Below are 72,089 nucleotides of genomic sequence, written 5' to 3'. Positions count from 1 at the left end.
ACCTGTCCCAGGCTTACAGTTGACTTCTTGATCACCACATCAGCTGTCCACATGATCTCCCAGCCCAGGAGGTAAACTGTCATTTTATCCAGATCTGGGCAGAAAATCCCTTGCAGGGGTCCTGGTATTGAGAATGTCCTTCCCGTCCCTCCCCTTTCAGTAACCTATACTGTCGAGGTTTGGCACAGGTGTCCTACTAGTCAAGAGTCAATGAACTCAAGAATTTCTCTATGGCCTAGCCCTCTTTGAAGTTGGCTAGATGTGTAAATGCCCTTTTGCAGTGTGCTCCTAGACAGAAGCCGTATTTCATATCATGTCCAAAGAGCAATGACATAAAGTTTCATTGAATAGTACACTCCTTAATATTTATTTTCCATTTTTTGCCTGCTTGCCCAGTTGTCTGACCCATGACAAGGACAGTTTCTGTCACCTGTATGCAACTTTGCTGGTGATTAATGAAGCATATTGAACAAACCACCTAGAAACTTGGACCCGCATTGATGTTTAAAGTCACAATGTTCTTTGGAAATGAACACTTGCTCTCAACGTGCCAAGCTGCAAACAAATATTTTATTCCACTGTACTTCTCATCCCTGATGTTGGTTCCTTTCCATTGTTTACAAAGGTAAACAATAATTTCAGACTTCCTTATTTGTACAGAAGCTTCTGTAGAGACCAAGAAAACTTTGCATCATTTCAAAATGGACTTTGCTGCAGAGTGTATATCTTCTGGCATTTTCTTCCGGGATTAGATTTTGCCCAGGGCTCCTAAAGTGTTCTACAGATCCACTGTCAAAGAACGTTACTGTTTATTGACTTATTATTAGATCTTTTGATCTTTCAAAATTAGTTCATTGCACCCCTTCTGCTCTTACTTAGCTGGTCAAGTCAATGCTCCTTTTGCATACAAGTGCTAATAAATTAAATATAACAGACTTCCAGAATCACAAAATTACAGAATTTCTAAAGCTGAACATGCCCTTTGCTCATTCACACTGTATCATATTTCCCAATATCCATCTCTCACACGGGTAGCCTTATTCCTCAATCAGGCATGAGCGGGATTAAGAAATGTAATTTCACTAACCAAAATACAGATATTTTATGATTTATGGCTTAATGCTTTGAAATTAATAGCGAGAGTGAAAGTAAAGTTGTTTTTGTGCTTTTTAACGTGCAGTGGGCTTTATGTTGCTTTAGAGGGTTATGGACGATCAGTGGCGGCTAGTGACGTTTTCAGATGTGGGGGGTGTCAGACCCCGCCCTTCCTGTTTAAACCATCCCACTTCTCATAAGACCCACACCTTATAGAATCCACCTACTACACTCCCTGTATTCCACCCATAGTGTCAGAAGTATGTAGCCCAGCATCACAGATAGAGTATATAAGTCAGCACAGAAACGGTATACAGCCCAGAATCACAGATAGGTGTATATAAGTCAGCACAGATAGGGTATACAGCCCAGCATCACAGATAGGGTATATAGGTCAGCACAGATATGGTATACAGCCCAGCATCACAGATAGGTGTATATAAGTCAGCACAGATAGGGTATACAACCCAGCATCACAGATAGGTCTATATAGGTCAGCACAGATAGGGTATACAGCGCAGCATCACAGGTAGGGTATATAGATCGCTCCCCCATAGGATATAGGGTATATCATAATAATAATAATAATACTTCAGCACAGATAGGTTATAAAGCCCAGCAGTACAGATAGGTGTATATAAATCGCCCCCCTACCACCAGCGCTGGGCTTGTGGTATTGGCAGCCCCCCAACCCACAGTGCAGGTATCACAGCATTTATACCCCCCACCTCCAGTGCGGGTATCAAAGTATTTATAACTCCCACCCACAGTGCGGGGATCACGACACTTATCTCCCCACCCATGGCGGGGATCGCAGCAAACCACTCCCACACAACAACTACAGTAAATACAGTAAGCATTTTGAAGTTATATTTAAACAATCTTTATGTTACTGAACTGATAGTGATTTCAATATGCAAGTATGCCATAAATCTAGTTGAGTTCACAAGAGCAAGAAACATTCTAAAATAACAGAAAAACGTACAACGGTGCTCTTTCCATTGGCTTATGCTTTGAACAATTAAAACCTTGCAGGGGTTCTGATCCTTCTTCACTCCATCCAAAACAAATCTAACACCCTCTAGTTTAGGCAAGGAGCTCCTCACAAATGTTCTTGCCAGGAGTAGTTATACTGGTTGATTAAAAGATGAAATTAATGCAGCGCAATAAACACGATAAGTCCATAAACAAATATAAAGGGGCCAATGGATTTCCAATAGTAGAAGACAAAGAAACCTTGTGGGGAGAAAGATTCCAATCCACTGAATGATCTGAGTGACAGACCCTCCACCAGCAAGTTAATATTCTTACCAGATATGGTGGACTTCTGAACTAACAGAAGGTTAAATACACTTGTATCCACAATGGGATAGAGATGGTTGGCCGGTGCAGCAATGGAACCAGATCATCCAGGGCGAGTATATAGATAAAATAAACACGATCTAAGTGTTCTCCATCAAGTTCACTTATTCAAGTAATCCACAGTATAAAAACTCTTGTAACAGTAACATAAAATAACAATACACGTAGATACTACTGTTCATCGGAGTGTTACAGATAAGTAAGGGAAGAATAGTGTTCACAGGTATATGTAGTACATCTGTTAGATAAGGTAGTTTATAGGCAAGAGGGTATAGGCACAACACGTGGAGAAGACTGGCCAGTCATTATGGGCATTAAATTAAGCAAGGGAATGAAGGGTAAGAGACCCTCACAAAGGCCCAGTGCAAGAGGAGCACTATATATGAACCAAAGGTGCAGTTCCGCCTTTGCTGAGCCCCTAGATTAATGGTTAAAATGGACAGTGATCCACAATGGGTAACTGGGTTACCAAAGTCCACAGGGACTAAGAATCATGCAGAGTAAACAGCTAGAGAAACAGCTATCTATGTGAGCAGGATGAAGCAAGGGTATCAATTAACACTAGACAGAAAGGGACATTTTCATGTTAAGTTGTGGGATGAATTTGATGTCAGACACTACAACTAGTAAAGTCAGAAAAAGTGACACGTACCTTGGAGGTGAGCCTGACATGCAGAGGGAGACCTCTCATACGGCCCTGGTTCCAGGTTCACTGGAGTGGGAACAGTGACCCACAGAGCACAGCAGGGTAAGAGAGCCTGCAGGGTCTGCTTGGCTGGAGATGGTATCCACTTGGCAGAGACAGGAACAGGCTTGATTGCTGTGGATGCAGGAACGATGAGAAGTAGCAGACAGGTGCGCACTGATGCAGGACTTGTAGGCAGATGCGCACTGATGTAGGCAGGGGCAGGGTCGGAAAAGCCAGGTCACAGCAGCGGATCAGTCAGACAGAAGCAGCAGGCAGAGAATGGTCAAGTTCAGGCAGGATCGGCAACTGGAGATCAAACAAACAGGAACACTGAACAGGTCAAAGGCAAGCCAAGGGGTCAGGACTGGAGACAGCAGCGAGGTCAGGTAAAGCTGGGTAACACTGGAGCAGATGCAGGTTCAGGATCGGGTACAAGATGAGCTGCAGATCAGACAGCAAGGATGCCTTCTGAAGAGGCCCCTTTTAAAGATCACTGGGCGCCAAAGCTGCGTTACTCTGCGCGTGTCCACGATCTGAGCATGCGCATGCGCATTGGTGCACGTCTATTCACTGCTGAATGCCTGTGGGCTGGAACATATCCCAATGTACCAGAGCCTCCGTGGCCAGTTGCAGAGCCATGCGCAGTATGTCCATGACAATCAGAGAAATGAGAGTTAAAACAGAATACTGTCAGAGAAGGAAGATGGGATGAGCACTATGGCTGCCCGTCTGATCATAGAAGGTACAGTATGTGAAGTATGGTATTACAATACATTGGATGCAAAGGATATCAGAACTAAATAAGGAAAGAAAAAGTTAAGCAAGAAAATATTAAAAGAGTTAAAAGAAAGTGAGAGAATAATATGCATGTGTTGTGTACAAATGGGAAGAATGTAAGCGATTTTAGAGAGATATTTGTGTATGTGTGATTAATGCTGGGACCTTTATTTCCATCTCTTGTGTGTGTCATGTATGCAGATGTGACCCCCCTCCTTTGTGCTCTCATGAAAGAATGTAGCTGGGATGAGAGATCAGTGATAAGCTGGAAGGAAAACAAGCCAATTTCATTTTTTTTTTGACAAAACATTTATAACAAAATGTGCCGGGTTAACAAATCTAATGATAAACAATGTTATTCACAATTACTTTTGAATCTGTTTTCCAAACATGGTAAAATGAAGGTTTCATTTAATTATGTACTACACAAATTGAATATCTGTTGATAGTGGAAACAGTGCATTTAAAAAAATATGTGGATATATATTAGTGTGTGATATTGAAATTATCATTTAAGTATTAATTTCTAATATGGGTTTAACAATTTTATTAATAATATAGATATATTGAAACTGTTTTAGAGAACCTTTGGTTGGAAATTAAATCCAGGTTAATGGGGACTTTTGTAAAAATGGGATTAGTTTAGATTAAGATAACAATTTTGTAATTTTACATTTATACAATAAGCCCTTATTGAGAAAAAAAAAGATTAAGATGAGGTTGTTAATTGGAATACAGCAGCCATAATATTTAACAAATACGGATGGGGTACTTAAGAAATTTTTCAACAAAAATTAAATCTTAAGGTCTGATAATATCTTGATGTGCGGTCCATGATGTGAGAATAATAATAAATAAAATGTAAATATAACTGACCCATCGTATCAAGTCCACACACCCTGTTAATATAGATGCCACCTGCAGCCAGGGCCGGCGCTCCCACTAGGCGAACTAGGCAGCCGCCTAGGGCGCACTGCCACCTAGGGGCGCAACCACAGCCGCTGGATTCCCTCAGGAAGATCGGATTCCCCCTTGGCGGGTGGTGGCTGGTGCGGTGCGGAATGTAACCAGAGGTGGTTCTATCTGGCGGCCGCAGAGTCGCTGGGCGGGGAGAATATGCAGGCAGATCCCCCCCCCCATTCCCCTGAGCCAAAGGCGACCATGCCGATGTTACAGCTCTCTGCCCGCCCCGCCTTCCTCTCTTGGTGATGTGCAGCCATTGGAGGAGCAGGGCGGGTGGCATTGTGCACAGAGAGAGACAGCCAGGATGGATCCACCTAGGCCCGGACTGGCCATAGGAAACTCACTGGGCCAAGGCCGCCGGGCCACTTGTCCTGGAGCTGGAGGATCCTAAGCAAAGCTGCTCCTGCAGCCCGCCCTGCTTAATCAGCCTCTCTGCGGCCGCCGGAGCCCGGGGGTGGAACCGAATGATCAGCTGATCTGAACGGGGAGGAGCTGGAGGAGGTTCCCCGTGCAGGATCCTGGGACTGGTGATGACGACCGATGCCCGCTGCCTGACATGTGGAGTGAGCTGGAAGGAAGTGCCCCAAGGTAAGAACTTGTCAGGTGGTGGGGGAAGCGCTGGGGATGAGTGCCCCAAGTCAGACCTTATCACTGGTGTGTGTGACTACCTCCACCTTGCTGCACCCACCTCCTGGCTCATTACTCCTTCTGACTCCATCCCTCCTCCTGGCTGCACCCCCTCCTGTCCACCTGGCTGCACCCCCTCCTGTCCACCACGCTCATCCCTCCACCTGGCTGCACTCCCTCCTGTCCACCTGGCTCATCCCTCCACCTGGCTGCACCCACCTCCTGTCCACCTGGCTCATCCCTTCACCTGGCTGCACCCCCCCCCTCCTGTCCACCTGGCTCATCCCTCCACCTGGCTGCACCCTCCTCCTGTCCACCTGGCTCATCCCTCCACCTGGCTGCACCCCCTCCTGTCCACCTGGCTGCACCCCCTGGCTGCACCCCCCTCCTGTCCACCTGGCTCATCCCTCCACCTGGCTGCACCCACCCCCTGTCCACCTGGCTCATCCCTCCACCTGGCTGCACCCACCTCCTGTCCACCTGGCTCATCCCTCCACCTGGCTGCACCCACCTCCTGTCTACCTGGCTCATTCCTCCACCTGGCTGCACCCCCCCTCCTGTCCACCTGGCTCATCCCTCCACCTGGCTGCACCCTCCTCCTGTCCACCTGGCTTATCCCTCCACCTGGCTGCACCCACCTCCTGTCCACCTGGCTCATCCCTCCACCTGGCTGCACCCACCTCCTGTCCACCTGGCTCATCCGGCCACCTGGCTGCACCCCCCTCCTGTCCACCTGGCTCATCCCTCCACCTGGCTGCACCCCCCTCCTGTCCACCTGGCTCATCCCTCCACCTGGCTGCACCCCCCTCCTGTCCACCTGGCTCATCCCTCCACCTGGCTGCACCCTCCTCCTGTCCACCTGGCTCATCCCTCCACCTGGCTGCATCCTCCTCCTGTCCACCTGGCTCATCCCTCCACCTGGCTGCACCCTCCTCCTGTCCACCTGGCTCATCCCTTCACCTGGCTGCACCCTCCTCCTGTCCACCTGGCTCATCCCTCCACCTGGCTGCACCCCCTCATGTCCACCTAACTGCATCCCTCCACCTGGCTGCACCCCCCCTCCTGTCCACCTGGTTTATCCCTCCACCTGGCTGCACCCCCTCCTGTCCACCTGGCTGCACCCCCTCCTGTCCACCTGGCTCATCCCTCCACCTGGCTGCACCCCCCCTCCTGTCCACCTGGCTCATCCCTCCACCTGGCTGCACCCCCTCCTGTCCCACCTGACTCCATCCCTCTACCTGGCTGCACCCCCTCCTGTCCACCTGGCTCATCCCTCCACCTGACTTCATCCCTCCACCTGGCTGCACCCCCCCTCCTGTCCACCTGACTTCATCCCTCCACCTGGCTGCACCCCCCCTCCTGTCCACCTGGCTCATCCCTCCACCTGGCTGCACCCCCCTCCTGTCCACCTGGCTCATCCCTCCACCAGGAGTTCTGGTGCTAAAACTATTGAATTCATTTTAGAATTTTTTTTTTGGGGGGGGGGGCTCAAGTAGCTGGTTTCGCCTAGGCAGCAAAATAGTCTAGCACCGGCCCTGCCTGCAGCCAGTTGTTTTATAGTTTTTGATGTGGCTGAGAGCTTTCTGGTCCATCATACAGATTGTTGGTCCTGGTCCTTTTTTTGTTTTTTAATCCACAGCAAATGTGTGGATTGTGAAATGATGGGCTCCTTTTCCGTGTAAGTGCAGTTGTATAAGCAGAAGAATATTTTGGATTTATGGACATCTCTGCATGACCACAGGGTATTGTTATCATTTATTATGTTATAACATCAGGTAAATAATGTCAAATGGAAACTTGTTTTATCTAGCTAAAACTAACAACAGAGCAAGCAATGAGAAATTTATAATATTGCCAGGAACAAGTTGTCTTTTTGAAACATGAAACTGGAGTTCTCATACAAACAGCATGATAGAAAACAAGCCATTGTTATATTTATGCAAGCTTGACCCAGTAATGAAGGGTTTATCCCAATATATCAGAGCTGTAGCTTTATGCAAAGGTGCTATTAGACAAAGTTACAGACATTATTTTGGTCAAATATAAAAATTTTAATGGTCCCACATTCTGCGCAGCAAATATACTGCTAACTAAATGTTTGTCTAATGAAAGGTTCAAAATATGAATTCGTTTTTTTTTGTTTATGTACAAATCTAACAATGAAAAATGTGTACATTTGAATCCAGCCACCTTATTGCCTCTATTGGAGGAGGCTGGAGACAAAGGAAGCCACGTGTTAAATTGATGACGTACAGTAGGTGACCTCAATATTGTGTCAATCTCGCCGATTCTATCGGCGAGATTGACACCCTAAGAGCCCCGTCGCGGGAGCCAGCGCCGAGCTGGCCGGGTTCACACTGGTGCGGGGATCCGAATTGGATTCCCGCCAATACCAGGCACTGTATTTGGTATGAATCCTAAGGGAGAACTCCACGCCAAATTAAAAAAAAAATGGCATGGGTTCCCCCTTGGGAGGCATACCAAGCCCTTAGGTCTGCTAGGGATTTTAAGGGGAATCCCCTACGCCGAAAAAAAACGGCCTGGGGTCCCCCCCAAAATCCATACCAGACCCCTATCAGAGCACGCAGCCCGGCCGGTCAGGAAAGGGGGTGGGGACGAGCGAGCGCCCCCCCCCCCCCCTCCTGAGCCGTACCAGGCCGTGTGCCCTCAACATGAGGGGGTGGGTGCTTTGGGGGAAAGGGGGTGCCCTGCGGCCCCCCCACCCCAAAGCACCTTGTCCTCATGTTGATGAGGACAAGGGCCTCTTCCCAACAACCCTGGCCGTTGGTTGTCGGAGTCTGCGGGCCTAGGGCTTATCGGAATCCCGGAGCCCCCTTTAATTAGGGGGCCCCGGATAACGGTCCCCCACCCTATGTGAATGAGTATGGGGTAGAATGTACACCTACCAATTCACCTGTGAAAAAAATGTAAAAAAACACAACACACAAGGGTTAAAATAGTTTATTGCACAGCTCCGGGGGTCTTTTTCCGTCTTCGGGGGTCTTCTCGCCGGACTCCACTATTTTCTGCTCTTTTGCTAGCTCTTTTGCTAGCGGAGGAGCCCGGCTTTCTTCTTTGTCGCCGCCCTCTTCTTCCGACTTCGGGGGCCTTGTCCCCTCTTCGGTTCTTCTTGCCGGGCCACTGCTTCTTCTTCCAGCTCTTTTACTAGCGGTGGCCCGGTCTTCTGTCGCCGCCGCTGCCACCACCGCCTTCCGTTCTTCTTCTTCTTCTGGAGATGTTGACTCGACGCTCTCTCCGGCCGCAATGCCAGGGACGCGGTGTGCGGCGACTTATATAGGGACAAGGAGCGGGGTCACCGGTTGATGTCACATGGTGACCCCGCCCCCTTATGATGTCACAGTCCTGGAGGATGCTGAGACTGTGACATCATAAGGGGGTGGGGTCACCATGCTGGGTCTGTGCAACTCACAGATTCCACCCTCATTCTGGCCCAGTATAACTGGGATTAATAATTCAACTTTAAGGACCCCAGAACGAGAAGAACAAGTGGTCTACAGGGGGGAACTTCTTATGAAACAGGACTTTGGAAAAGGTGATCATTTATATCTGCCAGCCACACTTTTCCCTCCAGCGTGACACATGGACCGTGTCATCAGTCACAAGCAGTTATGGATGCCGTAGTAAATGAGTGTGAGATAGAGCCAGGGTTCACCACAGTTGTCTTTATAACATACCACTTTTTGTTTTGTCTGTTATCAAAAGCTGAACATCCCTTCCAGAGATTACAAAAAGATATATCCAGATGCCCAAGTCATGATCTTATGAGTATGTATTTTGTCTGCATGGACATGAATTCTGGATGTCCAGTGGCAAATGCTACTGCAAAGGCCACAGTAAAAAGTGTTATCAGAAGTAGTTTGTAAGTACAGAGTGCAGAATCTATAGCGAGTAACAGAGGAAATCATTTTTATAGGAGAGTCCTTATTAGAAGTTTTGAGGTTTTATTTTGACACCCCCTACTGTCTACAATGTAGCGGACAAAGGAGAGTAAGAAACAAGAAAACTTTTGCCTGAAAGTTTTCTTATATTTTATTATGCCCCTAGAGGGATGTTGGTCTTTCTCCCTATGGGATTTGGTTTGGGAATGTGTTATTCACTTGCTTATATTTTGTCTCAGCAGCTGAAGTCCTCCATTCGGATCTCACAGAGAATGTTGCTGGTCTTTTAAGGTTTTTGACCAACTCATTTATGTGTTTTCTCCCCAAAAGTTTGAAAGGATCTAAATCTAAAGCCAGGTGACTTGTGGATTGTTAAGAGACATTTATATATAAGGAAATGTTTGGAGACTCAATACAGCATCTATTTCATGTACAGTTTTGTAAAACTTGAAGGAAAAGTCACCGGGATCCACACCAGACACTGCAAAAATGACTAAATTAAAGTAATCTCTTTGTTTGATTTGTTTCCCTCTTGCGATCACAGTCTAGGGTACTTTTTGATTGAATTACTTTAATTGTAAAGGATATATATATATATATATATATATATATATATATTTTTTTTTTTTGAAAAGTAGTTTAGCCACGTTGAAGTCATATTTGTCTTTTGTACCTCTTCCAATTTATGTTGAATTGTCTGTATTTACATGTGCTGATAAGTCAGCATGCCAACAATTAAGATAGAAGGCCATTCTGGCCACAGGAGTGTACAGCCAGTACTCTGTAAATATGTCTTATCAATCGTTTTTTCACAAAAATGTAATGAAAAAGCTGTTAAGCTATTATTTTCTCCACAATGGAGTTTTTGCCTCTTTGGCCAGGACTACCTCCACCTAAGCGTGTGGAGGTTCCAGGTTAAAGGTGATAGCAGGTATGGTTAGTGATCAAAATATTGATCAAAAGAGAGGAGACTGTAATGGAAATTTGTAAGTTCTGTATATAATTGTATTCTATTTTGTATGTATTGCACAATGCCCTCACTGTGCACACAGCACTAATAATGTTTTCAGTACGTTTGCATTCTTTTAAGTCCTTATTAAAATTAGCCTGCCTATGTTACGCCCCTTGTTACCATAAATGTACAATTGTAATATTAATGTGATACCTACATCATGTGTATAAAAACCTTCAATTGCGTCATAATAAAGCAGAACACTTATTTGGAAAGATGCTGAGCGTATGTTTTGTGTCTGTTCCCTACTGCAGTAGTTATTATTAATTTGGAACCACTAATCAATATGTAGATAGGAGTTGCCTATCTACAAAATGCCTTGCTCAGTGGGGAAATCCATCATCAAACACTGAAAGTAATGACAGCGGCAATTCAGCAACTGAGTAAATTTCTGTGTTTTTGATTTGATTACTTTAATGCATAATTTTTATTATTATTATATTATTATTTGTTATTATTATTTATAGTTATTTATTATATTATAACTTATGATTTTGTGTTTTCAAACTTTATCAAACCCGGGCTATGTATTAGACTCTTGAGTGACAGATTTAAGTGTGTTATTGCTAAGAATTACAGGCCTACAATATAAAACGCCAAGTTTCCATGCAAAACATTGTACCGCTTTGAGCATTAAAAATCTGAAATAATCATACTGCCAGGAAAGTTAATAGACATTGGAGGTGTTGTGATGATCAGCCTATAGTGTACTTTTCTCATCTAGCACTAGGTGGCCGGGTACTTGGTGGTACTAGATACAAGAAGGGTAACCCAAGGTCAAGTTATGAGGTATATGGGGTATCTCAGCCAATGGGCAGGGGTTTTCTTGGATCCCTTGGCCTGCTGGGAGAGCCTATATATATATTCGAGTGAGGTCAGGTGATCAATGTTCTGTGGCACCTGGATGGCTGTCTTGGTGGATGTGTGTTGTATTGCCCGGACTGCTAGGCCAGAGATTGGGCCTATAATGGGCTCATCTGGCTGCTAGGCTGTTTAAGGGCCTACCCAAAAGTGAGAGAGCAGCACAGGGTTGGTACTGCAGCTTGCAGTCCAACCAGAAGTGACGGTTCTGTCGGCTGGAGAACCTGTCATGGTCGGAGGTAGAGGGGAAGCTGCCGTCCCTAAGGGACTTTCTGCCTTATTACAAGGGACCACAGTAAGTAACTGAAGCAAGTACCGGAACAGCATTCTTACCAACCGGGGATGGTGAAGAATTGGGAAACTTCAGTGGGAATCAAGCCAGTGAAGCAACCAGTGAAGGTAACTCTTGTGTGTCAAGCTAGGGACAGAGTGGGCCAGCGTGGGTGAAGCTTGAGCGGTATCTAGAGTGCCAAGCTAGGGACCCAGCAGAGAAGCGGGAGGTGACGCTTGAGGAAGATACTACTGTGAAGATTGAAGGAGTTAAAGGGAGTCAGGGACAGTGAATCAGTGGGTCTAGTGAGGGACCGGGAGCTGAGTGTATAGAAGAACTACAAGGAAAAGTTTTAGTGAAGCTGAAAGGACTGTTATGTTTTGTGTTAGGAACTGCTTGTCGACCAGCGCATGACGATGTACATTGGCACAATGGCATGGCTGCGCAAATGGGCATACCTGTACATCTCCTTTAAGACACGGCTTAGTGGGTGCGCGTGTACTCCGTGAGCATGCCCGTGAATCCTGCAGACTCTATGTCCGCTAGGGCCCGCGATCGGAACTTGGCGCAGTGCCGTATCACAAAAAGTGCTCTGGTCAGGAAGGGGGTAAATTCTTCCAGGGCTGAAGTGGTTAAAGTTTCCAAAGGAGACAACATTCCGGTATGTGCAGATGTGGCTTCTTGCTGGAGGCCTTTCCCTGCACGCCTGTCTTCCTATTGAAGTATCGGAGTCTGCTAATTGCATTTGCAACTACCCAAGGGTGTCCTGGCCCTAACCCTCTCGCCCCCAAAAATAGAAAAAGGACTGAGAAATAAAACCTCTTTACATCCAAGAGGTGTCTGGCGCCCAATGACTTTCACCATCTTTGCGCCACTATGCCTCATAACCCACTACATACATAAGGATGTCAACTATATCTGGCCCTGGAGGTTCTCATTAGACCTTGCTGCACTAAAACAACGTGTTTTTGGCTTTAAAAAAAATGGAGAACGTCGCACTCCCAACCAGAGTGTAAGTGTGGATGCTAGATGGCCTCAGACAGCGCTGCTTCACAAACCGTGCCCACTTATTAGTTTCGCTCTATGACTGGGCAACGCAAAATGCATCAGTGGGTATGGTTTGTGGAGCAACGCCAGCTGAGGTCATCTAGGCCATCTAGTGTCCACACTTACACTCTGGTTGGGTTGAGAGTGCTGCGTTCTCCATGTTTATAGATTCGATCACTGCTGGATCAGTGAGCCTGCAGGCCGGCATCCCTATTCTTGAGGACCAGAGGGATTGATTTATTTCTCTTGCTAAGATCAGTATCATTTCAGGTCACATGTTTTGGTTTTACATACTGTACATATTAATCCCCTTAGGCCCCTTTCACACTGGGGCGGTTTTCAGGCGTTACAGCACTAAAAATAGCGCCTGTGTAGCGCCTGAAAAAAACCGGCCCCTTTCACCCCAGTGTGAAAGCCGGAGGGCTTTCACACTGGAGCGGTGCGCTGGCAGGACAGTGAAAAAAGTCCTGCTAGCCGCATCTTTGGAGCAATGAAGGAGCGGTGTATTCACCGCTCCTAAACCGCTCCTAGCCATTGAAATCAATGGGACAGCGCGGCAATACCGCCGGCAAAGCGCCGCTGCAGCGGCGCTTTGCGGGCGGTTTTAACCCTTTTTCGGCCGCTAGCGGGGGTTAAAACCACCCCGCTAGCACCCGCAGACCGCCGCTAAAACAACGGTAAAGCGCCGCTAAAAATAGCGGTGCTTTACCGCCGACACCCGCACCGCCCCAGTGTGAAAGGAGCCTAAGGCAGGCATGTCCAAAGTCCGGCCCGCAGGCCAATCGCGGCCCGCGTTCCGGTTTCGGACGGCCCGTCTGGTCATGTTCACATATATATCTTTTGTGGCCCCCAACTAATCTACGATCGCGGGGGGCCAAAAAAGATAGATATGCTGGCTGCCATGGAGGGGGCGGGACGAGTGCCGTGGATACAGGACAGAGACTGTGTAAAGGAAGTCATTGGACAACCGTTTTGTCCATCACAGGAGGCGGGACTTTCAATTAAAGAGGCTGTCGATAGAAACAGGAGTTTCTCCTGTATGTCTGTCGGTGCTCATCCCGCCCCCCTCCCTGTCTCCTCCAATGCTGCAGAGGACATGAATCAGGCTGCACTGATGGTAATGGTGAGTCTGCATTCATGGCAATATGGAGGCTGCATTCATGGCAATATGGGGGCTGCATTCATGGCAATATGGGGGCTGCATTCATGGAAATGTGTGGGCTGCATTCATGGCAATATGGGGGCTGCATTCATGGCAATATGGGGGCTGCATTCATGGCAATGTGTGGGCTGCATCCATGGCAATGTGGGGGCTGCATCCATGGCAATGTGGGGGCTGCATTCATGGCAATACGCTGGGGGCTGCATATGGGCACTGACCCTTATTTTGCTTCACATGTCTTTATTTAAAATGTAAGATTTTTATTTTTATTTTTTTCCTTGAGACTTCCTTTTTAAAGTTAAGGTGTGTGGTATAAGCCAATTAAATACAGTATATCCAAATAACACACCCGAGCTCATCTATTCACCACACACAGCACAAAAGCAAGAGAATTCTCGTTGGGCCGTGTATTAGTGCTCGGATGAACACACCGAATTTTAATGGTTTAAAGAATGTCAAACAAAATGGTCGGCCCTCGAGCATGTTCACTTCATCAAATCTGGCCCTCTTTGAAAAAAGTTTGGACACCCCTGCCCTAAGGTTTGAATTTTTATGCCTTCACTGAGGCGCACTCACTGTACAATAAGTTATTTTACAGCAAGTATGTACTGAGCATAAACGTAAAAAATAATGTGACACTTACAAGGAGATCAAGATGTTATTAAGATTTATTAAGCACATTGAACGTTATCTTTTTAACGATGGCTAAATTTAATTGACAGAGATTTTATGGCAACGCTTTTTTTTTATATATATACATCTCTGCAGGGTCTGAGGCATTTCTTGCATAGTGATATTATACCTCATTCTCTTCTTTTTTTATTGCAGGTGTACAAATCATATGATCTCTCTTCAGTTCCTTGTTTCCAGGTACACCTGAATATCCGATGTCACAACCACCGGAGGTTATACATCCTTTAAGTGACACATTCATTGTTCTTCCATCTGCAAATCAAATTTAAAATATTAAAGTAACGTAAAAAAAAAAAAAAAAAAAACTAATACCTAAAGTACTAATAATATTACTTGCCTAGGCATAATGCTACTCAAATAGCAACCTTTTTTATAACATACATAACTATATTTTTTAGCATTTATATATATATATATTATTTTTAATTTTTTAGAGAATAAGATTCGGTGGTCATTGCAACTTTTTAGCTCACGTGGTACTTTCGCAGCAATTTTTCAAATGTGTTTTTTTTTGGAAAGAAAACTTTCATGCATTAAAAAAAAAAAAAAACAGTTAGCCCATTTTTTTTGTATAATGTGAAAGATGATGTTGCGCCAAGTAAATAGATACAGTACCTTACATGTCAGGCTTCAAAATTGCACACGCTCATGGAATGGCGCCGAACTTGGCTACTTAAAAATCCCCATAGCCGACACTTTAATTTTTTGTTTTTTACAGATCTAGTGCTAGAATTATTGCTCTCGCTCTAATGTTTGCAACGATACCTCACATGTTTGGTTTGAATGCCGTTTACATATGTGGGCGCGATTTACATATGCGTTCGCCAATGGCTCCCAATGCTGTCTCAGCCAATGAGGAGGGAGAGAGCCGGGATAGCTGAAGCTCTCATGAAAAATTGCTGGATCGAGATGGGGCTCAGGTAGGTATTGAGGGGGTTTAGGGGGCTTCTGTACACAGAAGGTTATTTTACCTTAATGTATAGAATGAATGAAGGTAAAAAACCTTGAGCCTTTATAACCACTTTACCTTACAGTCTTGACCGGCTAGAATTAAAAACGGACAGTGCAGTCTAAAACCACTCTTTTTGTATAGAGAAGGGAGGGGAGGGGAGAGGAGTAGGGGAGTGCCTTGTCATCCTAGGCTATAGGGCTGTGTGTTTCTATTGATGCACATAGTGTAGGGAGACACAACTCTAGTCCCTACATGTGAAAGGAGCCACCCTGAAACAGGAAATGTGTGGCAGTTGTCATAGCACCAACTTAGACTGGAACAATTGGATTTTTTCTTCATACTTACCTGCAAAATCCATTTCTTTGAGTACATCATGGGACACAGAGCAGCCATATACATTACTACCTGGGTTATGTGTCACCTATAGGTGGACACTGGTAGAATAACCAAAAACAGGAAGTGATCCCCAATATAACCCCTCACATACAGGAAGTACTCCAGTTTTGTAGCAAGCAGTGAACTCTCACAAAGAGAGGGGAGGGGCCTCTGTGTCCAATGATGTACTCAAAGAAATGGATTTTACTGGTTAGTATGAAGAAAAAATCAAATTTTCTTTCTCATAAATCACAGGACACAGAGCAGCCATATACATTACTGCCTGGAACATCCCAGAGCAATAGCCCTGAGGGGAGGGAGACATTGTATGAAGACACCACCAGATTTATACAGCAGCCCGCAAGACACTACGGCCAAAAGCCAAGTCCTCTGCTGCCTTAACAGCCACCTGATATAATCCTGTGAACGTATGTACCGCAGACCAAGTGGCGACCTTGCAAATCTGTGCCACAAAAGGGAAGAGCTGTACCTTTCGGGCCATAGGCCTGAGTGATTAGCTGGTGAATCCAAAGTGAAATGGAGTAGAATGAGTTCTAACCCCAAAAGGGAAGAGCTTTACCTTTTGGGCCATAGGCCTGAGTGACTAACTGGTGAATCCAAATTGAAATGGAGTAGAATGAGCTCTAACCCCAAAAGGGAAGAGCTTTACCTTTCGGGCCATAGGCCTGAGTGACTAACTGGTGAACCCAAAGTGAAATGGAGTAGAATGAGCTCTAACACCAAAAGGGAAGAGCTTTACCTTTCGGGCCATAGGCCTAAGTGACTAACTGGTGAATCCAAAGTGAAATGGAGTAGAATGAACCCTAACCCCAAAAGGGAAGAGCTTTACCTTTCGGCCCATAGGCCCGAGTGATTAGCCCAATAGCCCTGAGGGGAGGGAGTCACTGTATGAAGACACCTCTAGATTTATACAGCAGCCCGCCAGACACTACGGCCAAAAGCCGAGTCCTCTGCTGCCTTAACAGCCACCTGATATAATCCTGTGAACGTATGTACCGCAGACCAAGTGGCGACCTTGCAAATCTGCGCCACAAAAGGGAAGAGCTGTACCTTTCGGGCCATAGGCCTGAGTGATTAGCTGGTGAATCCAAAGTGAAATGGAGTAGAATGAGTTCTAACTCCAAAAGGGAAGAGCTTTACCTTTCGGGCCATAGGCCTGAGTGACTAACTGGTGAACCCAAAGTGAAATGGAGTAGAATGAACTCTAACCCCAAAAGGGAAGAGCTTTACCTTTCGGGCCATAGGCCTGAGTGACTAACTGGTGAATCCAAAGTGAAATGGAGTAGAATGAGCTCTAACCCCAAAAGGGAAGAGCTTTACCTTTCGGGCCATAGGCCTGAGTGACTAACTGGTGAATCCAAAGTGAAATGGAGTAGAATGAGCTCTAACCCCAAAAGGGAAGAGCTTTACCTTTCGGGCTATAGGCCTGAGTGACTAACTGGTGAATCCAAAGTGAAATGGAGTAGAATGAGCTCTAACCCCAAAAGGGAAGAGCTTTACCTTTCGGGCCATAGGCCCGAGTGGCTAACTGGTAAATCCAAAGTGAAATGGAGTAGAATGAGCTCTAACCCCAAAAGGGAAGAGCTTTACCTTTTGGACCATAGGCCTGAGTGACTAACTGGTGAACCCAAAGTGAAATGGAGTAGAATGAGCTCTAACACCAAAAGGGAAGAGCTTTACCTTTCGGGCCATAGGCCCGAGTGACTAACTGGTGAATCCAAAGTGAAATGGAGTAGAATGAGCTCTAACCCCAAAAGGAAAGAGCTTTACCTTTCGGGCCATAGGCCTGAGTGACTAACTGGTGAACCCAAAGTGAAATGGAGTAGAATGAGCTCTAACACCAAAAGGGAAGCGCTTTACCTTTCGGGCCATAGGCCTGAGTGACTAACTGGCGAATCCAAAGTGAAATGGAGTAGAATGAACCCTAACCTCAAAAGGGAAGAGCTTTACCTTTCGGGCCATAGGCCTGAGTGACTAACTGGTGAATCCAAAGTGAAATGGATGCCTTAGAAGTCACTTGACCCTTATTGGGGCCTTCTGGCAAAACAAAAAAAACCATCAGAACTTTTGATGCTTGCAGACCTTTCCAGGTAGACTCTGACCGCCCGCACCACATCCAAAAGGTGCAAATGCTTTACTTCTGAGGAGCGAGGTTGAGAGCAAAAAGAAGGTAGAACAATGTCCTGATGTAAATGAAATTCAGAAACTACCTTAGGCAAAAAGGACAGAACAGGACATAGCACTGCTCTATCATGCTGCAAAATCAAATACGGCTCCTTACAGGAAAAAAGGCCACCAATTCTGAGACCCTACTAGCCAAAGTAATTGCAAAAAGAAAAGCCAACTTTCATGTCAAAAGAACTAACGGAACTTTGTTGACTGGTTCAAAAGGCTGCCCCTGGTCCAAAACCAAATTCAAATGCCAAGGGCAAAGAGGGGATTTAATGGGAGGCAATAAATGAGTCACTCCCTGAAGAAAAGACCAGGGAATGTGAAGACAAAGGCTTCTGGAAGTACACTAATAAGGCTGAAACCTGCCCTTTAATTGTTGTCAAGGCTTATCTTTGATCTAAACCTGACTGCAGAAAAGAGAGAATTCTCTCTACCAAATATCTGTGAGGATGCCAAATTCTGGCCTCATAGCACACAATGTAAGCCTTCGAAACCCTGTGATAAACCTTCCTGTGCGGGATTACAGCATGGAAGCTCAAACGTGACCTTCCACCCTTTTAGACACTGGCGGAAAATACGTGAGTACTTTATGTGAGGGGTTATATAGGGCATCGCTTCCTGTTTTTGGTTATTCCAAAGGTGCCCATTCCCCTTTAGGTGGCGCATAACCCAGGTAGTAATGTATATGGCTGCTCTGTGTCCCGTGATGTACAAGAAAGAAAAAGGCATTTCTCAGCTGCTAAAAGTGCATTGATAGAAATAGATACTTACCAGACAGCATAACAAATGCCCCATAATTAAAACATTCCATTTCCATTCCAAGGCAGTCCACATATCCTGTGCTCTCGCAATCTTTAGTGGAACCAATGTTGAAACAGCTTGGACAGTGATGGTTGTTTGGTTTCAACTGACGTGTACAAATGTCTAGAGGGAAAAAATTTAAAAATAATAAATAAACTATTCATAAAAAAGGACCTATTTATAAAACATTTGATGCACGAAGGTCAGAAATATGCATGCAAGTGGAACGATATACACTATAATACCAAAAGTATTGGGACACCTCCCTTTACATGCACATGAACTTTAATGGCATCCCAGTCTCAGTCCATAGGATTCAATACTGAGTTGGTCCACCCTTTGCAGCCATAACAGCTTCACCTCTTCTGGGAAGGCCGTCCACAAGGTTTAGGAGGGTGTCTATGGGAATGTTTGACCATTCTTCCAGAAGCACATTTGGGAAGTCGGGCACTGATGTTGGACGAGCAGACCTGGCTCGCAGTCTCTACTCTAATTCACCCCAAACGTGGTCTTTCAGGTGGCAATCAGGACTCTGTGCAGGCCAGTCAAGTTCCTCCACGCCAAACTCACTCATCCACACAATATTGCCAAAAGTATTGGGCCACCCCGCCAAATCATTTGCTGGAGGGGGGGGATTATGCTGAGGGGTAGTATTTCAGGGGCTGGGCTTGGCCCCTTAGTTCCCGTGAAGGGAACTTTTAAGGCGTCAGCATACCAAGACATTTAGGACAATTTCATGCTCCTAACTTTGTGGGAAAGGTTTGGGGATGGTCTCTCCCTGTTCCAGCATGACTGCGCACCAGTGCATAAAGCAAGGTCCATAAAGACATGGATGAGCGAGTTTGAGGTAGAGGAAATTGACTGACATGCACAGAGTCCTGACCTCAACCTGATAGAACACCTTTGAGATAAATTAGAGTGGAGACTGCGAGGCAGGCCTTCTCCTCCAACATCAACAACATTGTATAAAATTGTGTTGCTAGCTGTAATTGGTCACAGTGATCACATGATACAGTCAGGGCCATATGATTAGCTCTGGCCAATCACTGCTAATCACAACAATATACAGGGGGTTATTTACTAGGCAAATCCACTTTGCACTGAAAGTGCACTTGGAAGTAAAGTCACCGTAGATCCGAGGGGGACATGCAAGGAAAATAAAAAACAGCATTTTAGCTTGCACATGATTGGATGATAAAATCAGCAGAGTTTCCCCTCATTTCAGATATACCCCTTAGGCCGCGTACACACGGGCGGACTGTCTGTCCAACTTAGTCCGCTGAAACACATTTCAGCGGACAGTCCGCTCGTGTGTGGGCTTCAGCGGACTTTTTCAGCGGACAGTCTGGCGGACTAAGTATTTCGGAATGTTGTAAATACTGTCCGCTGGACTCGCATTTCGGCGGACAATCCGCCCGTGTGTGTGCCAGTCCGCCATACTTTTGAAATGAGCGGACTTTTCCCGCCCGGAGAAAAGTCCGCTCATTTCGAGCGGGTATCCAGGTAGGCGGGGCCCGCGACGGAGACGCGTCCGCCTGGTATGGACTTAAAGGGGAACCCCAACGCCGAAAAAAATCGGCGTGGGGGTCCCCCCCAAGTCCACAACAGACCCTTGTCCGAGCACGCTACCCGGCCGGCCAGGAAAGGGGGGCGAGCGAGCGCCCCCCCCCCCTACTGAGCCGTACCAGGCCGCGTGCCCTCAACATGGGGGGTGCCTTGGGGAAGGGGGGGCCGCGCGGCCCCCCCACCCCAAAGCGCCTTGTCCCCATGTTGATGAGGACAAGGGCCTCTTCCCGACAACCCTGGCCGTTGGTTGTCGGGGTCTGCGGGCAGGGGGCTTATCGGAATCCGGGAGCCCCCTTTAATAAGGGGGCCCCCGGATACTGGCCCCCCACCCTATGTGAATGAGTATGGGGTACAATGTACCCCTACCCATTCACCTGTAAAATAAAAGTACCAAAAAAAACACAACACAGGGTTAAAATATTTTATTGCACAGCTCCAGGGGTCTTCCGTCTTCGGGGGTCTTCTCGCCGGACTCCTCCGCTATCTTCTTGTAGCTCTTTTGCTAGCGGAGGAGTCCGGCTTTCTTCCTCGCTGCCGGCCTCTTCTCCCGACTTCGAGGGTCTTGTCCCCCTCTTCGGTTCTTCTGCCGGGCCACCGCGCCTTCTTATAGCTCTTTTGCAGGCGGTGGCCCGGTCTTCTGTCGCCGCCGTCGCCGCCGCCTTCTGTTCTTCTTCTTCTTCCTCTTCTTCTTCTCCAGGAGATGTTGCCTCGACGCTCTCTCCGGCCACAATGCCAGGGACGCGCTCCGCTGCCACTTATATAGGGACAATGGGGCGGTGTCACATGGCTTTATGTCACATGGGTTGGTCACATGGGTTGATGTCACATGGGGACTATGACATCGTAAGGGGGCGGGGTCACCATGTGACCAACCCATGTGACATAAAGCCATGTGACACCGCCCCATTGTCCCTATATAAGTGGCCGCGCAGCGCGGCCCTGGCATTCCTGCCGGAGAGATCGTCGAGGCAACATCTCCTGGAGAAGAAGAAGAAGAAGAAGAACGGAAGGCGGCGGCGACGGCGGCGACAGAAGACCGGGCCACCGCCTGCAAAAGAGCTATAAGAAGGCGCGGTGGCCCGGCAGAAGAACCGAAGAGGGGGACAAGACCCCCGAAGTCGGGAGAAGAGGCCGGCGGCGAGGAAGAAAGCCGGACTCCTCCGCTAGCAAAAGAGCTACAAGAAGATAGCGGAGGAGTCCGGCGAGAAGACCCCCGAAGACGGAAGATCCCCGGAGCTGTGCAATAAAATATTTTAACCCTGTGTTTTTTTTGGTACTTTTATTTTACAGGTGAATGGGTAGGGGTACATTGTACCCCATACTCATTCACATAGGGTGGGGGGCCGGTATCCGGGGGCCCCCTTATTAAAGGGGGCTCCCGGATTCCGATAAGCCTCCCGCCCGCAGACCCCGACAACCAACGGCCAGGGTTGTCGGGAAGAGGCCCTTGTCCTCATCAACATGGGGACAAGGTGCTTTGGGGTGGGGGGGCCGCGCGGCCCCCCCTTCCCCAAGGCACCCCCCCATGTTGAGGGCACACGGCCTGGTACAGCTCAGGAGGGGGGGCGCTCGCTCGCCCCCCTTTCCTGGCCGGCCGGGTAGCGTGCTCGGACAAGGGTCTGTTGTGGACTTGGGGGGGACCCCCACGCCGATTTTTTTCGGCGTTGGGGTTCCCCTTTAAGTCCATACCAGGCGGCGGGGTCAGCGACGTCTCCGTCGCGGGCCCCGCCTACCTGGATACGCGCTCCAAATGAGCGGACTTTCCTCCGCGTGTGTGGGCGAGTCCGTTCATTTCAAAAGTAGGGCGGATAGTATGGCGGACTTAGTCCGCCGTATTAGTCCGCTCAAAAAGTGCCGTGTGTGGGCAAGTCCGTTCATTCGAAAGTAGGACGGACTGTCCGTCGGATTGTCTGACGGACTAAGTTGGCCAGACAGTCCGCCCGTGTGTACACGGCTTTAGATTTACAGCGACTGCACTTCCAAGTGGATTTTCCTTTCATAAATAACCCCCATTGTGTCTAAACACTCTCATTCAGTAAAAGGACTTGCTTATAGCAGTGAAATTCACTGCTATAAGCAAATATAGCATGTAAGAAAAAAAAAAAGAAGCTGAACAACTCTCCAGAGTGGTACAGTGTTACTATGGTTAAAAAAAAAGGAGAGAGAAAAAAAAAATATATATTATTATTTTTTTTTACATACTGTCACCAGTCAGGGTCCCTGATCACCGCCACCCCAGTTATATGGTGACACTGCACTGCACTCATGACAATATGTAGAAAAATACATTTTGAAAAAAATAACAGTTTTCTTAATTTTCCAAAAAATGACAACTTCAAAAAACACGTCATGCCTCTTCCTAAATACCTCAGGCTGTCTACTTTCCAAATAGGTAATTTGGGGGAAATTAAGCCATCAGTATATCAGTGTTGTGATATGGCTGAACCGGAGTGACTCCATCTTTATAAGTTCATATAAGATTAACTTGGGTTAACCTGTTAGTTTAAACTCTGTATTTACAGACTGTAGCGGTTTTCCTATAAAGCATACATATAAGAAAATATAGCTTGCATAAGCAGTTTTATTCTGTACTGTCTAAATAAAGAAATTGTGTCTCAATATGTCTGGGCCACAGGACTCATGACTGTGACTCATGAAAGCAGATGACATAATCAGTGATATGTAATGATATGTAATGTACACCTCTGTATTAAGCACACCCATGTTCTATGCAATGATTGGCTAATAATAGCGCATATAAATTGTAGACCCGCCCAGAATTAAACCAGACAAGCTCTGAACACCAACTTTGACTCATCTCTTCTGTGTTCAGAAAAATGCTGTCTCCTTAGTGCTGCAGTGCTAAGCAGGTTTCGTAAGTGTGGTAATTGCCGTAATTATACCTAGCTGGTCTTTGTCAGGTATATAGAAATACCATTTTAATCACAACAATCAGGACTGATCAATTTTCAGATACATACCATCGTTTGTGGACTCTATAACTTTCCTACAGACTAAATAATATACACTGATTTGGATAATTTTCACCAATGAAATGAAGCAGAATACAATTCGGCCTAAATGTATAAAGACAGGTTATTTCTTTGCAAAATGTTATAATAGAAACAAAGAAGAAACTGATTTTACAGATTTTTACCCTTAAACATTATATATATATATATATATATATATATATATATATATATATATATATATATATATATATACAGTGGTGTGAAAAAGTGTTTGCCCCCTTCCTCATTTCCTGTTCCTTTGCATGTTTGTCACACTTAAGTGTTTCCGAACATCAAACCAATTTAAACAATAGTCAAGGACAACACAAGTAAACACAAAATGCAATTTGTAAATGAAGGTGTTTATTATTAAAGGTGAAAAAAAATCCAAACCATCATGGCCCTGTGTGAAAAAGTGATTGCCCCCTAAACCTAATAACTGGTTGGGCCACCCTTAGCAGCAACAACTGCAACCAAGCGTTTGCAATAACGTGCAATGAGGCTTTTACAGCGTCCTGGAGGAATTTTGGCCCACTCATCTTTGCAGAATTGTCCTAATTCAGTTACATTAGAGGGTTTTCGAGCATGAACGGCCTTTTTAAGGTCATACCACAACATCTCAATAGGATTCAGGTCAGGACTTTGGCTAGGCCACTCCAAAGTCTTTATTTTGTTTTTCTTCAGCCATTCGGTGGTGGACTTGCTGGTGTGTTTAGGATCATTGTCCTGCTGCAGAACCCAAGTTCGTTTCAGCTTGAGTACACGAACAGATGGTCGGACATTCTCCTTCAGGATCTCTTGGTAGACAGCAGAATTCATAGTTCCTTTTATCACGGCAAGTCTTCCAGGTCCTGAAGCAGCAAAACAGCCCCAGACCATCACACTACCACCACCATATTTTACTGTTGGTATAATGTTCTTTTTATGAAATGCAGTGTTCCTTCTACGCCAGATATACTTGGACACACACCTTCCAAAGAGTTCCACTTTTGTCTCATCGGTCCACAGAATGTTGTCCCAAAAGTCTTGGGGATCATCAAGATGTGTTGTGGAGAAATTGAGACAAGCTTTGATGTTCTTTTTGCTCAGCAGTGGTTTTCTCCTTGGAACTCTGCCATGCAGGCCATTTTTGCCCAGTCTTTTCCTGATGGTGGAGGCATGAACGCTGACCTTAACTGAGGCAAGTGAGGCCTGCAGTTCCTTGGACGTTGTTGTGGGGTCTTTTGTGACCTCTTGGATGAGTCGTCGCTGCGCTCTTGGGGTAATTTTGGGCGGCCGGCCACTCCTGGGAAGGTTCACCACTGTTCCATGTCTTCGCCATTTGTGGATAATGGCTCTCACTGTGGTTCGCTGGATTCCCAAAGCTTTGGAAATGACTTTATAACCCTTTCCAGACTGATAGATCTCAATTACTTTCTTTCTCAATTGTTCCTGAATTTCTTTGGGTCTCGGCATGATGTGTAGCTTTTAAGGATCTTCTGGTGGACCTTACTGTGTCAAGCAGCTCCTATTTAAGTGATGCCTTGATTGTGAACAGGTGTGGCAATAATCAGGCCTGGGTGTGGCTAGAGAAATTGAACTCAGGTGTGGACAACCACAGTTATAGTATGTTTTAACAAGGGGGGGCAATCACTTTTTCACACAGGGCCATGATGGTTTGGATTTTTTTTCACCTTTAATAATAAACACCTTCATTTACAAATTGCATTTTGTGTTTACTTGTGTTGTCCTTGACTATTGTTTAAATTGGTTTGATGTTCGGAAACACTTAAGTGTGACAAACATGCAAAGGAACAGGAAATGAGGAAGGGGGCAAACACTTTTTCACACCACTGTATCTTTATATCTATATATATATAATGTTTAAGGGTAAAATCTGTAAAATCTGTAAAATCAGTTTCTTCTTTGTTTCTATTATAACATTTTGCAAAGAAATAACCTGTCTTTATACATTTAGGCTGGGTTCACACTGAAGCGATGCGGGAACGCCGCGAATCCGCGGCGTTTTCCCGCATCGCATGCCTCCCGCCAGCAGTTCACACTGCCCTATGCGGACTGCTGGGAGTGTCAGTGAAATGTTAATGACACCCCCAGATCAGTTCGCATATCGCAGTGAGATCTGCAAACCCGGACAGGAATCGGATCGCATGAACACCCATGCGATCCGATTCTGCAAAAAAAGGGTCCCGTGCGAGTTTGCGGCGGGTGCGATGCGAATTCAGCCATACTATCTGTATGGCTGAACTCGCATCGCACAGAGATCGGATGTGATTTGCACTACAGTGCGGTGCGAATCACATCCGGTTCTCGCTGCCGCAGCGGTGTGAACCCAGCCTTAGGCCGAATTGTATTCTGCTTCATTTCATTGGTGAAAATTATATATATTAGGGCTGTTACTGATTTAAATTTTCATGTTCGATTAATCGTTTTTTTTTAATTTTTGATTTTTTTTGATTCATTATGACGCACATACAGATCCAACTACTTTTAGCTGATCTCCTTACATTGCAACTCTACTAGAGCTGTGCTAAGGGTGAATTGAGGGGGGTTAGGGTTTGCGTTATGACTTAGGCCAGAGCTATGGTCTATTTGACCTTTTTAAAAATCTTTAGGGCCACAAACCTCGCTTTGCAGGCTACTGTGCTGGAAACGCCCTAAGCAAAAAACAAAGAAATACCTAATCTTAATTCAATATTATCTGAAATAAAGATTTCTTTGTGTCATGTTCGTACTTGTAAACGTCGACTAATTTTAAGCAGATTTGGACCAAATGAATTGTATACTTGTCAGAGACATATCTTGACCAATACTGGTGGAGTAAACCTATAGGAAGTAAATAGAGTACAATTCCTACTTGGCCCATGAAATTAAATATTAGAGATAGATATAATTTAATATCTATCTATCTATCTATCTATCTATCTATCTATCTATCTATCTATCTATCTATCTATCTATCATCTATCCATCCATCCATCCATCCATCTATCCATCCATCTACCTATCCATCTATCTATCTCTCTATCTATCAATCTATCTATCACAGGACCAAATCTAGTCTGCCACAAGATGTTATCCAGCCTGTGGCACACCTTCAATGTGAGCCCACTGTGCTCTTACATGGGTCTCATGTTCACTCCAGGTTTCCTCTGCCCCGCTGTCATTTTCTCCGTTGTTGGTTGCTAAGACTGCCAGAATCCTGGCAACCGATCGTGTGCTTTTTTCAGCAATTACAGAAGGACAGATCTGTTCAGCATCCCAGCTCCCATCCTACTGCTCCAGCTATGCTATACATGTAAGGCAAGGGTGGGCTCTAATGGGGACCCTGATTTAAGAGAGTACTCAGATGAGAAGTCTGATGTAAGTGGAGCTCTTAGGGGGAGCCTGAGGTAAATGGGGACTCAAATGGGGAGCCTGATGTAAGAGAGGGCTCAGATGAGGAGCCTAATGTAAGAGAGGACTCAGATGGGGAGCCTGATGTATGTAGGGCTCTGATAGGGACTCTGATGTAAAGGGAGACTCTGATGGGGAGCCTGATGTATGTAGGGCTCTGATAGGGACTCTGATGTAAAGGGAGACTCTGATGGGGAGCCTGATGTAAGGGAGGATTTGGATGGGGAACCTGATGTAAGGGAGGATTTGGATGGGGAGCCTGATGTAAGGGAGGATTTGGATGGGGCGTCTAATGCAAGGGGGGATTTGGATGGGGAGCCTGATATAAGGGAGGATTTGGATGGAGAGCCTGATGTAAGGGAGGATTTGGATGGGGAGTCTGATGTAAGGGAGGATTTGGATGGGGAGTCTGATGTAAGGGAGGATTTGGATGGGGAGTCTGATGTGAGGGAGGATTTGGATGGGGAGCCTGATGTGAGGGAGGATTTGGATGGGGAGCCCGATGTAAGGGAGGATTTGGATGGGGAGTCTGATGTCAGTAGAGCATTTCATGGGGATCCTGATGTAAAGGAGGACTCTGATAGGGAACCCTGGTGTAAGGGAAGACTCAGATGGGGAGCCTGATGTAAGGGAGCAGTTAGGGTCAGTGGCACACCTTCAATGTGGGCCCACTGTGCTCTTACATGGGTCTCACTTCAGGTCAAGTTCACTTCAGGTTCTCTCTGCTGCACTGTCATTTTCCCCAATGTTGGTTGCTAAGACTTCCAGCATCCTAACAACTGATCACATGCTTGCCCCATCAATCACACAAGGACAGGTCAGCTCTGCCTCCCAGCTTCCATCCTGCTACTCCAGCTACACTGTAAATGTAAAGTAATGGCAGACTCTAAGGCCCCTTTCACACTGGGGTGGTGTGGGCATCGACGGTAAAGCGCCGCTATTTTTAGCGGCGCTTTACCGTCGTTTTAGCGGCAGTATGCGGCCGCTAGCGGGGCGGTTTTAACCCCCGCTAGCGGCCAAAAAAGGGTTAAAACCGCCTGCAAAGGGCCGCTGCAGTGGCGCTTTGCCGGCGGTATGGCCACGCTGCCCCATTGATTTCAATGGGTAGGAGCGGTTTAGGAGCAGTGAATACACCGCTCCAAAGATGCGGCTAGCAGGACTTTTTTCACCGTCCTGCCAGCGCACCGCTCCAGTGTGAAAGCCCTCTGGCTTTCACACTGGTGTGAAAGGGGCTGTTTTTTTTCAGGCGCTATTTTTAGCGCTGTATCGCCTGAAAACCGCCCCAGTGTGAAAGGGGCCTAAGGGGGACCTTGATGCAAGGAGGAACTCTGATGGGGACCTGATCTAAGAGAGGAATCAGATGGTAAACCGAATGAAATTGAGGCTCTGATGGGGAGCCTTATGTAAGGGAGGACTCAGATGGGGTGGTTGATTAAAGGAAGGACACAGATGGGGAGCCTGATATAAGGGGGACTCTGGTTTAAATCATTTGCATATAAAAACAGCCAAAGCATTTCGGGGCAACACATGCTCTTCATCAGGGCTCAACACAGGATCAAACTTGAAAGGATTTCACAGATCGATATTGGGGCCAGTACTGAACTGTGCTCATCTTGACATCTTGACAGCAGTTTTTAGGTCTGGAACTCATTTCAATAAAGAACAAAAATTTCCATTCAGGAATTTTGACTATCCCTCTGACTTTATCTGCATATTTGGTTTGGGCAAGTATGTTACAAAGTAACTATTATATTATGACATTTTATTTATTTTAAAAGATATGAATGCATAAACTCACCTTTATAGTTTAGATTTTCATTGCTGCCCTCTCCTTCCCCACACTGACTGCCCACTCGGACGAGGAAGTTATCATTGGTTGTTACAGAAAAGCATTTATCACATAATAGTGGCACAGAACAGCCTTTCTGTATTGTACGATATTCATCAGCAGCTGATGGAGGAAAAAAAAAGTAAAATAAAGTAAAATAAACATTCAACTATATTTAAACCCAAAGACATATATATATATATATATATATATATATATATATAATCCAATGGGTGCCGCTGCACGCAAGTCAGAGATAAAAAATGGGCCCGGGTGCGCAGGAAAGACTGTAGTACATATGACAAAAGACAGAGTGGCACTCACGGTTCTTGAAAGGTGAACGCGCAAGGTGAAGATTTTATCAGTCCTGAGGAAGACCAACTTGTGCCTTATCAAAACGTGGAAATAAAACCTTCTCTGTGTGTTCACCTTTCAAGACATGTAAGTCCCAAAGGTGTTCTATTGGGTTGAGGACAGTCAAGTTCCTCCACCCCAAACTCACTCATCTATGTCTTTATGGCCCTTGCTTTGTGCACTGGTGCGCAGTCGTGTTGGAACAGGGAGAAGTCACCCCCAAACTGTTCCCACAAATTTGGGAGCATGAAATTGTCCAAAATGTCTTGGTATGCTGATGCCTTAAGATTTTTCTTCACTGCAACTAAGGGTCCAAGCCCAACCCCTGAAAAACAACCCCACACCATAATCCTCCCTCCGCCATATGATTTGGAGGGGTGGCCCAATACTTTTGGCAATATAATGTGGATTACTGAGTTTTGGGATGTACTAACATGACTGGCCTTCACAGAGTCCTGATCTCAACCCAATAGAACACCTTTGGGATCAATTCGAGCGCAGACTGTGAGCCAGACCTTCTCATCACATCAGTGCCTGACATCACACATGCACTTCTGGAAGAATAGTCAAACATTCCCATAGACACAATCCTAAACCTTGTGGACAGCCTTTCCAGAAGAGTTTTAGCTGTCATAGCTGTGTAGCACTGCCCCCGTAGGGGTTGCCGAGTATAGTCTTTCCTAGGCCTCCCTCTGGTTTTCTTGCAGCCAGACACTTTTCACATTACACCCGCACATTCTTCTGCTCATTATCCAAAAATTAGTCAAGGGCATTTCGTTATTTTTGTATTTATTGGTAGAACTTGGATAGGAGAAGGGACTAGTGGGATACTCCAACTCGAACTATGAACAGATGAGGACAACTCTCACTTGACCCCAATAAATTGATCTGAATATCAGATCCGCTGCTATACCACACTAAGTCCTTTGCTTGCTCTGGCAGCAGACTCAATGTAACTCTTTTCTTCAGGACACTTACTAGTATCCCCTTTAGCTGACACCCGTCCACTGACTTCTCTAGCCTGAAAGGATGGCCCTCACAGAACAGGCCCCTACCCACTGTAGCCAGAAACAGGTCCTTCCAGATGCATCTCCCTCCTAGTCAGCTCTCCAGTTTATCTGGGTTGCAGCTTCCTCAATTCTGGCCCTCAGGTCAACCACCTGAGGCCCCATGGCTGCCTTTACAGAGGAGGGGCAGCAGCCCCCTCCCTCTGGGACACCACTTTCAAGCCGAAGACCCTGAGCACATGTGCCCTAGACAGATATACAGTCACCCACCATGCCCTGAGGCACCTGCTTCTGCCAATGGCCAGATGTGTAACTATGCCTATGCTCCCATTTGTCAGGTTTCATCCCACTGTCCAATATGACTCATTCTATTGGACCAGTGCAAAACAGGCAGACAACATGAGCAGCACCTGAGCACAATGAACAGATTCTATCAATGGATCACTGCTCCCTGGTAGGCAGAGAACACCTAAATGTACCCAATAGCCTCCCTGGTATGCAGGAAGATCCAAAACGATACTTTCTCTCTAGCACCTACCTAAGAGGGGGCTACAGCTGCAAAGAGTGGGGCAACTCTATATTGAACCCTATGGACTAAGACTGGGATGCCATTAAAGTTTATGTGCGTGTAAAGGCAGGCGTCCCAATACTTTTAGTAATATAGTGCTTATACCTATACGCACAAGCAGCTCCTAATGGGTGGCAACAAAACGTTCGTGAACACATTATCATTGGCAGCACCTGGCAATACTTTTTTTATCTAAAATTAAGATGTTATGAAATTATTTATAAGCTGCACTCACACCCGAACGTATCGTTTTTAGGTGTTTATTAGGGCGTCTTTTCAGGCATTTTTTACAATTTTTGCACAGGCGTTTCGAGGTCCAAAGGACACCAATGTAAAAAGCAGTAAAATGTCTGTAATCTGCCTAAAAAGAAGCTCATGTAATTTTTTTGAGCTTCAGGCGACAGAACGTTCAGATGTGACCAGGGGCCATTTAAATGAACGGGATTTTGCTTGTTGGGCGTTTTGGAACTTTTGAGATGATCATTTTTACAAGTGTGAATGCAGCCTAAATACAATGTGCATTTATACATTTATAGACTTGAAAAAAAAAATTGAGAATCAATTCTAGCTCTTCGGCCTCACAAAAAAGAACATACTCATAAAATATGGCAGCCATGGTTAAAATGGGCTAGTCCCCAAAACATTGCACAAGTTCTTTGTTCCTAGATAACTTGAATTCAAAAAATTACTTACCCCGCTCTAATATTTTAATCTTTGTTTTGTATCTATTAAAAGACAGGTTACTATTACTGTCCCGAACACAGTTTAGCACCCATAGGGGTGTTCGGGAATATATTTAGGTTCATCATCTTTGAATTACTTGAATTGGCAGTATATAAATATATGAAGATAACATTTATATTACTTTTGTGTACTGTCTCCACAATGGATGTATTAATAACCTCCTGATCGTTACTCTTATTATACCTATTATAATTGAGATAATTAACCCCTTCCCGCCGAGCGTATGCAGATGTGCGTACTCGGCTTCCGGGGGGTATACCGAGATGATGCCCGCACCTGCGTTTTTTTCAGCAGGCGATTGGCTATCCAGCCATAACAACCGATGCAGCCGCTTGGCTGTTATGCCGGAGGAGCGGGAGAGGACGTCCCCCCCTCCCGCCGCCTCTCGCCGCTGTTACCGGTGCTCCCGATCGATTCAAATTCCGCTGCCTCCAGCTGCTGGGGAGGAACTGGAACGAAGCCGCAATCAGCTTCGTTCCAGTCTTCTCATAGTAAACACGGAAGCGACGTCATGACGTCACCTCCCGTTTACTCGGCTGCCAATGGCGCCGGTTTTAAAAAGATATACGGTATTCAGAATCGCCGTTTTTGGCAATCTGAATACATTGAAGTGTAAAGGAGGGGTGGGGGGTCTTTTAGACCCCCGATCCCTCCATAAAGAGTACCTGTCACCACCTATTACTGTCACAAGGGATGTTTACATTCCTTGTGACAGCAATAAAAGTGATCAAATTTTATTTATTTTTTTAAAAAACAATTTAGTCATTTTAAAATAAATAAAATAAATAAAAAAATGAAAAAAAAAATTTTTAAACGCCCGCCGTCCCCGCGAGCTCGCGAAGCAAAGAAAACGCATACGGAAGTCGCGCCCGCGTATGTAAACGGTGTTCAAATCACACATGTGAGGTATCACCGCGATCGTCAGAGCAAGATCAATAATTCTAGCACTGGACCTCCTCTGTAACACTAACCTGGTAACTGTAAAAAAATTTTTAAAGCGTCGTCTATTGAGATTTTTAGGTACCGTACTTTGTCGTCAATCCACAAGTGCGCGCAATTATAAAGTGTGACATGTTTGGTATCTATTTACTCGGAGTAACATTATCTTTCACATTACGCAAAAAAATTGGGCTAATTTTACTGTTTTTTTTTTTTTTTAATTCATGAAAGTGTCCCTTTTCCCAAAAAGTTGCGTTTAAAACACCGCTGCGCAAATAACGTGTGACATAAAATATTGCAACAATCGGCGTTTTATTCTCTAGAGTCTCTGCTAAAAAAATATATATAATGTTTGGGGGTTCCAAGTAATTTTCTAGCAAAAAAATATGGATTTTAACTTGTAAACACCAAATTCCAAAAATAGGCTTAGTCATGAAAGGGTTAATATGGTTTTCTTTATATTTTATTTTTTATTATTTTTGGATACTATTATCTATGTATCTAAATACTGTAACTGATATGTTATTTAGTCATAATTTCTGTCATTTATCTTGATAAAAATTTAAACTTTAATAAAAACTATTGATTAAAAAAAAAGAAAATTGAAATTTTAATTAAATTGACCAAATTTCCCTTTTAATACATCTTGTCCATGGCATGGAAAACGCAATCTCACTTACCGACAACGGTGTACTCCGACAAGGTCATACAACCTGATCCATCACATTGAAACTTTCTTTCATCACAGCATTCGGTTGAGTCAATAGTCCAGCACGAATTGCATGTGGTGGTCAGCTGGCCTGAAATAAGAAACAATAAGACACAGGGATTAATAACCTAGCTGGCAAAGTACAAAATTTAATTATATGAAATCATTTGCGGGAAAAAAAAATGTCATTAGGTATATGTATAACAAATGGTCAGTGTGGTTCCTCCAATTTACTGATGTTTATTCAAGTCTCCCCAGTGGCATTGGTGGTTAATGTAGTGTCCCTGTAATATTATTGTTCAGTGTAGTGCCACAGTTACATTGGTGGTCAATGTAGTACCCCCATTTATAATGAGAGTCAGTGTAATGCCCCCAGTTACAGTTAGTATAGTGCCACTATTACATCGGGCATCATTGTAACCCCCCAGTTACATTGGTGATTGGTTTAGTACCACTAGTTATGTTGATGGTCAATTTAGTACCACCGTTACATTGGTCCAGTGAAATGCCCCTATTACACTGAGGGTCCATGAAGTACACCCAGTTACATTGGTGGTCAATGCAGTGTCCCTGTAATGTTGTTCTTCAGTGTAGTGGAACAATTATGTTGGTAGTCGGTTTAGTACGCACAATTACATTGAAGAGCAGTGTAGTGCCCCCAGTTACAGTTATGCCCTGTACACACGGTCGGACATTCCGACAACAAAATCCATCAAATTTTTTCCGACGGATTTTGTGCCAAACTTGTCTTGCATACACACGGTCGGCCAAAGTTGTCAGAAAATCCAATCGTTCTTAACGAGGTGACATACAACACGTACGTCGGAACTATAAACGGGCCAGTAGTCAATAGCTGTGGTCTCTTAATTAATTCTGAGCATGCGTGGCACTTTGTCCGTCGTAATTGTCTACACACGATCAGAATTTAAACAATCAGATTTTGCTGTTGGAAAATTTTAGATCTGCTCTCAAACTTTGTTTGTCAGAAATTCAGAAGCGCCCACACACGATTGGATTTTCCGACAACGTGATCTGATTGCACATTTTCTGTCGGAAAGTCTGACCGTGTGTACAGTGCCATTAAAAAAATTGAGGGTTTGTGTGGTCTCCCCAGGTACATTCACATTGGTGGTCTGCTATATTGGTCAAGTGAAGTATACCCTCTCACAGTCAATGAAGTTCCCCCATTACACAGGGGATCAGTGTAGTGCAGGGATAGGCAATTAGCGGACCTCCAGCTGTTGCAGAACTACAACTCCCATGAGGCATAGTAGGATTCTGACAGCCTCAAGCATGACACCCAGAGGCAGAGGCATGGAACTTGTAGTTTTGCCATAGCTGGAGGTCCGCTAATTGCATATCTCTGGTGTAGTGCCTCTAGTTCTATAAGTGGTCAATGTAGTGTTCCTGTAATATTGGTGGTCATTGTAGTGCCCCAGTTACATTGATGGTCAGTTTAGTACAGTTTAGTGCCCCTCAGTTGCACTGACGGTCAGGGTACTGTGCCCAATAATAGTATGTGTAGTGTCCCTATTACATTGGGGGTCAGTGTAGTCCCCCCAGTTACATTAATGGTGGTCAATGTAGGGTCACCATAATATTGGTGGTCAATGTAGGGTCACCATAATATTGGTAGTCAATGTAGTACGACCAGTTACATTGGTCCAGTGAAGTGTCCCCCGTTACAGTCAGTGAAGTTCCCTGGGGGTAGTGCACCCAACTACTTTGATGGTCAATGCAGAACACTTAGGTTAGCGCACCCATTTACATTGAAAATAAATGTATTGCCCCCCTTTATAATGGTAGCCAGACAGGTGGTAACCCTATGTGGCACTGCCAAACCACCCCTGTCTCTTGGTAACTGCAACACTCGGAGACATGCTTTAGCTTGCCCCTTCCTCCATATCATATCCCTAAATAGGGCATCCGACGTCCTGAACTGCGGGAATCCATACCAGTGACTTGGTAAATTTTTCTCACTTATTGAACAGATTTACCAAAACATTTTTAATGGTATATCCATGTCTACATATTTTGTCTTGCTGAGAAATCACTTTGAAAACTTCCCGTCCCCTAGCGTTTCTAGCCACGGCCATCTTGAGCAAGGGCAGATGACTCAGGTAGCATTTACTTCCTGGAATCCATCTGCCTTTAGCTGAGGCATGCAGGCAGGAGGGAGTGATTAGCTGAGCTATTCCCCTCCTCCATATGAAAAAAATAAAATGCCCATGAATACTTCTGGGATGTATAACATCATGTTGGCCTAGGCCAAAGGTTAAAACAGAAATATAATATACCTTCCTATCCATTTACTAATGCTAGCAGCATATGGATTAAAATAGTTCATGTTGATATAGGGAGTTTATTTCTGCTTTAACAGGCAATATAGGAGCAAATAAGAGAAGCTCGTTGTTGAGGTCTACATATGGCTGCCTTTAGAGAGCATATGAGAAAGTGGAGGACTTAAACTGAATGTTTCATGTAAAGCACTAAATGAAAAGGATATTCTGCTTAGCATGTTGGTGCAAAATAAATAACAACATTCAATTTTAAGTATTTCTTACCTGCAATTACCAAATTGCTCAAGATCAAAAAGACGAAGATTGTATTCATGGTTATGGAAACCCCAGTTCAGGTTTGAAGGCTGATAGTTGAGTATGCTAGTCAGGTCTTGTAGTCACCTATCTAAGACTAGTGTTGAGTGTCGAGTTATGGTGACAGGATAGATATTTATATTTGATTATGTCTCATGTTGTGCCAATGTGCAAACAGAATGTTTACTCAATGATCTAAATCATAGACACCTGTGCAAAATCCGGAAAAATGATTTGTAAATAGATTCCAATACAAAGGGATCATGGCAGCCAAAAAATAGACAAGGCATGGAAAAACCCCACATTCTGCCTCACCGTAATGAAAAACAAGATCACCCAAGGAAGGATTCACAAAAAGATAGCAGCCATATTTGCAGATGAGCACACTTAATATACTAGAGTATGGATGCCATGCAGTGGTGGCCGGTAATTTTTTTGGGGGGGTGACAAACAGTATCACCCCCCATCCCCCTCCCCCAGTCGGTCCGTTGGTCAGTCGGTCAGTTTTGGTGCACTTACCCCAACTATGGTGGGCAGCACTTCTCCCAGGCTTCCCCATCGGCTTCCCTTGCTCGGCGGTGGCAAATCCCTTCCCTTGCTCTCCACGGGTCTCAGACTTGCTTCTCATTGGCCAGGTTGAGGATCAGTATTTCAATAGTGAATATTAATTTTCTGCTGCAACAGCTGGGTGGGCTCGTAGCGCAATGCTCTGTACCACAAGCCCACCCTATTTTGAAGCCTATTAGAGCCTCTGGGTCTAATCAGGTGTTTCAAAAAAACATCCCCACTGCTATAATTCATGCTCCAGTGGATAGAGCATGGGGGTGGTGGACATTGATAGGAGTGGTGCTAGGGCGCCCCTAACAGATTGGCCGCAACTGATGCCATGGGTAGGTAATCTCAAACAACATTCTCAAGGAGGAGCTGGGAACTTTTAGACTTGCAAGTGTGTAGTCAGATGAAGGGAAAATTCAAACAAGCTCAATACTATAGCTCTGGCAAGGTAGCTCCTGCACACAGCAAGGCTTCTCTAGATGGGCACCCAACAGTAGAGAAAACCATGTAAATACAAAAAGGAGCACTAGACCAAAACTGGGTAAAATGGGTAAGATAATTTGAGTTTCTGGTTAAAAAGTCACATAAAAACAGCCAACGTGTTTCAGAAGCAACAACATTAGCCTTTAATTTGAGCTCAACCCAAGATAACACATCATAGATCTATATAAGAACTGCTAATGGAGCAGTTGTTGAGCAGCAATGGAGACCGCTGCTGCTCAACAACTAGTGTTAAGTTGTTAGCAACAATTACAATTATCTAGGGCTCTTTTAAATATGGTTTTGGTCTAAAACGTAATTCTGTAATTCTATAGGTAGATACACTATATTACCAAAAGTATTGGGACACCTCCCTTTACATGCACATGAACTTTAATGGCATCCCAGTCTTCGTCCATAGGGTTCAATATTGAGTTGGCCCACCCAGGGGTGTACCTAGGTTCTAATGGACACTTTCCTACAACTATTTCTTTACATGTCCTTTGGTCTCATAATAACTTTTCACGTGGGTCATGGGTTTTATTATACTTTTGCTATTATCACTACATACCATTATGGTTATATAATATTTATTTATATTTTTATAGAATCCAACCCCCCCTCCCGACCACCACATGGGGAGTATTTCTACACTCTTTTTCATTTGTGGGTTTGTGCTCATGTTCTTTTCATTGGGTCCCTCCCTCAGCTCCCAAGATAGACATCTATGGTCGGCCACTTGGATGCGGCAATACATGGCTCTGATTCCAGAAATTATATGAGTATCCAGCATGGCCAACTCTTTCCTTTTAATCATTTTCTCGTATAACGGGTCCATGCAATGGAATATATCGTTCATTTATACATGTATATTTTTTCTAGAATTTTTATGCTTTTTCTCCAGATGAAGTGGTTGGTCCATGAAACGTGTCAAGCATACTAAATGCATCATAATTACCTATTTCATCTCCACATGACCATATTTTCTTAATGTGACCTGTTTGACCTCTCCACGTGTGGGATGGCCACATTTAATTTATTATAGTTGTGACATGCTGCTATCATATTGTACATGTATGTGGTGCTAGATTTTCATTCATATTGCCACATGTCATGTTTTGTTTTTTGCTGTTGAGCAAATAAATATTTTTTTTTATATCCATGTGTATTTCCTCGGTCTTGCCATACATGCCTCATTCAAAGTCCCATCCTTCCCCCAGTTTTGCATTCATATAGGGATGGAGGTGTACACCTATCCGTACATCTCATTTAAAGTCCTAATTTCCCCCCCCCTTTTATATTACCTAGAGCAGTGATGGCGAACCTTGGCACCCCAGATGTTTTGGAACTACATTTCCCATGATGCTCAAATACACTGCAGAGTGCATGAGCATCATGGGAAACGTAGTTCCAAAACATCTGGAGTGCCAAGGTTCGCCATCACTGACCTAGAGCATTTGGCACCTGAGGCAAATCCTATATCTGCCCCCCCCCCAACTTTAAAATGTAAAAATACCCACACAATTTTTTAATGTTTTCAATAATATTTATTGCACAAATGTGTAAACTTTACGTCAACTTAAAAAAAAATAGAAAATAAGTTATTAACGTACTTAAACTTATTTCAATTATTTATGGCATTTACTGAACAAATAATACTCCTTTTTGTGAGCAAAAAACACAGATCCAAATGCCAAAGTGACCACTCAGTCTTTATTAAAAGGATTCAGTCACATCCTCTGCCTTGGAGCCATCAGTTCTGCAAATTGATCAATGACTGCATCAAAGGTCTTTGCATATTCATGTTCAATTGAAAGTATGGCCAGATTTGCCAATCGTGTCTCACTCATGCTGGACTGGAAGAAGTTTTTTATTAATTTTAATTTTTAAAAACTTCACATGAAGCAATGCTCACACAGATTCAAAAAGAATCTAAAACATAGTGACAAGTTAGGCAAAGATTCACAAAAATCCCATTTAACATTGAACTGCAGGAACTACAAAACCGTCCAATTCTTTGCCTCTTCAATGCTGATCTTAGCAGCTTCCAAATGCCCCCGAAGGCATTCAATCTCCACATGTCTTCATTGGAGAAATCATCAAAAACCTAAGTCATTTTTGAAATATAATTCTGAAGATCATTTTCTGTTGCAACAACCAGAGTGTTCAGTAACAGCAAACATCGAAAGGATTTTTTCAATTGTCTTAAGGATAAATTTCCAACTCTTGGTGAAACCGATCAAGGCACTCCTCTGGCAATGAGAGACCAGCATCCTGTGCCTTCTCTCCTGGCATTGTTTTCTGCAGCTTTACTCTCCCTCTTCTCTCCATTGAAATTCCCATTTCCTCACACAGTAGTTGCATAACGAATGGCCTTTTCCACAATTTCATTTCCCTAACTGGCAAGAAATGCTTTTAGAGCTTGTAGCTTCACAATGTACTTTTCAAGTCCCACTGTTTGCAAATACTTCTGTGTGATATTAACTTCTTCCAGAATGCCACACCAGAAACAAAGATAACACAGAAAAGTTAAATTACATACAGCAGGCAGCAACTTCTGAGCGGATCCTTTTGTGTCCACATTTTCTTTAGGATCACACGGCTTTTCAAGGGCTGAAGTCAGTTTTTTTTGCAAAATTTACCCTCACTGGTTTCACAGCATCGTAATGAGCGCTCCATCTTGTCTGGGAAAGTGTTTTCACTGTCACATCTAAATTCTCCATCAGCAATTCCCAACGATGTGTAGAAACTAAAAAGAACGAATACACTTTCTCCCACCTTCCAAAAAAGTATCACAGGAAACAACACTTCCAAATGAGTGCACCCCACAAAGGTTCAGAGAATGGTTTGCACATGGGAGAAACAAAGCCTTGGGATTTATCTCTTTTATCTTTGCCTGAACACCACCATGGATCCCTGCCATAGTTGCAGCTCTATCATAACCTTGACAACGGCAAAGGCTTATGTCCAGTCCAGCTTCCTCCAGATGCTGCAGGATATTTTCTATGAGCTCAGCAGCAGTCTTTCCAGCAATAGGAAAGAAGTCCAGGAATGGTTCCTTTACTTCAACATTATCACCTTCAATATGAACATATCTGATCACTTCACACATCTGATCAGTGTGTGACACATCAGGGTTACTGTCAAAAAGTATCCCAAAGTACTTTGCTTTCTTGATATCAGACACTATTTTCTCTTTCACATGATTCCCCAGAAGACAAATTAATTCATTTAGAATTTTTGGAGAGAAATAAGAAGTCATTCTCTTCGAGGATGCAATAGAATGTTTTAACCTTATCAAATATATTCCTTTAAAAGTGGATCGAGAGCAACTCTACCAATTCCAGAAAGTTTCCTTTGTTTGCTGATGACATGGTCTCTGTATGACCATGAAAAGGAATATACTGGTGAGCCAAAAACAGGGTTGCGTTCAAGAGGAGATCCAAAATATCCCTCCATTTCTTTTTCTCTCCACTGTTGTTTGGTGGACACGATCAATACATTTTTGTGGCCATAGTCCTGCTCTCAAGGTCTTCCATTTCTCCAAGCATGTAAGATGCTGCTCAGAAGCGTCATGATCAGACACTTTTTGGATTCAGCTTCCACCACAACTGAAACCCGGTAACAAAACTGGATGTTCCGGTTACTTTTTCATCAAGAGTAAAAAGTCTGTAGCAAAAACAAAACAAACTTTATTTTGATGGAGAGTACACTATCCAGGTTCTGAGAATTGTCTCACCATTTAGAATAACCTTATAGAACCATGCAGTGGTTAGCTATCGACCTTTTCCTTTTGATTTCTCTCCTTGTCTTTCAACAGGCCCATCTCTATTTTGGAAAGGGTCACTTCCCCTCTTAATAAGGTCCACTCTTAACTCATCTGGAACTGGAACTGGCCAAGCAGCAACATCAGAATAAACTGATAGTTCATCAGTCTCCTCTGCTTCTGCATCAGCGTCTTGTTGGGGGAGGCTTCTGCTGGCATCTCCTTCCATTACATCAGTTTCACTGCTTGAAGAACAGTTGATCTTCTCCAATTCTTGCCTTTTTAGGCCTCATGCACACGAGACGCAGATGAAACCTCTGTTAAAAAAAAGCTGAAACGCGCGTTTAGAAACGCGCGTTTTCCCGCGTTTGCATGCCGCGTTTAGACGCGTTTAGACGCGTTTGCGTTTAAACGCGTTTATAAAGATAACATCATGTAGACCCTCCCCAAGCTCTCAAAGCATTTTTTTTAACTATTTCTGCTATTTTGATCAGAGTGAGCAGCAGCAGCATAGAGAGCAGTTGTACACTTGCATTTGCCGTGTCACTTGCCACGGCACCTGCCACAAGTTGTGGATTGTCCACTTGCCACGTCACTTGCCACAAGTTGGGGATTGTCCACTTGCCACATCACCTGCCACGTCACCTGCCACAAATTGTGGATTGTCCACTTGCCACGTCACTTGCCACATCACCTGCCACGTCACTTGCCACGAGATGTGGATTGTCCACTTTCCACGTCATCTGCCATGCCACCTGCCACAAGCTGTGGATTGTCCACTTGCCACGTCACCAGCCACATCACCTGCCACAAGTTGTGGATTGTCCACTTGCCACGTGACTTGCCACATCACCTGCCACGTCACTTACCACATCACCTGCCACAAGTTGTGGATTGTCTACTTGCCGCGTCACTTGCCACATCACCTGCCACGTCACTTGCCACGTCACCTGCCACAAGTTGTGGATTGTTCACCTGCCACGTCACCTGCCACGTCACCTGCCACAAGTTGTGGATTGTCCACTTGCCACGTCACTTGCCACAAGCTGTGGATTGTCCACTTGCCACATCACTTGCCACGTCACCTGCCACGTCACTTGCCACGTCACCTGCCACAAGTTGTGGATTGTCCACTTGCCACGTCACTTGCCACAAGCTGTGGATTGTCCACTTGCCACATCACTTGCCACGTCACCTGCCACGTCACTTGCCACGTCACCTGCCACAAGTTTTGGATTGTCCACTTGCCACGTCACTTGCCACGTCAGCTGCCACGTCACTTCCCACGAGATGTGGATTGTCCACTTTCCACGTCATCTGCCATGCCACCTGCCACAAGCTGTGGATTGTCCACTTGCCACAAGCTGTGGATTGTCCACTTGCCACGTCACTTGCCACGTCAGCTGCCACGTCACTTGCCACGAGATGTGGATTGTCCACTTTCCACGTCATCTGCCATGCCACCTGCCACAAGCTGTGGATTGTCCACTTGCCACGTCACCAGCCACATCACCTGCTACAAGTTGTGGATTGTCCACTTGCCACGTGACTTGCCACATCACCTGCCACGTCACTTGCCACGTCACCTGCCACAGGTTGTGGATTGTTCACTTGCCACGTCACCTGCCACGTCACCTGCCACAAGTTGTGGATTGTCCACTTGCCACGTCACTTGCCACAAGCTGTGGATTGTCCACTTGCCACATCACTTGCCACGTCACCTGCCACGTCACCTGCCACGTCACTTGCCACGTCACCTGCCACAAGTTTTGGATTGTCCACTTGCCACGTCACTTGCCACATCACCTGCCACGTCACTTGCCACGTCAGCTGCCACGTCACTTGCCACATCACCTGCCACGTCACCTGCCACAAGTTGTGGATTGTCCACTTGCCACGTCACTTGCCACATCACCTGCCACGTCACTTGCCACGAGATGTGGATTGTCCACTTGCCATGTCACTTGCCACGTCACCTGCCACGTCACTTGCCACGTCACCTGCCACGTCACTTGCCACAAGATGTGGATTGTCCACTTGTCACATCACCTGCCACATCACTTGCCACATCACCTGCCACGTCACCTGCCACAAGTTGTGGATTGTCCACTTGCCACGTCACTTGCCACATCACCTGCCACGTCACTTGCCACAAGATGTGGATTGTCCACTTTCCACGTCACCTGCCATGCCATCTGCCACAAGTTGTGGATTGTCCACTTACCACGTCACCAGCCACATCACCTGCCACAAGTTGTGGATTGTCCACTTGCCACACCACTTTCCACGTCACCTGCCACGTCACCTGCCACAAGATGTGGATTGTCCACTTGCCACGTCACCAGCCACATCACCTGCCACAAGTTGTGGATTGTCCACTTGCCACGTCCCTTGCCACGTCCCCTGCCACGTCACCTGCCACAAGTGGATTGTCCACTTGCCACATCACTTGCCACATCACCTGCCACAAGTTGTGGATTGTCCACTCGCCACGTCACTTGCCACATCACCTGCCACAAGTGGATTGTCCACTTGCCACATCACTTGCCACGTCCCCTGCCACAAGTGGATTGTCCACTTGCCACGTCACCTGCCACGTCACCTGCCACAAGTTATGGATTGTCCACTTGCCACGTCACATGCCAGTCACCTGCCACAAGTTGTTGATTTTCCACTTGCCACGTCACCTGCCAAGTCACTTGCCGCGTCACCTGCCAGGTCACTTGCCACGTCACTTGCCACAAGTTGTGGATTGTCCACTTTCCACGTCACTTGCCACTTCACCTGCCACGTCACTTGCCACAAGTTGTGGATTGTCCACTTGCCACATCACTTGCCACCTGCCATGTCACTTGCCACAAGTTGTGGATTGTCCACTTGCCACGTCACTTGCCACAAGTTGTGGATTGTCCACTTGCAATTGCAATTGTTTAAAATATTTTTCTAATGGTTTTTCATCATTTGCAATCATTTTTGAGATTTTTAATGTAAAAAAAAGGTCACCTTTAAAAACGCATATAAACGCAAACGCGGCTAAACGCGGGTGCCGCGTTTAGCCGCGTTTAGCCGCGTTTTGCGTCTGAAACGCAGAAATTTTTGTTTCTGAACGCATTTTTTTGCTTCTGGAAAAACGAGATTAAACGCAACTGCATATAAACGGAAAAAAACGAGACTGTGTGCATGGACACATAGGATAACATTGAATGAGTTCAGGTGCAGTTGAAAAAACTGTCCAACTGCATCTGAACGCGCGTTTAACTGCGTCTCGTGTGCATGAGGCCTTATATATGAATGTTCTTGAGAAGATACTTCTGGTATTTCTCCATTGAATTCACTGGCCTGAATGCCTTCATCACTTTCTCCTACTGCAGTAGATGTTGAAGGTGTGATATATTTTAAAATGGATCCAGACATTGCCTCAGCTGACTGTTCTTTTGCCTTCTTCATTTTTCATTGCTGAAATCCACTAGGTCTATTTAGCTTCATATTGGTGTTTTGTGAAAAAATATACTTTGATCGTAACCACAAATACATGTCTCTAAAAAGTCCAGTGCTTCTTCATTCAAAACTCAATATGTGCACCAGCAAACTGTGCGTAGTGGACTACAAAAAAACTCCTTCATACAAATCCCATGCTCTTTTGGTGCATACACTCACATTGTGCACTCACCAGACCTCCATAACCCTGTTTAAATTAACCACTTAAAGTGGAAGTAAACTCCCCTATCGTTTTCAGCCAAGGAAGCTTCCATCTTTGCCTCTGTTTAATCTTCAACTGCTATGGTGCTGCACATGTGATCCGTTATGACACCAGCCATTGGATGGTTTGATAGTTTGGCTGAGAGCACAGCCAATGTGCAGTTAGCATTTCCGGCATGCCTTTTTTTTTAACTGTTTAAATCCATGGGTTTACTTCCAATTTAAGTTGCAATAGAAGCAGGCTTGTTGTACCCAAGCTGATCGATCAAGCCGTGTATGGCCAGCCTAAGCTACTGTGGACCCACTTTTTAAGATAAGAGGGTCATGGAGGTCTGGTGAGTGCAAAGTTTGAGTGTGAGCACCAAGAGATCATGGGTTTTGTGTTCTAGGAAGGACGTGATTTGTAGTCCACCATGCATGATTTTCTGGAGCACATATTGAGCTTTGGATGAGCAAGCATTGAATTTTTAGAGACATTTATTTCTGGTTATATAATTTACTTAGGTATAAAGGACACATTGGATAGACTTTGAATTCAATTTACAGTTTGTCATTGGATATTTACCATGTTAAATGTGTTGATTATTATACCCAGGGGAGGACTGACAACTCATGGGGCCCCCGGACAATAGGAGATTATGGGGCCCCCGGCAATAGGAGATTATGGGACCCCCAGGCAATCGGAGATTATGGGGCCAAAAAGTACACACACACACACACACACACACACACACACACACACACACACACACACACACACACACACACACACACACACACACACAGTATAGAATCACACAGTATACACATACATGTACACAAAGTATACACAGACATGTTTCTATTGGTTGAGAAGGTACTGGAGAGTAAGGGACGTTTCAGAGACAGATGTAAAAAAAACACAGATTTTTAGATACTGTCGCTGGTTTTACTAAGGCTGGCTACCCTGATGGGGCCCCCTAGTGGCCCGGGGCCCCCCGGGTCAGTCCGCCCCTCATCATACCTCCCGACATTTTGAGATGGGAATGAGGGACACCTACTAACACATGTATGTAGGCATAGGACATGCCCGCTGTCAAACCCCCTTAAAGGAGAATTAACCAAAAAGTAAAGGTTAATTAAGTCCAGAAGGGCTTTTTTTTACCACTACTATTCCTTTATATTGGCTTTGTACAAATGCAGCAAATTAGAAATTGGATGAAAGTTTTAGCACTGGAAACACTTTTTGAAAGCTAAAAATTGTATTTTATATGTAACTATATAGATCCGACCAAAATGAGGGACAAATGGGGGGAGGGGGGGGGGGGAAGGGACATTGCTTCAAATCAGGGACCATCCCTTGAAATCAGGGACAGTTGGGAGCTATGGATTATGTATCACATGTTTTTTCACATTTAACTTTGAGTACAAGAGCACAGGATTTATGTGCATAAAGCACTATATTGTATTTATCACATTACTAAGTATATGTTGAACAAGGCTAATCTGTTAATGAAGAGGAGAATGTATTTATGACATAATTAAACAATAATCAGTTTCAAAAAATGAAATCATAATATATATTTATATCAAATATTTGAATTATCCACTTACATAGTGTTTACTGTTTAGTAGGAATTTGATTTTCAACATTTCATTATGTAACGGTTAAAAATATTAAAATAAGTAGCAGGAAGAGCTGTGTCAGTAGGGTTGCTATTTCAAGAAAGATATAGTGGGGCTCAAGATGGACAACCCTGAAAATAGAAAAATCATACATCGATACACTTGCTTCTATTTGGAATTTCAACTTAGTATACTTTTTCTATTTTCAGGGTTGTCCATTTTGGGCCCCACTATGTCTCTTTCTCCTCTTCATACATCCCCGAAGAAGGACAAAAACTGTACTCCGAAATGCATTGGGTGTAAGGAAGGTATTCTATATGCTTTCTAGCACAGTGACAATAGTTGACATTGTTTAGATGAACATTGTTTAATTTCCATATGTATTTTAATAATGTTGTTTAATTATTAATAAAAACATTTTCTACTATAAATACTATGTATACTCCTCCAATAGATACTATAATGTGCTTTTAAAGTCCATTTAGGGGAAACTTTTTCTTTCTCCTTAAGGAGTGTGGACAGGATACAGGGCGTAAGGGGTATCCAGGGAAGTCAGCAAAGGCCTGGCCGAGGATCCAACACTGGTGATCATACATGGGTAGGTAGACTGGTGTAGGACAGGCTGGGGTCACACACAGGTAGAAGAGGTATTCAGATACAAACAAGTCCTTTGAACAGGCCAAGATCATACACAGGCAAGCAGGCAGGTTATGCAGAAGAGTAGTTTTTAGGATAAGCCAGGGTCATACAAAGGTAAGCAGGCTGATTAGGCAGAAGAGTAGTCCTTAGGGTAAACTGGATCAGAGCCAGGAGAAGTTCAGGGTAAGCCAAGGAACAATCCGGGTCACGGCGAGACAACAAGAAACAGGCGCAGGTTCAGGAACTCAGGGAGAGCTGAAGACAATCCAGTAACTTGGCTCAGACAGAGGCAGCCTTATATAGGCCAGAGAGGGGGAGCCATATGTGACATAATGTGCCTATGACTCCCATTTCTTCTACTGGCAAGGTTGCCATTACTTCCACAGCAGTGGCGGTACGTCCATAAGGGCGCACAGGCACCGCCCCCTCTCTCCTGCCACCCCCCTCTAGCACCAATAGATTCATGCATTGCATGAATCAATCTATAGCTGCTGCTGCCACACCCTATTCAGGTGCCCGGTCCCTTTTCGGGTGCAGGGTGCCTGAATTACAGCGGTGGGGGGTGGTTTTGAAGCACCTGATTAGAGCCATAGGCTTAAATAGGCCATGCTGGGCGCTCGTGGGTCACTCAGCTGTGTTAGAAAAGCTAATGAATATTCACTTTCCTAACACTAAACCACCTCTCTGTCAATCAGGTGCTTGGATCTATTACCCGTCACCTGATTGGCTGAAATGACAGGAGTTGTAATTGGACACCAGGCATCCAATCATAGCAGAGGATGGATGGAGAGGACGGGAGGAGACATTGAGGAGCTGTCCCACCGAAACAGGTAAGTGCAGATGGTGGGCCAGCGGGGGGGGGGGGGGGGGTACACTGGCAGCATTTAATATGGCACAGTGGCTGCTTTGATGGGGCACAGTGGGAGCAATTGATGGGCACAGTGGCAGCAATTGATGGGCACAGTGGCTGCATTTTATGGGGCACAGTGGCTGCATTTGATGGCACAGTGGCAATTGATGGGCACAGTGGCTGCGTTTGATGGCACAGTGGCGGCAATTGATGGCACAGTGGCAGAAATTGATGGGCACAGTGGCTGCATTTTATGGGGCACAGTGGCTGCGTTTGATGGCACAGTGGTTGTGTTTGATGAGCACAATGGCAGCAATTGATGGGCACAATGGCGGCAATTGTGGGAAGGCACCACCAACATTCAAGGCCCAATTTTTCTGCCCCTGCTTAACAGGGGCATGTAATTACAATTTTTGATCTAATATTTCAACGCAGGGCCCCTTCCTGCACCCAACAAGAGTATCTGTGAGGGGTTACATTGTTGTGGTACCACCACCCAAGGCCCAATTTTTCTGCCTCTGTTTAACAGGGGCATGTAATTACAATTTTTGATCTAATATTTCAACGCAGGGCCCAACAAGGGTATCTGTGAGGGGTTACAGTGGCACCACCACCATCAAAGGCCCAATTTTTGGGCCCCTGTTTAACAGGGGCATGTAATTTCAAGTCTTGATATAATATTTCACAGCGGGGCCCATTCCTGTGCCCAACAAGACTAACTGTGAGTGCTTACAATGTTCTGGTACCACCAACACCTAAGGCCCAATTTTCTCTAGAGTATATAGGGCAAGCTGTATAGTATACAGTGCCTTGCAAAAGTATTCGGCCCCCTTGAACTTTTCAACCTTTTGCCACATTTCAGGCTTCAAACATAAAGATATAACATTTTTATTTTTTGTGAAGAATCACCAACAAGTGGGACACAATTGTGAAGTGGAACGAAATCTATTGGATTTTTGAAACTTTTTTAACTAATAAAAAAATGAAAAGTGGTGGGTGCAAAATTATTCGGCCCCCTTGCGTTAATACTTTGTAGAGCCACCTTTTGCTGCGATTACAGCTGCAAGTCGCTTGGGGTATGTCTCTATCAGTTTTGCACATCGAGAGACTGAAATTCTTGCCCATTCTTCCTTGCAAAACAGCTCGAGCTCAGTGAGGTTGGATAGAGAGCGTTTGTGAACAGCAGTTTTCAGCTCTTTCCACAGATTCTCGATTGGATTCAGGTCTGGACTTTGACTTGGCCATTCTAACACCTGGATACGTTTATTTGTGAACCATTCCTTTGTAGATTTTGCTGTATGTTTGGGATCATTGTCTTGTTGGAAGATAAATCTCCGTCCCAGTTTCAGGTCTTTTGCAGACTCCAACAGGTTTTCATCCAGAATAGTCCTGTATAGGGATGAGCTTCGTGTTCGAGTCGAACGCATGTTCGACTCGAACATCGGTCGTTCGTGCGTTCGCCGAATTCCGAACGTTTGGGCCGTTCGCGGCAAAATTAGTGTGGCCCACAATGCACTGCGATGGCGCAATGCATTGCTGTCTCACGATTGGCCAAGCATGCACTGTGACCCCGCATGCTTGGCCAATCGCAGCGCCAGCAGCGAGGAGAGCCATGGTTGGCCACAGGCATCCTGCCTGTGGCCAATCATAGCTCAGGCTGTGTAGTGCACGCCCCACACTATATAAGGCCGCCATTAAGGCAGCCTCGTGCAGTGTGTTGGCGTCTGAAGCAGTGGGTGTTCTGTGTACCTTCAACACAGTTACACACCAATCGTTTTTGGCTGATTTACTATCTTGCTCTTGTGTAGTGGTTACTGTCTGTGCCCTGACCGCAGTATACACCACTATATTCACCTCACCTATATAGCTAGTGATCTAGCTTTAATAATAGAGCTTGCAGTCAGTAGTGTTAGTGCGTGCTGTCTGCGTGCTCTGTACCCAGTACATACCGCTATAATCCACCTACATAGCTGTTCTCTATTTGGGCCCGATTGTCATCTGCAGGAGTTATTGGAAGTTGTGTGTGCTTCCAGCACAGCACAGTATACATCTGTATATACCCCTTTAACTCTGCTGTTTTCTGGTTATTGTCTGCGTGCCCTGACCGCAGTATACACCGTGATATTCACCTCACCTATATAGCTAGTGGTCCATCTTTAACAATAGAGCTTGCAGTCAGTAGTGTCACTCAGGAGATAGTGCGTGCTGTGTGCGTGCTCTGTACCCAGTACATACCGCTATAATCCACCTACATAGCTGTTCTCTATTTGGGCCCGATTGTCATCTGCAGGAGTTATAGGAAGTTGTGTGTGCTTCCAGCACAGCACAGTATACATCTGTATATACCCCTTTAACTCTGCTGTTTTCTGGTTATTGTCTGCGTGCCCTGACCGCAGTATACACCGTGATATTCACCTCACCTATATAGCTAGTGGTCCATCTTTAACAATAGAGCTTGCAGTCAGTAGTGTCACTCAGGAGATAGTGCGTGCTGTGTGCGTGCTCTGTACCCAGTACATACCGCTATAATCCACCTACATAGCTGTTCTCTATTTGGGCCCGATTGTCATCTGCAGGAGTTATTGGAAGTTGTGTGTGCTTCCAGCACAGCACAGTATACATCTGTATATACCCCTTTAACTCTGCTGTTTTCTGGTTATTGTCTGCGTGCCCTGACCGCAGTATACACCGTGATATTCACCTCACCTATATAGCTAGTGGTCCATCTTTAACAATAGAGCTTGCAGTCAGTAGTGTCACTCAGGAGATAGTGCGTGCTGTGTGCGTGCTCTGTACCCAGTACATACCGCTATAATCCACCTACATAGCTGTTCTCTATTTGGGCCCGATTGTCATCTGCAGGAGTTATTGGAAGTTGTGTGTGCTTCCAGCACAGCACAGTATACATCTGTATATACCCCTTTAACTCTGCTGTTCTATAAAAAAGGCATCTGCAGGAGTTAGTGGGTGTTGTGTGCCTCCAGCACAATATAAACTACCCAACTACTGTTTTACCCAACTCCCTTCAGGCCATTACCATGTCTGGAAGGCCAGCAAGGAGAGGCAGACAGGCGCGAGCCGATAAAAGAGGGCAAGCAGGCTCTGTGTCTAGAGACAACAGTGCTGGTCGTGGACGCGGTGCATTGTCATCAGCACGTGGCCATGGGACATGCTTGTCCTTCTTTTCTGCAGCTGGACATGTTGAACCGCAACATGCCAACGACTTGGTAGAGTGGATGACCAAGCCCTCTTCATCCTCCTCATCCTCTCTCACCCAGTCTCAGGGTAGTAGAAAAGCAGCTGCCAACACATCGTCGTCCCTCCTCTCAATGTCATCATCAGTGACTCCTTCCCTAGACCCACCACGTCCTCCTGAGGAGTCTCCTGAACTCTTTGAGCACAGTGTTGGGTACATGCTCCAGGACAATGCCCAGTGTTTGGTGGGCTCTGATGATGACACTCAGCTAGAGGAAGGCAGTAGCGTGAGCGCAGAGAGAGAGGATACTCAAGAAGCACAGCAATCTGGCAGTCATGTTCCACAAGCTGCAGCATACTGCCAGGTTTGCTACAGCGATGAAGAGGGAGGGGATGATGAGGGCATTGACTCCACGTGGGTGCCTGGAAGGAGGGAGGAGGAGGAGGAGGAGGCACATGTCCAACGAGGCAGGATGCCCTCCGGGGGCCAGCTTAGGGGCAGCACACCGACTGAATCACACCGCAGAGCTCCGCCTGCGCAGAGCACTTCCTCTGCGCGTTATTCTAAAAGTTCTTTGGTGTGGGCCTTTTTTGAGACGAGTGCATCAGATCGCACCGCTGCTATTTGCAACATATGTCTCAAGCGTATCTCACGTGGCCAAAACATCAGCCGCTTGGGCAACACATGCTTGACCAGACATATGTTGACCTGCCATGCAGCTCGTTGGCAAGCATACCTCAAAGACCCACACCAAAGAACAAAGCGGACCTCTCCTTGCTCCTCATCAGCTGGCATCTCCAACCCCACTAGACCTTCAGTCCTCTCTGAAACCTGCTCTGAGAGGAATGAAGGTGTAGAATTAGGTGTGTCACAGCCAAGTGCTTCCGGGAACTCTGCTAGTGGTACATCCACGTCCGATTATAGCAGGCAAATGTCCCTGCCCCAGCTGCTGGACCGGAGGAAGAAATTTACTCCCAGCCATCCACATGCCCAGCGGTTGAATGCTAGCTTGGCTAAATTGCTAGCACTTCAACTGCTGCCTTTTCAGTTGGTAGACTCGGCCCCCTTCCGTGAGTTTGTACAATGTGCGGTTCCTCAGTGGCAGGTCCCCAAACGCCACTTTTTCTCACGGAAGGCGATTCCAGCTCTCTACCGGCATGTGGAAGGCAATGTCCTTGCCTCGCTGGACAGGGCGGTCAGCGGTAAGGTGCATATTACCGTTGACTCATGGTCCAGCAGGCATGGACAGGGACGTTACCTGTCTTTCACGGCCCATTGGGTCACTCTTCTGGCTGCTGGGAAGGATGCAGGACAAGGTGCAGTAGTGTTGGAGGTTGTTCCGCCACCACGCCTCCAAAATGCTACTATTGGTTGTGACACACCTCTCTCCTCCACCCCCTCCTCTTCTTCTTCCTCCATGGCCTCTTCCAGTGCTCTGTCCTCAGAACCAGCGGTGCTCCGTAGGCGTGGCAGGGGCTACGCAAGTACGCAGGCAAAACGATGCCATGCCGTGCTTGCGCTGGTTTGTTTGGGGGACAGGAGCCACACTGGGGCAGATGTTTTGTCAGCTCTGCAGGGGCAGGCCGAGAGGTGGTTGACGCCACGCCAGCTTAAGCCAGGAATGGTGGTTTGCGACAATGGCACCAACCTCCTCTCCGCCCTCCGACAGGGACAACTGACCCATGTGCCCTGTGTAGCTCACGTCCTTAACCTGGTGGTGCAGCGGTTCTTGGGCAGGTACCCCGGCTTACAGGATGTCCTGAAACAGGCCAGGAGAGTCTGTGTGCATTTCCGCCGATCATTTAATGCCTGTGCTTGGCTGGCTGAGCTCCAAAAGGAGTTGAACCTGCCCAAGAACCGCCTTATATGTGACATGCCCACCAGATGGAACTCAACATTGGCCATGCTGCAGCGGCTGCACACGCAGCAGAGGGCCATCAATGAGTACCTGTGCGACTACGGCACCAGGACAGGGTCAGGGGAGCTTGGTTTTTTCTCACCACGCCAGTGGGGCATGATCAGGGATGCATGCACTGTCCTGTCACCGTTTGAGGAGGCCACAAGGATGGTGAGCAGTGACAGTGCATGCATCAGTGACACTGTACCTCTTGTCCACCTCTTGGAGCATACGCTGCATGGAATAATGGACAGGGCACTTGAGGCAGAACAGAGGCAGGAAGAGGAGGACTTCCTTGCCTCTCAAGGCCCCCTTTATCCAGACAGTGTTCCTGCTGTGCCACCCATCACACAGGAAGAGGGTGAGGAGGAGGAAGAGGAGGAGGAGGATGATTGTGTCAGCATGGAGGTGGAGGCTGGCACTCAGCATCAGCAGCAGCAGCAGCAGTCTTATAGGGATGATTTACAGTCCCAAGAAACACGTGGACTTGTACGTGGCTGGGAGGAGGTAGCTGCGGATCATGTTGTCCTTAGTGACCCAGAGGACTCCGGACCGAATGCCTCAGCTAACCTACGCTGCATGGCCTCCCTGATCCTGCAAAGCCTGCGGAAGGATCCTCGTATTCTTCGGATCAAGGAGAGGGACCATTACTGGCTGGCCACTCTCCTTGATCCACGGTACAAGGGTAAGGTTGCCGACCTTATCTTGCCATCGCAGAGGGAGCAGAGGATGAGACATCTCCGGGAGGCCTTGCAGAAAGCTCTGTGCAACGCGTTCCCAGAGACTGGGAGGTCACAAACTCCTGGTCCTGGACAACGTGTTGCTGAGGCATCAGTCAGAAGGAGCGGTGGAGAAGGTGGCCGTCTGACTGATGCTTTCAGACAATTTTTTAGTCCGCAGCCCCAAGGTATGATTGGTTCCAGCACCCATCGCCAGCGTCTAATTTACATGGTACAGGAATACCTAGGGGCAAGGTCAGACTTGGATACCTTTCCCACTGAAAATCCTCTGGCTTACTGGGTCTTGAGGATGGATCACTGGCCAGAGCTTGCACAGTATGCAATTGAGCTACTGGCCTGTCCTGCATCCAGCGTTCTTTCGGAACGCACCTTCAGTGCTGCTGGTGGCTTCGTTACCGATCACAGTGTGCGCCTGTCCACCGAATCAGTTGATCGACTGACCTTCATCAAGATGAATCAGTCTTGGATCACCCACAGCTACCAAGCACCTGAAGCTGATGTAACCGAATAATTTTTTTTGAAATACCACATCCCTTCAAGACTGCCTATGCTGATGCTGAGTGACTGTCCTGTTATGTTGATTGTCTATCCTCTTCCTCCTCCGCTGATATGTTGGAAGAACATTTTTGGTTCTGGGTGATGCCAGCAGCCCAATTTTTCTGCCCCTGTTTAACAGGGGCGTTTAAGTACAATTTTTGATGCAATGCTTTGCAGCAGGGCTAATTCCTGCAATAAAACTACAGTATATGGCAGAGGTTGCAGTGTGATGGCACCAGTGCCTAAGGCCCAATTTTTCTGCCCCTGTTTAACAGGGGCGTTTAAGTAAAATTTTTGATGCAATGCTTTGCAGCAGGGCTAATTCCTGCAATAAAACTACAGTATATGGCAGAGGTTGCAGTGTGATGGCACCAGTGCCTAAGGCCCAATTTTTCTGCCCCTGTTTAACAGGGGCGTTTAAGTACAATTTTTGATGCAATGCTTTGCAGCAGGGCTAATTCCTGCAATAAAACTACAGTATATGGCAGAGGTTGCAGTGTGATGGCACCAGTGCCTAAGGCCCAATTTTTCTGCCCCTGTTTAACAGGGGCGTTTAAGTACAATTTTTGATGCAATGCTTTGCAGCAGGGCTAATTCCTGCAATAAAACTACAGTATATGGCAGAGGTTGCAGTGTGATGGCACCAGTGCCTAAGGCCCAATTTTTCTGCCCCTGTTTAACAGGGGCGTTTAAGTACAATTTTTGATGCAATGCTTTGCAACAGGGCTAATTCCTGCAATAAAACTACAGTATATGGCAGAGGTTGCAGTGTGATGGCACCAGTGCCTAAGGCCCAATTTTTCTGCCCCTGTTTAACAGGGGCGTTTAAGTACAATTTTTGATGCAATGCTTTGCAGCAGGGCTAATTCCTGCAATAAAACTACAGTATATGGCAGAGGTTGCAGTGTGATGGCACCAGTGCCTAAGGCCCAATTTTTCTGCCCCTGTTTAACAGGGGCGTTTAAGTACAATTTTTGATGCAATGCTTTGCAGCAGGGCTAATTTCTGCAATAAAACTACAGTATATGGCAGAGGTTGCAGTGTGATGGCACCAGTGCCTAAGGCCCAATTTTTCTGCCCCTGTTTAACAGGGACATGTAATTACAATTCTTGATATAATATTTCACAGGAGGGCCCCTTCCTGTGCCCACCCAGAGTAACGGTGAGGACTTATAGTGTTGTGGCACCAGCACCACAACCACCAAAGGTCAATTTTTCTACCACTGTTCAACAATGGCATGTAATTACAATTCTTGATATAATCGTTCACAGCAGGGCGCTCCAGCGCCCACCAAGAGTCACTTTGAGGGCTTACAATGTTGTGGCAAAACCAACACCTTGTTCCGCCATTTCTGCAGAGCATATAGGGCAGGCCTCTACTTTCAAACATCCAATTTACAAACATCTCCTACTTGCAAACGGAAGGAGACAACAGCAAGTGAGATGAAAAAAGATGGACGACAAAACAAATTATACAGGGGTGATAACCCTTCCCTATGTTTTCCAAAAAGCTTAAAAATAGTTTTTTTGACTGGAGCTACACTTTAAAAATGTACCAGTTGAAAATTACAAACAGATTCAACTTAACACAACAAACCTACACAGTCCCTGTCTTGTTTGCACCACCTGTATACTGCTGTTCTGAGTATATAGGGCCTGGGGGCCACACACATTTCCTTTTTTTAATATGGGTACGGGGTTCCCCTTAATATGCGTACAAGACCCAAATAGGCTGGTAATGGGCAGGGAGGGCTACCCATGCCATTTTTCTGAATGATTTTCAACCACATTGCAGGAACCAGATATAACATTAAAACCGCAAGCAGTTTTAAATGGTGTTATTTCCGTTTAATGTCATTTTGTGCAGGGACTGTTCTAAACACGGGAAACACGTGGCACTTCACAGGCATACTACAGACACCCCCCAGGCACCATATTTAAAGGAATATTTCATTTTTTTTTCACTTTAATCGTCATTAAAATCAGTGTTCCCGCCAAAACGGCCGCTTTTAAAACTTTTTATTGCATTGACCCATGTCCCCTGAGGCAGGAGTCAGGTCCCCAAACCCTTTTTAGGACAGTATCTTGCATATCAGCCGTTAAAATTAGCACTTTCCATTTCGAACGTTCGAGTCCCATAGACTTCAATGGGGTTCTAACGTTCGTTACGAACGCGGGGTCCGTTTGAAAGTTCTGGTGCGAACCGAACCGGGGGGTGTTCGGCTCATCCCTAGTCCTGTATTTGGCTGCATCCATCTCCCCCTCAATTTTAACCATCTTCCCTGTCCCTGCTGAAGAAAAGCAGGCCCAAACCATGATGCTGCCACCACCATGTTTGACAGTGGGGATGGTGTGTTGAGGGTGATGAGCTGTGTTGCTTTTACGCCAAACATATAATTTTGCATTGTGGGCAAAAAGTTGGATTTTGGTTTCATCTGACCAGAGCACCTTCTTCCACATGTTTGGTTTGTCTCCCAGGTGGCTTGTGGCAAACTTTAGACGAGACTTTTTATGGATATCTTTGAGAAATGGCTTTCTTCTTGCCACTCTTCCATAAAGGCCAGATTTGTGCAGTGTACGACTGATTGTTGTCCTATGGACAGATTCTCCCACCTCAGCTGTAGTTCTCTGCAGTTCATCCAAAGTGATCATGGGCCTCTTGGCTGCATCTCTGATCAGTCTTCTCCTTGTCTGAGCTGAAAGTTTAGAGGGACGGCCAGGTCTTGGTAGATTTGCAGTGGTCTGATACTCCTTCCATTTCAAAATGATCGCTTGCACAGTGCTCCTTGGGATGTTTAAAGCTTGGGAAATCTTTTTGTATCCAAATCCGGCTTTAAACTTCTTCACAACAGTATTACGGACCTGCCTGGTGTGTTCCTTGGTCTTCATGATGCTCTCTGCACTTTCAACAGAACCCTGAGACTATCACAGAGCAGGTGCACTTATACAGAGACTTGATTACACACAGGTGGATTCTATTTATCACCATCAGTCATTTAGGACAACATTGGATCATTCAGAGATCCTCGCTGAACTTCTGGAGTGAGCTTGCTGCACTGAAAGTAAAGGGGCCGGATACATTTTGCACCCACCACTTTTCAGTTTTTTATTTGCTAAAAAAGTTTAAAATATCCAATAGATTTCGTTCCACTTCACAATTGTGTCCCACTTGTTGGTGATTCTTCACAAAAAATTTAAATTTTATATCTTTATGTTTGAAGCCTGAAATGTGGCAAAAGGTTGAAAAGTTCAAGGGGGCCGAATAGTTTCGCAAGGCACTGTATATACTGCTGTTCAGAGTATATAATGTCCGGGGGCCTGGGGGAATTAATAACGAGTTATCCGGGAAAATAGAGTTGGGGAGAGGGACGAGGCAGGGGTGCCCATTATCACCCCTGCTCTTTGCATTGGCCATAGAGCCCCTGGCATGTGCAATTAGAGCAAACCGGGATATTGTCGGCTTTGTAAGAAAAACTGGAGAGGAAAAAATCTCACTTTATGCAGACGATATCCTATTGTTCTTAGGGGATATGAGATACTCACTACCAAGGGCAATGGAACTGGTGCAAAGGTTTGGAGGCTTCACTGGGCTGGAGATAAATTGGGAAAAATCGGAATGTCTCCCTTTGGACCCAATTGGTCAGCAAACGGCCCTGGGAACCCCCCAAATGCCAATGGTGGATAAGTTGAAATATCTGGGAGTAACCTTGTCAAGGGATCCTAAGCAATATATAAGTTATAACTTAGTCCCATTACTGGCTAAGTTTAAACAAAAAATTGCTATATGGAAACGATTGCCTCTCTCGGTCGCTGGCAGATGCAATCTGATAAAAATGATATGGATGCCCCAACTTTTATACATATTACACAATGCCCCAATATGGATTAACAAAAGTTGGTTTGATAAAATCGAGATGCTGTTTAGGGAGCTAATATGGAGGGGAGGACAGGCTAGATTGAAATTGCGGATGCTTCAGCTACCGGGAGAGGAAGGAGGATTCGCGGTCCCTTATCCGGAGTGCTATTTTTGGGCGTCCCAATTACAACAGCTAGGGGGGATCGATGAGAAGAACGGAGGAACCCCAAATGGGAGATTAGTATTAACAGGCTCCCCACATAGTACCCTGATCGAGACCCTGGAAGCGGACTCATTCCAGTGTAGATGTCCTACAGTAAAAATGATGTTAAAGCTATGGGGTACAGTTAAAAAAAAAATGGGATATAGTGAAATAACAAAGTATACGCCTCTATGGAACAATAAGAAGCTACAGGAAATATGGCGGGTTGGAAAAATTGCAGATTGGGAAAAATGTGGCATTGTAAGGCTAAGCCATCTATATGGCGGCAAGGGTATTAAATCTTTCGACCAGCTGCAAAGAGAATTTAAGATATCACAAAATTCATTCTATGCCTATATACAAGTGAGGCATGCTTTAAGGACCCAGTTTGGAAACCTGTTATTAACATGGGAGGAAATGCCCTTGCTATACCCAGTAGCACAAGCAGGACCCACTAAAGGATTAATATCTAAATTCTATGCCCAGCTGGGTGAACAGATTAATAGTGAGAGGAAAGGGAGGGTTGAGAAAGGGAAATGGGAGCAGGACCTAGGTAATATAACACGAGCACAGTGGAAAAATATCCTAGCGGCATGCCCAAAGGTCTCGGTCTCTCCTCCTCAGAGGATTTCCCATTTAATGGTAATTAATAGAGCATACTATACTCCCCAGAAATTATTTAAATTTGGTAAGAGAACAGATGACTTTTGCCCCAGGTGTGGGGGGTCAGGGAATTTAATGCACATGCTTTGGAAATGTCCCAAATTATTTAGATACTGGGAAGGAGTGGTAAAGATAATAAGTAGGGTTTTTGGGACGGTAATAGAGTTAAATCCCATAGTGTGCATTTTAGGCTACAGAGAGGAGGAAGTAGAAAGGAAGGGAATAACAACGGCAATCCTAAGATGTTTATTTCAAGCTAGAAGGATGATAGCTAGGAGATGGCAATCAAAGCTACCCCCTACAGTAGAGGATTGGACAAGGGCGGTAAATGACTATCTATGTAAGGAGAGGGCAGTATATGCAAAACGAAATAACCTAAAGGAGTTTAATAGGAACTGGCGAGAGTGGATAGAAGTGATGCATACCCCAGTTTAAACCATGATAGGAAAGGGAAGAGGGGAGGGGGGATGGGTAATGGGAAGGAGTAGGGTAGGGTACATTAAAGGTTCGGGAATTATTATAACACATTTATGCTATACTGTAGGATAAAAGCACCAATATATATATAAGAGGGGATGGGAGGGGGGGCGGGGTTGATAGAAGGGATGGGAGGGAGGGGTGGGGTTACAACAATAGGAAAAACGTAGGAATTGCAAAAATAGTGATGGTAGGAGAAGGGGGGATATGGTACTGTTTAGATAATGTGCTTTTGTTTTTTTTTTTGCTAATTATATGTGATGTATGGATGTATCTTCATGTCCCCCTTCCCTTCCTAGAACTCTAAAACTCAGATCTCGGAAGGGAAGAAAGAGGTATTTGAACCCTGATAATGTTATTTTAAAATGTGGTCTGTATAAATGTGAAAATTTAATAAAGATTAATAATAATAAAAAAAAAAAAGCTTGGGAAATCTTTTTGTATCCAAATCCGGCTTTAAACTTCTTCACAACAGTATTACGGACCTGCCTGGTGTGTTCCTTGGTCTTCATGATGCTCTCTGCACTTTCAACAGAACCCTGAGACTATCACAGAGCAGGTGCACTTATACAGAGACTTGATTACACACAGGTGGATTCTATTTATCACCATCAGTCATTTAGGACAACATTGGATCATTCAGAGATCCTCGCTGAACTTCTGGAGTGAGCTTGCTGCACTGAAAGTAAAGGGGCCGGATACATTTTGCACCCACCACTTTTCAGTTTTTTATTTGCTAAAAAAGTTTAAAATATCCAATAGATTTCGTTCCACTTCACAATTGTGTCCCACTTGTTGGTGATTCTTCACAAAAAATTTAAATTTTATATCTTTATGTTTGAAGCCTGAAATGTGGCAAAAGGTTGAAAAGTTCAAGGGGGCCGAATAGTTTCGCAAGGCACTGTATATACTGCTGTTCAGAGTATATAATGTCCGGGGGCCTGGGGGACCTCCACACCATTTCTAAAAAAAGGTGGGGTGGGACCCATGCCATATTTTTCAATGATTTTCATCTATATTGCTGGGACCCGACAATACATTACAGCTACGAGCAATTTTACATTACAGCCACAAGCAATTTTAAATGACTTTTTTTCCCTTTAGAAATGTTATTTTTCTATGGTATTGTTCTAAACACAGGAAAACTGGCCATTTAAAGGTATACTATAGACACTCACCAGGCACGATATTTGAAGGAATATTTAATTTTTATTGTTTCACTTCAAGCATTATTAAAATCACTGCTCCCAAAAAAGGCAGTTTTTAAAACTTTTTTTGCATTAATACATGTCCCCTGGGGCAGGACCCGGGTCCCCAAAAACTTTTTATGGCAATAACTTGTGTATAATCCTTTAAAATTAGCATTTTGATTTTTCAAGTTCTTGTCCCATAGACTTTAACGATGTTCAAGCATTAGAGCTATTTTTTTGCCTGTTCGCATGTTCTGCTGCAAACCGAACCTGGGGGTGTTCGGCTCAGCCCCTAGTTGTTACTGGGGTCCCACTCACCTCTCTGCCAGGTGTATTACCTGCTTAATGAAGCCCTCCTGGAAAACTGGTTATGTTGTAGCAATATTTTTTTTGACCACTATTTTTGGGTGTCGTAATGAGGTTCATGCCCTAGAATGGTAACATTATAACTAATAAGAGTGCAGCACAAGCCGAGAACACATAAAAGGCTTTCAATGGTATATTTAACAAACTACAAGAAACCAAATAAGAGGAGTTCATTATGAAGGTTTATATACCCTTTAACCCAGGAAATGAAGAAAATGGTAAATAAAAGATGGTGGCTGGGATGAAAGGTACAGAGAAAGACAACGATGAAGTTATGTGGGAGAAGGGGCCAAAGAGAAGATAGTAGAAGTTAGCCACATTCAACTAGACTTTTATAGCAATGAAGACTCTTCATAATTTATCCAAATAGGTTCCTCATCTTTAATGACTGTCAGGAACATATCATGGTATACATGCCATGATATGTTCCTGACAGTCATTAAAGATGAGGAACCTATTTGGATAAATTATGAAGAGTCTTCATTGCTATAAAAGTCTAGTTGAATGTGGCTAACTTCTACTATCTTCTCTTTGGCCCCTTCTCCCACATAACTTAAGTGTCAAGCAGATGCTAATTAGCCAAAAACATGGTTTATCCATGACCGCATGCTACTATTGGCAGCCCTGCTGCCCCCAGGATATGATAAGCCTCAGTCATTGCACAATGTTTTTATGATAGTGGTCCATTAATATTTAAAGGACATGGTTACACTAGTAGCTCACCTTGAAGGAGGATCCCATAAATGGCCCATCATGTGTACCACTGGTCTGTTGGATATGTAGCACCACCAATATCCAAGCAGGTCCCCTAAAATAAACTTATCAGCCCTGCATCACTCAGTCCAAGGGGCGTTCCTGTTACCTGGGGAATCCCCTTTATTTTAATAACACTTTTTTAATAACACTTTGTGGTATTTCCACAATGAGACTATACCACTTCTTTTTAAATTGAGACCTTAGTGTTTGTTTCTCCATTTATTTTACCCTGTTGTCTAAACTGTGACAAGAACAGTTTCTGTAACTTGCATGCAACTTTAGTGGTAAGTAATGAAGCCTGTTGAATAGGCCTCCCAGAAACTTGAACCACCACTGATGTTTAATGTTACAATATTCTTTAGATATTAACATGTGCACACAATGTGCCAAGCTGAAAACAAATACCTCATTATATTTACTGCAGAATCTCTCCTCCCTGAAATTAGTTCCTGACCATTGTTTACATAGGTAAACAAAGACTTGCCAGGCTTTACCATCTGTGAAGAAGCTTCCAGAGATGTGGAAACATTAGTATCATGCTAAAATTCACTTTACTGCATAATGCTTCTGGTATTTTCTTCCTGGATTATAAATTGTGCTCAGATTTTGTCCAGGGTTCTTAAATTGTGTACCTAGTCCAGTGATGGCGAACCTCGGCACCCCAGATGTTTTGGAACTACATTTCCCATGATGCTCATGAACTCTGCAGTGTAGTGGAGCATCATGGGAAATGTAGTTCCAAAGCATCTGGAGTGCCAAGGTTCGCCATCTCTGACCTAGTCTTTAGATGAGCTGCCAAAGAATGTCGTTCTTTGTTGACCTGTCATAGGATCTTTGGATCCTTAGATGACCAAGCCAATTTTCCTTTAATTACATGCGCTAATAAACTGCTCATTACAAACTTTATATTGCCTAAAGCTGAACCTGTCCTTTGCCCATTCAAACTTTATCAGGGCTAAGTGAGATTGAGGACAGGTTCACACATATATGTGAATTGGATGCAGGTTTCCTCGCATGCAATTCATATGACAGACATGTGTGACTGGCTCTCAATGGAGTCGGTACACACAGGTCCGGGGTGGCCACAAGCCGGATTGCAGAAGGGTTCTGTGCGTCTTTGGGTCTGTCTCATATGGGAATTCAGGCAAAAATTTGAAACTGAGTCTCACTTGAAACGGTGTACAGAAACGCACCGGACCCCATGTTGTGAACTGCGGCCGCTCATATGTGAACCAGGCCTGAGAGGTTTTAACTTCTCCAAACTGAGCGATTGGGGGAGAAGGGCCTTAGGTAACCAAGAACCTAATGGTCACTCTGACAGAGTTCCAGCATTTCTCTGTGGAGAGAGGACTGGAGAACCTTCCAGAAAAACAACCATCTCTTCAGCACTCCACCAACTAGGCCTGTATGGTAGAGTGGCCAGACGGAAGCCACTCCGCAGTAAAAGGCACATGACAGCCCGCCTGGAGTTTACCAAAAAGGCACTTGAAGGACTCTCAGACTATGAGAAACAAAATTCTCTGGTCTGATGAAACAACAAACTCTTTGGCCTGAATAGCAAGCGTCATGTCTCGAAGAAACCAGGCACCGCTCACCACCTGGCCAATACCATCTATACAGTGAAGCATAGTGGTGGCAGCATCATGCCGTCAGGATGTTTTTTAGCGTCAGGAACTGGGAGATTAGTCAGGATCCTCATGTGAACCTACTGTGGGTCAGCTCCATCCTCTGACTCCCTCAGGTAAACTCCCCAACCAGCCCTTGTGCTCATAAGTTTACATACCCTGGCAGAATTTATGATTTCTTGGACATTTTTCAGAGAATATGAATGATAACACAAAAACTTTTCTTTCACTCATGGTTTGTGTTTGGTTGAAGCCATTTATTATAAATCAACTGTGTTTATGCTTTTTAAATCATAATCACAACAGAAACTACCCAAATGACCCTGATCATAAGTTAAGATAACCCCAACTTGGATTGACAGGCCTCCATAAAATACCTGGAGTCAGCCCAGCTGGGGAAGGGTTGTTGGGTGGAAGAGATGGAGTGAGAGAGGTGTTGAGGCTTTCAGGGCCCACGGGGATCTCCCCAGTCTGGAGTGGGTGAACCTGGGCTGGGCTCGGGTATATCCAGGAGGAGTGTTGAGATCCTGGATGAAGAGGCACATGAGAGAGCTAAGAGTCTCCATGGAGGACCACAGGTGGCAGCCGGGAGGGCTGGTGAGTGAGCAAAGTCAGGAGGCCTGGGAGGCACGCCTGAGAGAACTAGGAAATTGCAGTCTGAGGGATGAGTGTGGAACCAGTGGAGAGAGGACTGTGGAGAAGGACAGTGGGAAGGGGTCTTTGCAGCCAGGCTGGCTGGAAGGGCCTGAAGAGAGCTATCTGGGAGTGGGAGCTGAGCAGAGAACATCTAGCACCTGAACTATTCTACACCACAGGGGCCCGGTGTCCCTGCCCACAAAAGGCAGTTCAGTAAGGCCTGGCAGAAGTAGCGTTAGGCCTACCCATGCGGTGGTAGCTAGTTAGTTAGGAAGAGAGACAGTCTGCAGCAAGGGAAGTCCTGGTGGAGGAACAGTATGCAGCAAGTGAAATGCTGGAGGAGGTAACAGCAGCAGCTAGCTGCCATAACCCCAGTATCCTCTTCTTCGGCCGACAATTCCCTTTCAGATAAAAGTGGTCTCTGCTGCAGATTCGGCACAAGATCACTTTTATTAGTGGCGGGAGGGGGCCACCCCCTCCCGCCGCGCTCTGGTGCCCTCTGCCGCTTACCGGAGCCGTCAGCAGCGGCGGAGACGATCAGATCCTTTCACATGCTGGGTATGGAGATGAGTGAGGGGAAGATGGCTCCCACCTGTCTCCATACCAGTGCAGGGCGGAAGCAACATCAAAACGTCACTTCCGCCCATAGCTCTTTTTTTGTTTTAATTTTTATTCGGAATAACGAGAAACATAAATTAAGAGATGACATTTTTGTAATGGAGCAACAGCATAAAACGGGAGCCTTCGATAAAAAATTCCTACAAAAATTAGTGAATAAAAGAGAGGACTTACGCGAGCTTATGGATCAGGAATCAAAAAGAATTTATGGTCAACTGGCTAAAGAAAGTTATCAGGAAGGCAATAAATCCACTAAACATCTAGCAAAAATGCTGCAAAAGAAAAAAGCTATAAACTACATAGAGCGAATTCAAACAGAACAGGGTGTTATGGCATATACTACGAAGGAAATAGCAGAAACATTTAGAACTTATTATAAATGCCTATACGCAGTTAATAAAAATAAAAAGGATATAGGGGGAGGAAAAAAAATAAAAAATAGGAGGATTGAGGAATATTTAAATAACGCTGGCTTGCCTAAGATCTCTGAAAATGAAAAGGAAATACTAGAAAGCCCCATTACAGAGGAAGAAATAAATAAAGCACTAAAAGATTCGGCCCCTGGGAAAAGCCCGGGACCCGATGGATTAACAACATATTATTATACAAAGTATAAAGATATCTTGACCCCGAGACTTTGCAACTATATGAATGGCCTAGAGTTAAATTACGAAATGAGCAAAAACGCGCTGACAGCCTCAATAATAGTAATTCACAAGGAAGGAAAGGACAAGACGATCTGTTCCAGTTACCAACCAATATCGTTATTAAACGCAGATAGTAAGTTATTCGCTAAGATATTAGCAGGGAGACTGAAAATTTTGATGAATCAATTGGTCCATCCGGACCAAGTCGGGTTTGTAATGGGGAGGGAAGGTAAAGACAATGCGGTAAGAACCCTCCTTCTGATATCGCAGAGGGCGGAGTTAGAATCCCCGGCCTTGCTACTGTCGACGGACGTGCAAAAAGCCTTCGACAGGGTGGACTGGGGATTCATGTTTCAGACGCTGGAAAAAATGGGCATTGGAATAAGAATGATGCAATGGATTAAAACGCTCTATTACCACCCGACAGCAACTATAAAGATCAACGGGACAGCCTCTTTACCCTTTGAGATGGAGAATGGGACTAGACAGGGATGCCCACTATCGCCCCTCTTATTTATACTATCATTAGAGCCGCTTCTCTCCACGGTCCGTAATAGTTCTGGAATCACGGGAATCCAGGTGGGGAAAGAAACACATAAATTGGCAGCTTACGCAGACGACGTACTGTTCTACATAAGCAATCTGAAAGTTACACTACCCAAACTTAATAAAGCCTTGGAATACTATGGTGAAATGTCGAACTTTAAAATAAATCAAACAAAGTCTGTAATACTAAATATTAACACTAGGAAACAGGAAGTACAGCAGGTCCAAAATGAATGTAAATTCATATGGAGAGGAGACTTGAAATATCTAGGAGTGAAATTGGCGAATTCGCTCAAAAAAATTTATCAATTAAATTATATCCCACTATTAAATGAAATTAGATATGAACTCAGACGATTGGGTAATAGACCACTCTCTTGGTTCGGACGTATCCACGCACTAAAGATGGTTATCCTTCCTAAGATTCTGTATAAACTTCAGATGTTGCCGATTGAAATCCCTACTGTTTATTTTTCAAAGTTAAAAGCATTGCTGCTTAAATTTATATGGAGCAATAGAAAACCTAGGATCTCTTTTTTAGTGTTAAAACAGGAGAAAAGTCGAGGTGGTTTGGCCGTTCCGGATTTATTGAGCTATTATAAGGCAATCGTGCTGTCCAGAATGGTTGACTGGGTAGGTGAGAAAGGAAAAGAGAAAAGGTGGGTTAATTTAGAATATAAATATAGTGGGACACACTTAGGTAAAATAATATGGAATCCTCCAAAATATAGGGCTTTAGGTGGGAGCACAAACGTGTTGACACGAATAGTATTTAAGTTTTGGGATGAGGTATATAGAAAATTAAATGGACACTACAATTCACCGTTGATTGCACTAAAGGAGAATGAGTTATTTCTACCGGGGAAAACGGAAATAGGTGGTAATTGGATAAAAAATGAAAAAACACAAATTAAAGATATCACGAAAGAAGGAAAACTTATAAGGCCGCGTACACACGGGCGGACTGTTCGCCCAACTTTGTCCGCTGAACAGTGTTTGGGCGGACAGTCCGCTCGTGTGTGGGCTTTCAGCGGACAGTTTCAGCGGACAGTTTCAGCGGACAGTTGGACGGACAAGGTTTTTCGGAATTTCCGAAAAACTGTCCGCTGAAACCTTGTTTCAGCGAACAGTCCACTCGTGTGTAGGCTTGTTCGTCAAACAAAGTTGCGCGCATGCTCAGAAAGGATTTTCACGCCGAAAGCTATAATGCAGTGTATAGGACGTCGTATTTTCCGTCCCGTCGTACGTGCCGTTCACGTCATCGCGCACGGTTTCAGCAAACTGTTCGTTCGTCGTGTGTGGGCATGTCCGTCCATGCTAATTTTGAGCGGACTGTTTGCCGAAACTGTTGGACGGACAAAGTTGGGCGAACAGTCCGCGCGTGTGTACGCGGCCTAACACAAAGTGAATTGGAGCACAAGGATTTAATGGTAGTGGATGGGTGGCGGTACCTCCAGCTGGCCCACTTTATCGGCAGCTTACCACAACCAATAAGATCGGAAAAGGAGCTGACTCAGTTGGAGCGACTCTGTACAACTAACAACCAGAAAGGAATTGTATCTAGGATGTACGGGTTGCTGATGACGGTGGGAGAGCTGGGGGCCCCGCCATACATCAGAAACTGGGAAATAGAATTAGGAGCACAATGCGAGCAGGACACAATAAGTAAAATAATGAGACTAACACATAGTTCGGCAATAGACAGCAAAACAGCGGAGATGAACTATAAATGCCTTACCAGATGGTATAATACACCAGATAAGTTGGCGAAATACCAGCCGGGAAGATCAGCGGAATGCTGGCGAGGGTGTAAAACCAAGGGAACAATGGCACACCTATGGAGGGATTGCCCAAAAATCAAAATCTACTGGGGACAGATCCTACAAATAATAAGTGAAATAACCAAAATAAGACTGAAAAGAGATCCTTGGATTATATTATTCCATGCTACTAAGAGTAATATAAATAAATACCAAGAAACAATAATTCCTCACCTCCTTAACGCAGCGAAAAAATGAATTCCCAAAAACTGTCAGGAAACGGAAATTCCACCGATATGGGAGTGGGTAGATACGGTTGAAGCAATATATAAGATGGAAAAACTAATCGGAGGAGAGGATCAGGAAAGAGAAGCGGTCGAAAAAAAATGGAAATGCTGGAAAGATTTTAAGATAGACTGGAGTTATGCAGAGCACTTAAGACCATAAACATTACCCATAAGGAGATGAGGAATAAGAGGCAGGAGCGAAAAACACTGACATATAAGGAGGGGATAGGGAGGGGGTGGGAGTAGGGGCAAAATAATAAAGTGTTATGAGAAATAAATGTATTGTATTTTATGACAAAAATGTATATCTATCGAAGATAGTGGGAAAAAAAAAAAAAAAAAAGGAATATATATAAATTATGCCACAATGATGTGAATTATATAAAGAGACAATATTGAACGGAAAGTTGATTTATGTCTCATTGGAGAAATTCGCTGATGTGTGCAAAAAAAAAAAAAAAAAAAAGATTAGCGGCGGGAGGGGGTGGCCGCGCTCTGGTGCCCTCTGCCGCTTACCGGAGCCGTCAGCAGCGGCGGAGACGATCAGATCCTTTCACATGCTGGGTATGGAGATGAGTGAGGGGAAGATGGCCCCCACCTGTCTCCATACCAGTGCAGGGCGGAAGCAACATCAAAACGTCACTTCCGCCCATAGCTCTTTTTTTGTTTTAATTTTTTTAAATGACAATTTTTTTTTTTTGTTTCATTTTAGTGTAAATATGAGATCTGAGGTCTTTTTGACCTCCAGATCTCATATTTAAGAGGTCCTGTCATGCTTTTCTTCTATTACAAGGTATTTTTACATTCCTTGTAATAGGAATAAAAGTGATTTTTAAAAAAAAAAAAGAAGAGTGTAAAAATAAAAAATAAAAAGGTAAAAAAAATCAGGAAAAAAATTTAAAAGGCGCCCCATCCCACCAAGCTCGCGTGCAGAAGCGAATGCATATGTAAGTAGCTCCCGCATATGAAAACGGTATTCAAACCACACATGCGAGGTATTGCCATAATCAGTAGAGCGGGAGCAATAATTCTAGCCCTAGACCTCCTCTGTAACTCAAAACATGCAACCTGTAGAATTTTTTAAACATCACCTATGGAGATTTTTAAGGGTAAAAGTTTGTCGCCATTCCACAAGTGTGACATGTTGGGTATCAATTTACTCGGCGTAACATTATCTTTCACAATATAAAAAATTGGGCTAACTTTACTGTTGTCTTATTTTTTAATTAAAAAAAGTGTATTTTTTCCAAAAAAAGTGCGCTTGTAAGACTGCTGCGCATGTATATGGTGTGACAGAAAGTACTGCAACAATTTAACACAAAATATAAATAAAATATATTTTATTGGTACAAAAAGATTTTTTGTTTTAAAAAAAAAGAACAACAAAGAATACATGTATATACAGGAATGTTGACAACCATAAAACAATTGATACATACGGAGATGGCCTAGAATATTATGAGGCCAGGTACCTGGTGTCTATCCGCCTTCGGGAATCTTTGGGTAGGTATTGGGGGTCGGGTGACATGTGGGAGACTGTTCATTGTTGGTTGCCTTTTAAGCCATGCCATGCTCTCATTTCTGGATTAAAATATGATTAAATATATTTGCTGTGTTTATTTTTTATGCTAACATTTATATATATATATATATATATATATATATATATATATATATATATATATATATATATATATATATATATATATATATATATATATATATATATATATATATATATATATATATATATATATAACATTTTTTTTTTCGTTATCATTTTTTTAATGATATATATTTTGTTTTTTATAGATTCATATACAGGTGTTCAATATCATTTTCCCTGAAGAAGCCAATGTATTGGCGAAACATGTAGGGATATGTTGCCTGTCATAATATTCTAGGCCATCTCTGTATATATCAATTATTTTATGGCTGTCAACACTCCTGTATGTGCATGTATTTTTTGTTGTTCTTTTTAAAAAATAAAATCTTTTTTGTACCAATAAAATATTAAACTTTTTACATCTTGTGTTAATTATATGTTCTTAGGCACCGCTATAATCCCTGCTCTCTATCCCTTCTTGCTTTGCATTTATGGGCAGACTGTTTGTACCCAAATTGATTCATTAATCAACTTGGGTACAACCAGCATGTCAGATTTTTACATGCAAATATTGCCAGTGTCTATAGCCACTAGAATAATCACTGTGTTCTCCCTGCAGGGACAGCTTCCTGTGCCCAGCCCCCTGCAGGGAGAACTCAATAGCTTCATGGGAGGGATTTCTCCATCAACACTGTGATGGGAGGATCAAGCAATTTTCATTCCCGCAACCACAGGTTATCTATGGCCTGCCTTCGTTTTTATTGTTCCATTTTTTGCATTTTTAGCCAGTTGCCTGGACCATGACAATGACAGTTTCTGTGACCTTAACTGGTAAGTTCTGAAGTCCATTGAACAAGTCTCCTGGAAAATTTTACCCACACAGATCTCACAATCTTCTTTTTTTAATTTACATTTGCACCTAATGCGCTGCAAGATTGTGTTCTGGCAGAAACCCTCATCCCTGGAGCAAGTTCCCGACAATTGTTTACAGAGGTAAACAGCGACCTGCCAAGCTTCACCATATGTCCAAAATTTTCCAGAGATGCAGGAAACTTTGCATTAAACCAGAATACATTTTGTTACATATGGCTTCTGTAATTGTTCTACTAGATTATAAAATGTGCTCAGATTTTGCCTAGGGCTCTTAAAGCAGTACTCTGGTTCCAAATACCAAGAATAAATGAATAGCCCATTAAAAAGATTAAATAATAAAACCAGCTTATGCTGCAAAATTTAGTCATTTCAGAGTCCCCCCCAAGTACATTTTTCTGCCACTAGATGTCATTAGACTGATGGGCAACATTATTCAACCCACATCCTCTGAGACCAAGTCATCCTAGACCTATCACCAGTCTGGATCTGGATCCAGTAAACAGTAAAAGGAGAAGCAGCACAGTGATTGGATCATCTTTCTGTCACTCTACTTTCTCCCCTATCAGCATGTTTCTCATCAACACATGAACTGATTGTTACCTTTGGCGGCTTCTTTCGTTCACACTCCAGTTCTGCTGTATAGGAACTGCAAGAGGCTGATACTAGGCCAATTTCAGGCAATTGCATTTAAAAAATACATTTAGAGCTTGTTTACACATGTATCTACAGGTGTATCTCACAAAAAAATAAAATATCATCGAAAAGTTAATTTATTTCAGTCATTCAATTCAAAAAAGTGAAACTCCTTTATTCTATACAGTAGTGATATATTTCAAGCATTTATTTCTTTTTAATTTTGATGATTATGGCTTACAACTAGTGAAAACCCAACATTTGAATATTACATATGACCAATAAAAAAAAGATTTTTATTACAGAAATGTTGGCCTAGTGAAAAGTATGTCCATGTACAGTATAGTATGCACTCATTAATTGGGCTCCTTTTGCATGAAATACTGCATCCATGTGGCTTGGCATGGAGATGATCAGCCTGTTGCACTGCTGAGGTGTTATGGAAGCCCAGGTTGCTTTGATATCAGCCTTCAGCTCATCTGCATTGTTGGATCTTCTGTCTCTCATCTTCCTCTTTACAATACCCCACAGATTCTCTATGGGGTTTAAGTCAGGCAAGTTTGCTGGCCAATCAAGCACAGTGATACCATGATCATTAACCACTTGCTTACTGGGCACTTAAACCCCCCTCCTGCCCAGACCAATTTTCAGCTTTCAGCGCTGATGCACTTTGAATGACAATTGCGCGGCCATATAACACCGTACCCAAATGAAATTTTTATAATTTTTTTTCCCACAAATAGAGCTTTCTTTTGATGGTATTTAATTACAGCTGGGAGTTTTATTTTTTGCTAAACAAACAAAAAAAGATGCAAAAAAAAAAAAAATCATGTTTAATAGTTTGTTATAAAATTTTGCAAACAGGTCATTTTTCTCCTTCATTGAAATGCACTGATAGGCTGCACTGGTGGGCACTGATAGGCACAGTTAAGGCGGCACTAATAGGCACAGATAAGGTGGCACGGATAGGCACAGATAAGGCAGTACTGATGGGCACAGATAAGGCGGCACTGATGGGCACAGATAAGATGGCACTGATGGGTGGCACTGATGGGCGGCACAGATGGGACTGATGGGCACTGATAGGTGGCTCTGATAGGTGGCACTGCTGGGCACTGATGGGCGGCACTGATGGGCACTGAGAGGCACTAGTAGATGACACTGATGAGCACGGATATGTGGCACTGGGGTGATGCACTGTTGTTGAGGCATATTGTGGGCACTGATAGGTGGCAATGTGGGAACTGATAGGTGGCACTGTGGGCACTGATGGGTGGCACTGTGGGCACTGATGGGTGGCACTATGGGCACTGATGGGTGACACTTTTTTATTATTTGGGTGGCACTGGCAGGGGGCAGGTGGGCACTGATAAGCTGGCCATGATCAGGACTGATGTACTGGCTCTGTTGTGTCACATGATCAGCTGTCATTGGCTGACAGCTGATCACGTGGTAAGGGGTCGGCATCGACCCCTTGCTTTGATCCGTGATCAGGCGAGTCTCATAGACTCGCTGATCACAGGCCGCTCGTGCACGTAACAACGTCAATGGACATAGTCCCGGCAAAGCAGGTCCATCATTCGGCTATAGCGCAGATCTCAAGCGGTTAAACCAGGTATTGGTACTTTTGGCAGTGTGGGTAGGTGCCAAGTCCGCTTGGAAAATGAAATCAGCATCTCCATAAAGCTGGTCAGCAGAGGGAAGCATGAGGTGCTTTAGCATTTCCTGGTAGAGGGCTGCGCTGACTTTGGACTTGATAAAACACAGTGGACCAACACCAGCAGATGACACGGCTCCCCAAATCACCACTGACTGTGGAAACTTCACACTGGACCTCATGCAACTTGGATTCTGTGGCAAAGCACAGGTGCCAATTTGAGTGTAGTAAGT

At 44.7% G+C, this 72,089-nt stretch overlaps 1 protein-coding gene across 1 annotated transcript; it reads right to left on the bottom strand.

Moving 5' to 3' along the window:
• Nucleotides 1–14,534: 14,534 nt before the first annotated feature.
• On the bottom strand, nt 14,535–35,513 carry LOC143932932 (uncharacterized). Its single transcript, XM_077455867.1, has 5 exons — nt 35,465–35,513; nt 32,872–32,991; nt 28,550–28,702; nt 18,749–18,901; nt 14,535–14,709 (listed from the first exon to the last, which is right to left on the bottom strand). The coding sequence occupies exons 1-5, from the start codon at nt 35,511–35,513 to the stop codon at nt 14,561–14,563; spliced, it is 624 nt and encodes a 207-aa protein (XP_077311993.1). The 3' UTR covers nt 14,535–14,560.
• Nucleotides 35,514–72,089: the final 36,576 nt, after the last annotated feature.

Source organism: Lithobates pipiens, unplaced genomic scaffold, assembly GCF_037356315.1.
Source record: "Lithobates pipiens isolate NorthernLeopardFrog02 unplaced genomic scaffold, aLitPip1_a1.2 Scaffold_27, whole genome shotgun sequence".
Taxonomy (NCBI): Eukaryota; Metazoa; Chordata; class Amphibia; order Anura; family Ranidae; genus Lithobates; species Lithobates pipiens.
This window is presented reverse-complemented; position numbering and strand designations above follow the sequence as displayed.

Bases quoted from the DNA above. Each gene is read 5' to 3' on its own strand.
- LOC143932932 (XM_077455867.1), bottom strand. From the start codon at position 35,513: ATGAATACAATCTTCGTCTTTTTGATCTTGAGCAATTTGGTAATTGCA. The intron at 32,992-35,464 runs GTAAGAAATACT...TTCTTATTTCAG, and splicing joins GAGCAATTTGGTAATTGCAG to GCCAGCTGACCACCACATGC. The intron at 18,902-28,549 runs GTGAGTTTATGC...TTTTCCCTCTAG, and splicing joins TGAAAATCTAAACTATAAAG to ACATTTGTACACGTCAGTTG.